Consider the following 72,089-nt stretch of genomic DNA (forward strand, 5'->3'; position numbering starts at 1 on the left):
TTTCCGGTGACCGGAGACTAACGACATTAGGGTTCTGTTAGTTAGGGTCCATTGGTGGGCAATATATCAATAATTGGGACTGCCAGTAATTATTTTTGAAGTTGAGACTGTTAGTTGCCAACGACGAATAATTTGGCTTTTAATCCAATATTCCTTTCTTCAAGAAGAAGTATTGTTTTCATTATTAAGTCTTAACTTATCGCCTACATGCGTATTGATTTCCTTTTTTTATAGTATCCTCAAGATTTATGTCACAATTCTTGCAAAATAATGATTATTAAATATATATATGCATGTTCCTGTAACCTTACAACTATAATTTTTACAGCATTATTAAAAATCACTATAAAGTATAAACATAACAATATGTAAATTCTACTACATAATTCCAACTTTCAATTGATTTTTATGATTTAAGTTCATAATCGTACTTCTTTGATAATTCCACATTTTCTAGTTCCATTTTGATTTTGCTTAATGCCTTAAAACATATTGTTTTAGGGCTAATTTAAATATCTTAAACAGTGAACTTCTGAAAAAAATTTGCATGTCTTGAACATGAAAAAACCGAAGAACACAATGGCTTTTAAACAATGAGTTCATGATCGAAATTGAGTAAATTACAAATATTATCATTCATCTTTAAACTAACATTTCCGCACGATTTTTAAATGGCCATGATTTTTTCATACGTTAATATATCTTTAAAAAAATTACACCATAAAACGAACATCTAATTCTCTTCACTTTTAGTATAGTATTGATAGAGTTTTTCTTTTAAACATGTTACGTGGTGTCTTGTTATTCGTCACATCACGCAGGCACCCATTCAGTGTCTATGTATTGCAATTGTGTTTACATCTTTAACAAAAAAGAATATCGACAAATATTTACGCTATTTTGAAACTAGCATTTACTTTGTCAACGCCTGCCTACATACTGAGCTTCTTAGAAGGCTGGGAGCAAGAATTGATAAGTATGATCAACTAACTTGTTGAGAAAGTCCTTTCATACCTATTTCGATCCCAACATAATACCTAATAAAGTTTTTTAATCTTCAACTTGCCATAAATAATCAAAATCCAATTTAGACTTTTTCTTATCTAATTTGTTTTATTATTATACTATAAGTATAAATGTTTCTTAATCCTATAAGTTCTTAACTAGTACATTTCCTTAAAAAAACCAAAATCCATTGTTCATACAACCTGGATCATGCCGTGAACAATATTCGAGATGTATAGATGAATAGGGTAATGATTATCACAGCGAGCTCTATCACATAAAAACTAAGGGGCTGTCTGTTTTAGCTCTTAATGAGCTCTTAATGGCTCAAACATGTTACTGGTTTAGCATTTAATGGTTCAGACTGTTTGTTTCGCGATGGTTAAACATTATACTGAGTCTGAATGGTTAAGACCTCTTATCTGAATTGGTCAGACATTTGCATATGAATGGTTAAGCATTATATTGGCTCTTAATGATCCATACCTCTTACTAGTTCAACACTTAATGGTTCAAACCTCTTACTAGTTCAACACTTACCATTCAGAAGTTGTTAAACGGCCCCTAGGGTTTTAGCGCATTCAATTGAAGGTGTTAGTTAAAGTTAGGTGTTGTTTGTATCGATTTGGCGAGTTTTTAACAATAACTCTATTTTCAATCCATTATCATCTAATGTTGTCTGTGAGAATTAAATTCGAATATCAAACAATTAAGTTTTAATGTCAATATATGGTTAGTTGCTATAAAAATGTAAATAAATGCGAGGATAACGTCTTATAAAACATGTATAAGTGAGTCGATGTCATTGTGCCTCTTGGTTAATAAAATATGACTTTTTGTCGCGTTTGCGTGAGTGTTACAATTTTTTTTCTTTTTTTTCTAAAAGACCGAGTACAAATATTAAAACTTTGAGTGGAGCATTGTCTTTTTTTATTTTCTTGACTATTTGGCTGCTGTTATTTAAAAATACTAAAGTCATATACAAACAGTAATTTTAATAAACATTATGTCACATCATAATTGTCAATTACAAAATCAAATAGTCAAGAAAATATCACTTTATCATATATGTAAACTCAATATTTTGACATGTTACCCTTTCACATTAAATCATCTTTTAGTGATAATGAAATATTATTTTGCAAATTATCTCATTTAAAACAAATAATTAAGAAGCTAAATTGACACTCAAAAGCACCTTAAAATTTAAGGTGGTATTTTTTTAGAGGATGGGATAAGTGTAGGGGAAAATATTAATTATAATGTGTTTAATGTTTATTTAACTATTTTGTGAACCGATTTAATCAATCTAGAAAAATAACTTATGGATCTTTGTCTAAACTTGTATCAAATTTAATTCTTAATGTAATAATTACGAATGTGAATATTATTAGTAACAATGTAGTGGATCTATAGTATTACAAGGTTTTTTTTTTTTTTTTTTTTTTTTGACGCCATTTATATTTTTAACAGTGACAAGTATAAAAGAGTTAACTTTGAATAAAACAAATGGTAAATTATACTATTGTGGTTAATCCACATTCCTCTTAAAGATTTTTATGTTTATTTTAAAACGTTTGCAGCTTGAAAAGAAGATAATAAGAAAAAGAAAAGAAAACTATTTATTCTCATGATATGTATTTATTATTATTATTATTATTATTATTATTATTATTATTATTATTATTATTATACATATTATACATATTAATTTAAATTGCCCATGAATAGTGTTATGAAATTTTTAAATATTCTTTTTGAGTTTTTTAATAAAAGGTTATTTATCATTTAATTTATTTTTATTACCTTGCTCATGTTAGTTTTTTAAATCTAACTATCTAACTATACTTTTTAAACATTGTGGTACTGTTTTTCATGAAAATGGATATTGTGCCGCTATCATACCCAAATAGAACCGGAACCGATGATGTGTATTTACTTTTTTTTGTATTCAAAACAACGTATTTTTTATATTGTATATTATACGAGTGCCGATAACCATATTAAAAATGTATTTTTTATTGTAAACTATAGAGTCTCGATATGTGACGCACTAATCGATTTCGACCAAATAACATCGGTACCGATATCGGCAATATTAGAAACCAGTATTCATTTTTAAGGTTTTTGATTGATATAAAAGATGTGTCGATATTCTTTTGAGCATATCGTGACATTATTTCTTTAGTTTTCTCTTTCGGTTACTCGAGTGTCGATATTGAAATGAACCCAACCAAACTGATAATAACTGAGTTACCGCTGTATAGCGCGAGGAAAAACCTACTAGTTATTATTATTTCAAACCCACTTCAAGTTTTTAATTCTTTCTAAATATATTCTAATATCTTAAGAATATAATATTATTTATCTACTATTTTTACCAATTTAGGTTATTGTCCTGTAAAATAACACTCCACTCTTCATTTTTTGTTATAAAATAAAAAATGACATGCTTTAAAAAAATCAAACAAATACAAAATCATATAGTATCCAAACATCATTCTAAAAATATAGACTAAACTTATTTACAAAGTTTTAGTCATGAAATTAATGATAGGTTTTAAGTTGACAAAATATCATGTTCAAACCTAACCCAAACCGAAAAATATGATAGATATTCTCATAAAAATTTGGTATTCATTTATTTATTGGTATTATCAATATAATTTAGCAATAAAAACATGTTATTATATTCTTAAATGTAACAATTACGATATTTAATCCCCCTCATGCTTTCAAATAAAAATGAAAACTTTCATGAAATATATGGACACTTTTTTGAAAAGGAAAAAGAACGTTTACGCGTCCAATCTCTACCTAAAAAAGCCACTGCTTTATCTATCTATTTTAGCTTATTTATAAATGAATAATGCCTATGCCATTAGTATTTTTAAGGAGGTAAATCGTACGGTGTTGTCGAGAAAAAGATGGTTGAATCAAAACAATTTTGTTTAAAGTTTTAATTTTGTCAGAGTGCAATATGAATGTTCATGTTACATCAATGCACTAAATGAGTTATATGATCTATCCGGTATGAAAGTAAAGCCAACCTTTTTATTGGAAAATCAGGGAATGGTATGAATAATTAGTTTCTTTAAAAAAATGTATGCAAATATGATCCATATATGTTAAGATCAACCTACTTTAAACATACCCGTTTGATGTTCCTTTCCAAACATAGGTAATATTTGGTGTCAACAACTCCACCTTAAATTAAGTCTTTTAATTGATGTGTTTTTCGTTGATTCATTTTATCTCTTCTTTTCAATTAACAAACTTGTGTTTATATATTAAGCTCAAGAAAAATTTTCCGGGTACGTGGAAAAATATAGATCATATCGATGCTATCTTGGAGAATTATAATATGAAGATGTTTGATCTTATAAAAGGGGAAGTAGGGCGGGGAGATAAAATTAGTTTTTGGTTGGACCCTTGGGTTACAAATCAACCGTTGAGTGTGAGATTTCAAAATTTGTTTCACATAGAACAACACAACAGGGGCGGATGTATATAGGAACAAGGGGTAGCCTCCGCTACTGCTTGGTCGGAAAATTTTTGACGTTTTTAGTGTAAATTTTGGAAAAATTTCACGTTTTTTCGATTTCGTTACCGCCTATTTATAAAACGTTACCGCTTGGTCGGAATCCTAGATCCGCCACTGCAACACAAAAAAGTATTGATTCATGAGTGTATGGATAGAGTGGATAACATGGTGAATTGGAAGTGGAGATGGAAAAAGGCAAATTTAGATCAAGTAGAATTAGTAGAGTGAATGTTTACTTTTGATCAGTAGAGTGAACGTGAACAATATTCCGAATCGTTGTATATGGATACCGGAAGCGAGTGAAGATTTCTCGGTTGCTTCCATGAAAAAGAAATTCTCGAATTCAGTTATTACTGCAGCTCCGTTCGTGGTACAGTGGAACAATTAGGTTCAAAAAACTCAATATTTTTATTTGGTGTGCAGAGAAAAGAGGATCCCAACTATTGATGCCTTGCGCCAAAGAAATGTTCCCGTAGAAGATGGTTCTTGCAAGCTATATAGAGACATCAAGGAGACGGTAGATCATTTATTGAATTCTTGCCAGTTTGTTGCTCAGGTTTGGCAAGGCGTGAGTACATGATGCCGGATTCTGCCTATCTTTGCTTTAAAGTTCGGGATTTGTGTATGGTTCATAAAAACCTCAATCTGGTAGCTCGCAAAAAGAAGGTGACAAATGGGATTGTTCTTACGGCTTGCTGGTGCATCTGGAAGGAAAGAAACGGAGTGGTTTTTGCAGGCAAGAAAGCAAGTGTTGCTAAAGTTTTAGAGAAAATAAAATCCTTAGCTTACTTTTGGATTAAAAATAGGTCTCCGTTTACCGATCTTTCATGTAAAGATTGGGTTATTATCAATTTGTAAGTCTATACATTGTTTTTTCTAGCTTCTTGCTAGTTTTTGTTCTATGAAAGTTGTTTAAAAAAAAAATTAATAAACCGAATAGAAAGAATTCGAGACTATGTAAATGACTAAATGAGATAGGTGATGAATACAGTTGTTAGTTTTTTTTGAACGGCCGACAAAAGACTTTTATTATTTGTAGCAAGATGCTACCATCAAAATTACAAAGTAAGGTTCACCAGAATGTTACAATGATACAAATCACAAACCAGTTAAACTAAATCTGCCCCATTCCTCCCATGACATCGATACCATCTTTGCACGATTCTTGATCCAAAGGTACGCCATCGACTTTATCTCGTCTAGAGTCTTTGTAGTGTTTGGGACACTATTTCTGAAGACTATCTCATTTCTCAATTTCCAAATACTCCAAACCGCCACCAATACAACAGCATGTATAATCTTTCGTTTCTTTGATGAGCCAGGACTAATCTCGTGCAAACTAAGTAGATCTTTAAAACCGAATGTTATTATTGGCAGTATTCTGCACCAATCTGCGATGTTCAGCCATATCGACTGCGCGAAGTGACACGCTGCAAAAAGATGTTCACTTGTCTCCTCATACTCCCCACATAACACACAGAACTGGTCTTGTACCGGAATGTTCCGGGCCGAGAGTGCACACTTAGTAGGAAGCCTCTCCATATCAGCCCTCCACGCCACTATAGCAACCTTCTTCGGAACCCAGTTATTCCACTCGAATACTCGCGCTTGGCTGTCTCGGTTTACCGAACTCAAAATCTTCTTGATACTTGCCACATTAAAGCTTCCATTTGCATCATACTTCCAGCACCATCTATCCACCCCCACGTTCACGGCTAAAGACTCAATCAAACTTTCCAACTGTTGTAGTTGATGACACTCGTTAACATCAAGAGAGGCCCGAACCCAAGCCCATAAGAACAACGGACCCGCATCGCTGAAGCCCACCCGATCCTCCACCAAGCACTGTTTATTACTATCAACTTTGAATAAATCCGGGAACTTGACATACAACAGCAACGGGTCTGCCCAACTATCCAGCCAGAATTGAATGTTTTTCCCATTCGCCCAAACCGCTGAAACCGCATTTTTTAGATCAATATCTGCATGTAAAAGGAGCTGCCTAATACTTATAATGTTCTTCCATGGCCCGGACAACGACTTCTTAACCGGGATGTCATTCCAACTTCTGGCATTATGGTGAATTGCCCAAATTACCCTCCGCCACAATCCGTTTTTTTCTGTTTTGAACCTCCACCACCACTTCGCCAACAAAGCTAGATTTGTATCTTTAAGGGAGCCAAAAGCCAAGCCCCCGTATTCAACAGGAGCGATAGTTTTATCCCATGCAACCTAATTCATTCTCGCCTTTTCTTCCGAGCCACCCCAAAAGAAAACCCTTCTAATTCTATCCAACACATTTAGAACTTTGATCGGAGCTTTAAAAAGTGAAAAATAATACGTCGGTAAAGAGTTTAAAACCGATTTGATCAATGTAATTCTTCCACCGTAAGAGAGTGTTTTGGCTTTCCATATAGAGAGCCGACTTTTAAAGACCTCTAACACCGCATTCCAATTCTTAGATAAGTTCATATTTGCACCAACTAGCAAACCAAGATGTGTGAACGGAAACATACCTTGTTTGCATCTTAGAAGAGACGCCATATGATGAACTTCATGCTCACTTACCCCTATTCCATAGATGCTACACTTCACAAGATTAACTTTGAGCCCAGACACTAAATAAAAGCATCTTAACATTCTTCTCAGGTTATTAATATTCATCCCGGACCATTCACCAATGAACATCACATCATCCGCGTAGATCAAATGTGACAAGGAGGGAACCCCAGCAAGGATATCAATACCTTTAAACAATCCAATTGATTCAGCTCTTTTCATTATACAAGTTAGGGCCTCCATCACCATGACAAATAAAAAGGGTGACAACGGATCACCTTGTCTAAGCCCCCGAGTACATTCGAACTCACTAGTTGGCGAACCATTCACTAGAACAGAAGCTCTGGCCGAGTACAACGTAGCCATAATCCACGATCTCCATCTACTAGGGAAGTTCATTTGTGTCATAACCGAATTAAGGAAAGCCCAGTTAACTGAGTCGTACGCCTTATTGATGTCTACTTTGAAGAACATACCTTTTCTTTTCTGTTTTTTAAGCCAACTCCAAACTTCATTCAACACTAGTGGACCATCCATGATATTCCTGCCAGACAGAAACGCCGACTGCTGTTCAGAGATTAATTTTCCCAACACCCGCTTTAGACGATTCACCAATACTTTCGATATTATTTTATTTATTACACCAATCAAACTTATGGGTCTAAAGTCCACTGGGCTAGTCGGATCCTTCACTTTCGGTATCAATGCAATGAAGGATGAAGTACAACATTTGTTTAGTGAGCCGTCCACATAGAACTTATTAAAAACTTTGACTATGTCCTCTCGGAGACCTGCCCAACATCTTTTAATGAATTTAAAATTAAACCCGTCCGGGCCCGGAGCTTTATCGCCATCACATTCCCACACAGCATCTTTAATTTCCTCCACTGAAAACGGTTGTTCTAGCATAGTGGCCTCGGAATCCGAAATAGAAGCCAGATTATGAACCGACATCTCCGGCCTATTTGGCATTGGTTCCGAAAATTGATTCAAAAAGAACTCATATAGAGATTCCTTAATAGAAATTGGGTTAGTAACCCAAGAACCATCTATCATAAGCCCATTTAATCTATTCGTACTAATATTGGAGTTAATGATATGGTGAAAAAACTCCGAGTTCTCGTCGCCATCAATGGCCCATCTAGACCTGGATTTCTGTCGTAAATCCTGTTGTTTGATTCTGTCAAACTCTGCAACAAAGTTCCTGCATTCAGCTCTTTCAGCCAACTCCACATCCGATAGCAATCTTTCCTCTGCCAAAAGTTCAATACATGCCAGCCTCCTCTTTTTGACGTCATATACCCCTTCTCTATTAACCTTTTCCACCTTCAGCCATGTTTTAATTCTATTCTTTAACCACCGTAACTTAATTGCTAACGCAAGATCCTCTGGCCCCGAGAAAGAAAACAATCCGCACTGTTGAAGGACATAGTCCATAAAACCAGGAACCTCGAACCACGAGTTAAAAAACCTAAAAGGTATATGTCCAAAGTCCGACTGAACAGTAGAAAGTATAATCGGCCGGTGATCGGAGGCGACTCGATCTAGTGCGGTAACAGAGGCATTTGGCCATCGTTCCCTGAAGCCCAAACATACTAGGAAGCGATCCAGTTTGCTGAGTTTTCTGCCATTGTCCGAGATGTATGTAAAATTACCTCCACCCATATTGTACTCCACAAGGCCAGCCGAGAGGATAAACTGATTAAATGCCTCGGCATTTGCTTCGATAAATTCAGAATTCCTCCGTTCGCTAGCATCCCGCACATCATTAAAGTCTCCCATCATAATCCATAGCCCCTGTATCGAGTTCCTATATCCCAGAATCTCCATCCAGATCTCTCGCCTGCTCGACGCGTCATTCGGGGCATAAACGTTAACCAAATTGATTCTACAACCCGACTGCACCAGGGCCCCCGAAATAATTATGAAATTCCTATTGTAAACAATATCGTCGCTCCTGAAAACTGTTGGACACCATAAACACGCCAGCCCCCCAGACCTTCCAACTGAGTTAACCGCAGCTACCTTGTAAACAACCCTACCCCAAAATTGGTTAAACATAAAGGACATTGAGTCCTGTAATTTTGTTTCCTGAATGGCAAGAAAATGAACCCCATAGCTGGTTTTCAACCCCCGAATCCAATCCGACTTCCGGTTATCCCTCACCCCCCTTAAGTTAACTGATAAACAATTCATGAGGAACCATCGATAACACCTTCTTCAACAATGAGCTTCTCAGTCTCAGCAACAAAACCATTAAGATTAATCCCTATTAAGGAACCAACATGAACAGTAGCCTGTACCTCATTCTGGAGACCACTATTGCTACGAGCACCCAACTGGTCATCGGCCTCCCCAATATTCATCTCCGGATTGTTGGAAGCCCCAATTCCACTATGATTAGTCCAAATAACTAAAAAAAATTTCAAGATGACTTAGCCCAAATTCTAATGATAATAGCACGTTAGATTAGCCCAAATAACTAAAAAAAATTTCGAAATTGAAGCTTGTCAAGACTGATTTACGCAATCGAATCGGCCCGGAATTTTTGAACAATGCTACGGTTTGTGCGGTCGAAAAGAATTTTTTACTTTATTTATTTATTGTTGTTTTTTTTTAATATTGTATGATTGCATGGTAAAAAAAATTTTTGAGATACCCCTGAGTTAATGTTTTAGTTCTGCTACTGGGCCCCGACACATACATTTTTTCCCTTAATAAGAAAATAAATTTATGAGACAAATATTTATGATATCAGATTCACATACTATAAATTATAACATTTTTGTATGTAGAGATGCTGTACTAAATGCTTAGGTGTTTTTTTTTAAATGATGTTACACTTCAAACTTAAAACTATTTGATTTTTTTACTTTTAACCTAAAAATGTTCATCTTTGCAGTTTGACCTCACAACTTTTTTACTTTCAACTTTAATCTCCTATACTTTTCATATTTTGCAAATTTTTAGTTTTACGTTTAGTTTTAAATTTTGCAAGTTAACACGGCGTAACGTGCGTGCGTAGTTCAACGTTTTTATGTTTCCTTTTACGCTTCGTTCTAAATTTTGCGAGTTAACACGGCGCAACGTGCATGTGTGGTTCAACGTTTTTATGTCCTATATTTTTTCCCGTTTGACAAGTTCGTTGCAACGCGCGGGTTCTTAATCGACTTAGTTATTATTTAACACGCAACAACTTTAATGTTGTTAGTCACTAGCGGTAGTGTGGCATTGGTGCTATTCGGCATGGGTTTACACCTCCATCGCAATACGCAGGGGGTCTGAAGGGGGGAGAGGATGTATTAACTATTTGATAACAAATTAAGTTAGTTGAAGTATCATTCTCTTTTTTGAAATTAATAATTATAAGAATAAAATTTGATCTTTCATTAGTACTTAATTAAAGTACTTTTTAAAAATGTTAGATGATTTATATAACTACGTCATTAAACGAAAGACATTAGGCAGGCATTTTTTTTAAATAATCGACCAAAATATTTAATTTCTGGCCACTTGGTTCTTCTAACCACTCATTAATTTAGTCACATTTTCATTTTTCTCCTACCACAAGTGACAAGAAGACTTCGTATGTTGTTACGACTTGGCCTAAGATGCTTTCTAGTTTCTACATCAAATAGTCTTTGACTTGTGTAGAAGTCCATACATTACATTTTGGAAGTATCTTTATCTTATATCGACTCATATAGACTATTTCAAATGAATAAAACTTATTCAACGTTAAGAGTTCACATATCTTATTCATACTAGAAGGGTGTTCGTACGATACAACTAGAAACACAAATACTGAAAGGATGTGCATGGTTCATTCCGTTCAGTTATTATTCTCAACCGAAGTCACTCTTTTTTTTATAGAATTTGAATCAAATAAAATTCCCTTTCCCAAAATGCATTATAAATATATCTTATTTATATTCACTCGCTTTATTAAGGGATCATTAGGTCCTGTGTTCTATTCGAACATGAGTTTTTTTCCAGATTTATTAGGTTTCCTCTGAATTGGTGCATAGACATTATTGCCTAATTAAGATGGATATGATCGGGTGATTCCGCTAGTGACACGATGATACTCTAGTGGTCCGTTAGTGATCCAAATTGGACGTTCAAAAAAATAAAAAATAAATAAAATGTGATACTTTGTAGTGTAGGAGCAATATTAGACATGATCATAATTTTCAGTGGTTAGCATTGATGAGATTGTTTTATTTTCCCTTTACATTGTTTTATTTTCTCTTTACATTTGATTACATATTTTTTTTTGAAAACCCTTCATTACTTTTATAATTATTATATTCTTTATTATGTGTTTTCCAAGTATAATATGTCTAGTTATTTACAACGATTAATCTAAAATCACAACAATGCCGCTAAGTTGTCCAAAGTTCTGATATGAACGAGCTAGATGATATAATGGTGAGTAAAAACTACAACAATTATACGTATAAAACCATTTATATTATGGCGGTTGTATATACCTTCACCATATAATATACATGCCAAGGATCCTTCGTACAGTTCGCCTGCATTTTTCACTTTGTATTATACTATTATGTATATAAACGATATATATGTATGTATAATGCATGTATGGAAAGTTTGTGGCTATTTAAATAAGGCTAATGTCATTATCAATGTTCAACCACCATAGGTTTTGTATCAACACCACCCTAAATCCCATTTAAATACACCCCCTACTTTCATTCCTCTTCATTAACTTCATTAATTGCACCAAACCAAAACTCAAAAATGGCCATTCTACTCTCACACCACAAATTTGCCATTCTTATTGTTCTTCTATCTTTCTTCACAACCCTCTCTCATCAAGCAACAACTCCCCCTAACCCAAGACTCCTAAATGCTTTTTATGCCCTTCAAGCATGGAAACACTCAATAACCTCGGACCCTCGCGGCTTCACTTCCGATTGGTACGGCTATAATGTTTGTAACTACACCGGCGTGTTTTGCGCCCCTTCTCAAGACGATCCACATCTCACCACAGTCGCTGGCGTGGATCTTAACCACGCAAACATATCAGGCTCTCTGCCAGAAGACTTAGGATTGCTCACTGACTTAGCACTGTTCCACATAAATACCAACAGGTTTTGTGGAACAGTGCCAAAGTCTTTTAAAAAACTAAGTCTTCTGTACGAGCTTGATATTAGTAACAACCGCTTTTCGGGTGACTTCCCGTCAGTGGTCCTTTCACTTCCTTCTCTCAAATTTCTTGATATCCGGTTTAACCAATTCAAAGGCGAGGTCCCTTCGGACTTGTACAACCTTAAACTCGACGCCATTTTCATCAACAACAACTTATTCGAAACTAGTTTCCCTAAAAACCTAGGGAACTCTCCTGTTTCGGTTATAGTCTTCGCTAACAACGCTATCAAAGGTTGCTTGCCATCAAGTATAAAGAAAATGAGTGAAACTTTAGAAGAACTTATGCTAGTGAATGTGAGTTTAAGTGGTTGTTTAACACCGGATATCGGATCGTTAAGGAAGTTGAGAGTTCTTGATGTGAGTCAAAACTCACTTGTCGGAATGTTGCCCGAAAGTATAGGAAATATGAAGAGCTTAGAGCAGTTAAATGTGGCTCACAACAAATTTTCGGGCGACATTCCGACAAGTATATGCTCGTTACCGAGGTTAGAAAATTTTACCTACTCGGATAACTACTTTTTCGGGGAGCCGAAAATTTGTCTTAAATTGGCGGATAAAGATGACAGAAAAAACTGTATTCCGAATAGACCGTTGCAACGTAAGGTAGAGGAGTGCAAAGCCTTTTATAATCGACCGGTGAACTGTCGCGGCTGCGGCGCGCCTCCGCCACCGCCGCCACCACCACCTACTAAGCATTGGTTGCCACCGTATGACCACCACACATACACGCCACCATTGAAAAATTGAGTGCAAAGTTTAGAAAAAAAAAAAAAAAAGAACGTCACATTCCTTTTGAATATATTATTCAAAACGTATAGGGTGAATAAGAATATTGGAATTAATTTCGTGTGAGATATGTTGACGTTGATATGTTAACTTTCTTAATTGTTTTCGCTTTTTAATTAAAGTTTTTTTGTGTAGTTTAATATTTTGTTTTCGCTTTTTAATTAAAGTTTTTTGTGTAGTTTAATATTGACGGTGATTATTTTAGTTTTGTTGTGTATATTTAAAGTATTTTGTTATATCAAAAGTTTGAAATGGCATTATTTATCGATCAATTGATTGGCTTAACATATTTAACCAGAATATTTTAGTTTCTGTTGATATCATAGGATAACATAGTAGGCTAATATTTAAGGTGTTCTTCTGAGTAAAGAACATGTCAAATTCACGGATAATAACTTTTAATTAATACACGGTCGTCACGCATTATTCATTTTTTAAACATATATACAGTTGTGTTTAATAAAATTTAAATATCTGAACCCGTGAGTAATCACGGATAATAACCTAGTCCTCTCTCTATATATGAATTGGAGTAATTGGTGTAATTACCTCTTTTGATTTCCCCCATCATCAGGTTTTATGATGATCTCGGTTTCTAGTACCTTGTTAGTTTGTTTTCAATATGTATTGTTTCGCGTTAAAAAAAAAAAAGATAATGGAATAAATGTACATGTTTACACATGTGTAGGTTATATACATAATTGAAAAGAAAACTGTTAATAATCTTTTAACTTTAGAGATTAATAAACATTGCAAATATTAACAATCAAGGTTAACCGGACGGCCCACTTAATAACTAGGTCACTAGAGTGTGATTTAACCCAACTTTATGGTGTATGGACACAGCTAGATGCTAATTTAGGCCCATTTCACCTTTTTTTCATTTTCTGGGTTCATATACAAGGGCCCATTGGATCCACATCATATTACATAAATACATATACATAGTGGTATGAACATGTAGAGTAGGGGTGTTCAAAAAAATCCGGATCCGAAACCGAATTCGAAATATCCGAAAATCCGTATCCGAAATATCCGAAATTTCGGATATCCGAAAATTCGGATATCCGAAAATCGGATAATCCGAATTTTCGGATTCGGATTCGGATATGAATTTCAAAAATTTCGGATAATCCGATTATCCGATATCCGAAAACTAATTATTTTTTTATAAATATATATATTATATGAGCATTATATTTTGTTTGAAGTATTGTAAAAGTTAGTAAAAAAGTAGTAAATAATTGTATTTGTGTGAATTTATGATTGTTTTTAGTTTTAAATGTTAGAAATTTATAAAATCGAATATAAGTTTAGTTTTAATCTATACACGAAACGGATTTTTTGATTTTTTTTTATAAATTCGGATATCCGTTTGGATATCCGAATCCGTATCCGAAATTTCGGATATCCGAAAATCGGATATCCGAAATTTCGGATACGGATTCGGATATCAATATTCACTATCCGAAATTTTCGGATATCCGGTTTTCGGATATCCGAAAACCGGATAATCCGATCTTGAACACCCCTAATGTAGAGTGGCACCCCACGGACCCCACTGATTTTTCGCTGGTAATGTTAATTTTACCGAATTTTTTGATTTTTTTTTCTGTAGTGTAAAATATTGAATTTTAAAAGTCCGCCTCTCACCCATTTAAATTTCGAGAGTGCAGCCCCCACTGAGTTGAACGCCAGCAGCTGTAGAGGCGCACAAACATCGGTTAACCAGCATGCACAATACTAGTTGATCAAAACTGGTTTGGTCAATAAGCGTTTGAGGATGTCTAAAAGCCTAACTTGTAAAACCTATTAGGTTATTAATCTAAATACTAAATATAAAAAGTCAATAAAGTTATCTTTTAAGTTATTTAAACTACTACAAAATACAAGTGGCTGACATCAGCTGGTAACAGTTGAATCATTCAATTGGGCAAAAAGGGCGGCAAGGGTAATAGTGCCAGACAGCTGCCTGGCACTCCCCTATTGGCCCAACAAAATTATGATTTTATCCTAATTTAAAATTACGATTTTGCCATCAGTTCAAATTTATGTTTTCGCCTCCGCTAAAAAATAAATTTACGCTTTTGCTCCCAGTTGAATAAAATAAATTTGCGCTTTTACTCTTAGCTAAAAATTTCGATTTCGCCCTCGGTTAAAAATTACGATTTTGCCCCGTTTAATTTTACACTTTTGCCATTAGTTTTTTCCCTCTAAAATTACGATTTTGCCCTCTGTTCAAAATTATGTTCTTACCCCCACTTAAAAAAAATTTCCTTTTTACTCCCAGCTAAAAATTTTGATTTTACCCTCGGTTCAAAATTACGATTTTGCCCCGTATAAATTTATAGTTTTGCCATTAGTTTTTTTTTTCTCACAGCCAAGTTACGATTTTACTCTCAACTTAACTTTACATTTTCCCAATCGTTTTTGTTTGTTTTCCTGGTGACATTACAATTTTGCCCACAGTGTTAAATTACAGTCGTGCCGGCAACTTCCTGGCACTCCCCCGTTGGTCCATTTAGTTTACAATTTATCCCCGAATTAAATTTATGATTTGACTCTCAGTTAAAAATTACGTTTTTCCCATTTTTTTTTGGTTTTTTTTACCAAAACTGTAAAGGTTTTTTATTTTAATTGGTTTACTACAGTCTTATCATCGTTTTTGTTTTTTTTTCCCTTGGAGAATTATAGTAGTCTTTTTTTAATTGGTTAAGAATTATTCGGCCCTCGCCCCGCAACGCGGGCGGGGCATCTACTAGTTAGATACATATTTAAAGTCTTGAAAGCAATCCTTCCGATTTTTTTATTATTTAAAACTCCTAATAATCGAGTTACATTACAAGCTTCAAAAGCCAAATATCTTATATTTTTGATAGCTTATATGTTAAATTAGTAAATAATAGAAGGTCCTTTATGTTGTTAACACGATTTGTAACCCACCTCCGTTGACTTTTTATGTTTGCTTTGATTTCAATTTTGACTTTATATCATGTATATGTAATTTTGTATCAAAGAAGTGTGAAACTACCTGATTTTGGTTACTTGGATAAGGGTAATCGTCAAAATAAAGTAAAGTCAACACGTCATGTGGAGACCCTCCCGTTTTGCATTATGTTTTCTTTGTATGAAGTCAATGTTTCAAAGCTTGGCCGATTCCAACTATCTAATAGAAAAAGGGCAAGAAATGATATTATAGTACCAATCAAAGGGTGAGACCATTGATGAGTTTTCATTCATTATGTTTTCTTTGTATGAAGTCAATGTTTCAAAGCTTGGCCGATTCCAACTAGCTATTAAGCGATAATGATAACTGATGATTATGGTTATGAAACTTTGTTGAACCGACTCATTGGTTATGGTTACGGTTATGAAGCTTTGGTTAATCGATATAACCGAACTGATCTTGTAATGTTAAGTCTATATAATGGATTTACGTTTTTACATTAACCATATAGAGGTTTTTTTATTGAGATAAAATAACGTTGATGTATATGCCATTTGTTTTGAGGAAGAATTCATGTGTTATGATCGTAGTTATTTTTTGAGAATTTCCTTACTGAAAGGATCCACACATCGGTAGATTAATCAAAAAGTGTAGTTTTTGTTATCTTATAAAAAGGTCCAAGCTAAGTCCAAGTCGTGCACTCACCTAACGCACACCCCTCTTTATTTCAAACTTTACTTGGTTAAATAACCGAAATTAATAAATTATGGTTAAGGAAATTTTATAACTGAAAACCGAGGTTCGGTTACAATTATGGTTAAGGAAATTTTACAACTGAAGCTAGCGGTTATAGTTATGGTTAATGGTAAAAATCAAACTAAACCGACCCGTACACACCCTAACTGTAGGTGTAGGTGTGTTGAGCATGAAAATCTAAGTTAATATTAAGTAATTAAGTAATAATATTAAAGAAAAATATATCATAATCGTGGAAAATAAAGATAGCAAAAGATGTCAAGTTGTCACACGTGGAACATGGCTTTGGCTATGCAAAAACTGTCACCTTCCATGTGTTTGTTACAGCTTACAACCGACACCACTCTCCTCTTCTTGTCAAACTTATTTTTGCAAATATACTTCATTTTATTTCCTGACCTTTTGGTCTAAATTGTCATTTTAGTCTAAATGGTTTTTTTTCTCCTTTGGATCTTTGATTTTTCTATTTTCTTGCTATTTTGATTACATTGCCTAACTCAGTCTAAAAATCTGGTTATAACCAAGGGTATTTTTGGCATAACTGTTGTGTAGTGATAACCACGGGTAGTTTACAACATAATTTATAAACCTCATAACAATTTAATGCCAAAAAATACCCCTGATTATAACCTGGTTTTTAGACTAAGTTAGACAATGTGATCAAATGGCAAGAAAATGAAAATGTAGGGACCTATAGGAGAAAAAAAACTATTTGGACTAAAATGACAATTTAGACAAAACTCAGGGACTAGAATAGCAATTTGGACCAGATACTAAAATAGTAATTTACTCATTAAGAAAACTATGATATATAAATGTAGGTAGAGGATCCTGTAAAAAGTGCTCAAAGTGTAAGAAGTGTGAGAAGTGTATTATAACACTATATATAATACTATATAACACCATATAAACATCGTATAACAATATGTAACACCATATAATACCATATAACACTATGTAACACTATATATCATTATATAACAAATATAACACTATAGGTTGTCTGATAGCATGTCTATGATAAATGTATAGTGTTATATTTGTTATACAATGATATATAGTGTTACATAGTGTTATATGGTATTATATGGTGTTACATATTGTTATACGATGTTTATATGGTGTTATATAGTATTATATATAGTGTTATAATACGCTTCTCACACTTCTCACACTTTGAGCACTTTTTACACTATCCTTACCCTATAAATGTATTAAGGCAATTTACCCATTATGAAATTTATAGTTTAAAGGCAAGAAAGAGTGCTAATATTTGAGTAATTGAGCATATGAAACAAGCTTTACATTCGTAGGAATTAAACAACCAAAGGCCTTTAGGCTATAACCCCGTAAACGGCAAACAAATCTATGTGCCTTCAAACACACCACCCTTTTTAAATAAATGGTAATAAAGTAATCAGATCATGAAAATTTGATAGAATAATAAAACACAATTTTCGTAGAATAAATACGTTCAACAAATACATTTGTGGCGATGGTGATTTATTGGATATCAACTTAATTTGTTGATGCTTTTTTTTTTTTTTTTTTTTTTGAAAGGTGAACTTCATTAAACCAACACTGAACCTGAAAACCGGGACGGCCGAACAAAACAAATTTACATATTCACAAATTTACATCAATCCCTCCAGTCAAAATTACCTTTTTTAGCTCTATACTTGAACCAAAAGAAACTAACTATCATGACTTCACTAAACACCTCATCCACGCTACTTCTTATGCCATTAAATCTGAGATTATTTCTAGCCTTCCACAAAACCCAACACGTAGTAATAACAATGCCGTGAAGAGCCTTCTGTTCCGCCGAACTTCTATCCCCCACTTTGTGTATCTCGACGAGATCCCTGAAAGAAAAGACGAAGAAGTTGGGTATTTTGCACCAAAAACTAATCTTTTCCAAAACTCCCAAAGCTAACGGGCAAGCCGTGAAGATATGAGATACCGAGTCCAGATTTTCATTGCAGAAGTTACATCCATCGTCGATCACCACCATTCCTCTTTTTTCTAGCGCCTCAACCGTAGGGATTCGGTTCAACTCCGCCCGCCAAGCAAAGATGTTGCATTTTTTTGGGACCCAATTACACCATTCCATGACAAACCTGCTGCTGAAATCACGACTCGACACCATAAGACTTTTAACCGCCGCGACCGAGAACCCTGAAGCTCCACTCCCCAACCAATCCCACTTATCCGGACCATTAGATAGGCGAACCGAAGCCACCGCTGCCCTCAATGAAAGCCATTCAGCCGTCTCCTCGGGGGAATCCGGCTCATGCCTCCAAAGCCAATGACCATCCCCATCTAGCCGATCTTTGACGCTGCAAGGTTTTACAACTTCCAAAGCAAAAAGAGCAGGATACTTATCTTTTAGCGGGACGTCAAGAAGCCACGGATCTAACCAAAACATGATTTTATTTCCCCTGCCCACCACTCCTTTAAGGAGACTTTGAATCGGGACATTCTCGAACAACGGTCTCTTAAGGACTGAAACAATACTACTCCAAACCCCACCAACCGCTTTTCTAAGAGGAAGAAAATCCCATTCCGAGTAACCGAAATGGATAGCAATAACGACCTTAACCCATAGACTATCTTGCTCGTTTTTAAACCTCCACCCCATTTAGCTAATAATGTCGTGTTAACATCTTTGAGGTGTTGCAGACCTAGACCTCCCATGTCGACCGGCGAAGCAACCCTATCCCACGCAACCCAATGAATCTTTTTTATTTCCGAATTCCCACCCCATAGGAATTTTCTGATGAGAGATTCCAAGACTTGAATCACCTTCACAGGAGCGCGATACAAAGAGAAATAGTAACAAGGTAGACTCTCCAGCACATAGCGAATTAAAGTGACTCTACCTCCCACCGAGAGGATCGATGCCTTCCAAAGGGAAAGTCTTTTCTCAAACGCATCAACAACCGGTTGCCAACTCGACGTCCTGTTCATGTTAGAACCCATGCAGAGGCCAAGGAAGTTGAATGGAAACGATCCCGGACAACATCCAACTACAGCCGCCATCTCGTCAACTTCTCCAGGTTGAACCCCAACCCCTATCAAATTCGATTTACCCAAGTTAATTCTGAGGCCCGAGCACACATGGAAGCATTTCAGGATTCTAACCACGTTCCGAATATTATCCTTTGACCATTCACCCATAATAATTGCATCATCCGCGTAAAAAAGGTGAGTGATGGTTGGGCCTCCATTCGGAAGGGAAACACCCTCGACAATCCCCAGACTACTCGCTTTGTTGAACATGCACGTTAAGGCTTCCATTACTATGACGAAGAGAAAGGGAGAAACAGGATCACCTTGGCGCATCCCTTTGTGGCATCCAAATTCGAAGGTTGGGGAGCCATTAACCAAAACCGAGGCCCTAGCCGACGATAACACACCCTTAATCCATGAGCACCACTTCCTAGAAAAACCCATTTGCTCAAGGATGTCCAACACAAAATTCCAGTTTATATTATCGTACGCCTTCTCAAAGTCAACCTTGAGAAAGAAAACCTTTCTCTTGCCTTTACGGCTCCAGTTCAGAATTTCATTAACAATTAAGGGGCCATCAAGGATGAACCGGCCCTTGACAAAAGCGGATTGAGACCCCGAAATGACCGAATCTAACACTCTTTTGAGCCTGCTTGCCAATATTTTCGAAATAACCTTGTTCACAACCCCCACCAAACTGATCGGGCGATACTCTTTCAAACTTAACGGGTCGATAACTTTGGGGATCAGAGCTATAAAGGAAGACCCACAACCCAAATTTATCACCCCATTAACGAAGAACTCCTCCATGATATTAAAAAAATCTACTTCAAAGAGGTTCCAGAACCGCTTGATTAACCGGAAACTAATACCGTCCGGGCCCGGAGCCCGGTCATCGCCACATTCAAAGATAGCACTTTTAATTTCTTCTTTACTGAACCGAGCGTCAAGAAATTCCGCATCCACCTCCGAAATCCTCTTTATATCCGCACATATAAGACGAGGTCGGTCGACCCAATCTTCCTCAAATTTCTCTTTAAAAAACCTGTAGACCTCTTTCTTAACGAGAGTCGGCTTCGACACCCAAGAGCCATTGACTTCCAAACCGTGGATCGAATTGGACGCCTTTCTACAGTTAACCATAGCATGAAAGAAACTAGTGTTTTCATCCCCATCCTTCGCCCACTTTATTCTTGACCTTTGTCTCATGTCTCTACTTTTCCGTTCTTCTTCCTCCTTTAAGACTTTCTTACTTTCAATTAGGATCCACTCCTCTTCTTCCGACAGATTCCGCTAGGCCAATAAATCTTGAATACATTCAAGGTCCGACAACGCAGCCGATACAACTTCTGAATTTTTGTTAAGCATTTCATCTCTCCAAATCTTTAAATCAGTTTTGAGAATACCCAGCTTTCTCATAAGACGGACATCCGAAGGTCCACTAATTCCGGGGTCTTTATTAAGAGCCGAAATAACTACTTCACTAAAGCCCGGCTTGTCAAACCAAGAGTCAAAAATCCGAAACGGTTTAGGACCAAAATTAGCCATGTCCGTCTTTAAAATAATCGCACAATGATCAGATAAGAAGGACTAAACCGCTTCAACGTCCGCTTCGGGCCAAGCATTAAAAAAACCAGAATTCACGAGGAATCGATCCAGCTTGCTTTGTTTACTGCCATCAGCTGCCGAAAAAGTGAACTTAGAGCCTCTCATGTTATACAAAAGTAAAATTAGAGTTTATAGATTTGATAAAAAAAATTAAATTGATATTGCATGTAAACTGATGTGCGTGAAGTGTGTTATATTTTTGATGAGTATTTAAGCCCCTTTTTACACTTTTAGCCAAGTTTTAAATTTATAAAACACGATAGTTACTAACACTAAACACACATATGGGCAAGTGCACCCATCGTGGACGTAGTATAGTATTGGTAAGATACCGAGGTCGTCCAAGGACACAAGAGCTTTTAATACCGGTTTATCCTCAACGTCTAATCAAATCAAAAAGTTAGAAAAATGTTTTAAACTAAGAAAAATAAAAACTAACTAAATGCTGAAAATAAAAATAAAATAAAAACAGATAGACAAGATGAATCACTTGGATCCGACACGTGTATTAGTATAACCTTTGATTATTTTCGCACTTTTGCACTTGTTTAAGAGATTATCTTAGTTATTGTAGTAGGCCCCTCTTTTGAAGGCGACGTTACCCTCAACCCAGTAGTTTGAGTCAGCAAGGATACAATCCTAAAGGGTCGGATTATTGAAAGATAATGAATTAAGTTATTAATGCAAATTGTGGTAGGCCCCGCTTTTGGCGGTGACGTTACCCTCGGCTAAGTAGTCTGAGTCAGCAGGGATACAGTCCTAAATAGCCGGGTTATAGTATTAATAGTAGTTAACTTATGAGGGGGTCAAAGAGTTTGGATCCCCGCCATCCAATACCTATGGGTATTGAAGGAGATCTTACTAAATTTGACCCAGGTCCCAAGCAGGACCTCTAAACGCTGAACAAGGGCAAGACCCTTACCAAACCGTTCCCTTAACCCCCGACCAGGTAGCCAACATACCTCCATATAGACCGTGGAGATATGAATGGTGAAAATCTTTTATTTTATATAGACAGTAAAAGAATGCCAAGACACCACGGACAAACGATAAGGAAAGATCACCTTCAACATAAGTAACTAGTTATTAAAGTCATTAATACAAAACCAAATAAAAAGTGCAAAAGATTAAAAATAAAAAGTATTATACTAAACACTTGTCTTCACCAAGTGATGTAAGAGACTTAGGCAAACATGGCCTTGATTGTCAAGAACTCTTACGATCAATCTTGGATCCCGAGACGACTCACACACTCTACGATGGACAATGGATGATGGTGGTGGATGATGGTGTTATGGTGGTGGTGGGTGGTGGATGAAGTGTGAGAGAGGTGGTGTGCAAAGGGATGAGTTGAAATGAAGCCAAGCACTCCTATTTATAGGCTGAACAGAAGCCTGGGCACGGCCCCGTGTCCGCTGGACACGGCCCCGTGCCCGTCTGACACTCTCTCTCTTCATTAATTGTAATTCGCAATTACAATAAATGCACCTGCAGCACTCTGACCACGCCCCCGTGTCCGCTGGGCACGGCCCCGTGGTGGGCAGTAGAAGCTTCTATCACTTTTGTCTTTTCTGCCAGGGCTGACCATCCTGGACACGCCCCCGTGCTCGCTGAGCACGGCCCCGTGTTGAGCTGGACACGCCCCGTGTCCGCTGGACACAGCCCCGTGTTCAGCTGGGCACAGCCCCATGCTCAGCTGGGCACAGCCCCATGCTCAGCTTTCTTCTTGTTTTTGCTTTGGGAGATGCTGTCGAGGAGTCGGGCATGTCACGTTTCTTCCTTTTCTTTGTATTTATGTTGGATTTGGCTGCATTTTTGCTTCTTTTGTTCATTTAAACTCTTTTAACCCTGAAAATACAAAAGGAAGACAAAAGCACACTTTTTCCAACATTAGTACTTAAAAAGGGTTAGTTTTATGCCTCATTTGATGTAATTTATATGTTGCATTTTACACACATCAAATACCCCCATACTTGAATCTTTGCTTGTCCTCAAGCAAAACTCTTTAAATGTGGCTTACACTCCCAAATGGAATAGGTAGAAGAGAAAGTTTTTTAGCTTGTCCTAGAGTGTCGGGAATCCAAGGTCTTTGTAAGTTTTATTTTTATTTATTTACAATCCTATTCGTTATGATTTATTTTGAACGTTTCATAAGATAAATTACTTATTTGGGCATAGCATGCCTTATTAAAATTCCATTTATATACAAGTTCACATACCTCACGGGAGATCACTCAACACTCGGCCGAAGGTGTAATTTTTAGTGAATCACTCGAGAGCGGCATGGAACTTACGCCTTCCATAGGCTTGCCAAGCAATTAATCCTCCTCCTTTTTAACTTTTTACCTTTGTAAATATCAAGAGGACTTTTTGGGTGAAGGGTTAGGCTTGGGCTAAAGGTGGGTGGTTGGGTTAGTGGTTAGTAAAAGGGCGAAAAGCGTAAAAAGCGTCGGTTTTCGTAAAACACTTTGTTTTTTTTTTTTCTTCTTTTTTTTTCACTTTTTTTTTCTAATGAAGCATTTTTCAAACAAGGTTTCTTTTGATGAGCTTGTTTGTTTATTGCTAACTTCATCTCTTTTTTTTCTCTCTCTCTCTCTTTTTTTTTTTTTTTTGTGTGTCTCAAGAAAACCGAGCTTTGTTACTAAAATAAAGGGTTTAAAATGAAAAAGGTTTTGATGGGTAAAGGGTGTTTGTTTTGGGGAAAGAAACGAAAAGGTTTAGGCTCAAAGGGGTTAACTAGGGGGATTTTGGGTAGGTGGTATAAAAAGGAAAATAATGGTGTAGAAATAAAAGGGGTTAGTCCTAATGCCTCCATCATTTACTTACTCGGGTTTAAGTTGGTAAGGACCGGGAATGTATCGTCGTGGCAAGTTCTAGAGTCGTAAGAAACCAAGCGGCTATTCACACAAGAAACGAAAAATGAGCATTTAGTCTAAAGATTTATATTTGTATGCTCAATAAAGGCTCAAAACTCACTTTTGTGGGAATGGGTTTTTAATGCGATCAAGTATATATAATCGAATTTTTAACTAGACTTGTTATGCCGTTTCGTAATTTTCTTATGTTGGTTCTTTGTTATCACGACGCTATCGGTTGTAAATTTGTAAAAATATAACCTTTTTAGAATTTTGAAATTCCCAACTTAAACCAAGACAAGTAAAAAAAAAAAAAAAAAACGAAAAGTTTTTGAAACAAATTTGGGGTGATTAGCGGTTCCAATAGAGTTTTGTGTAAGGCTTGTAATTAGGACTTGCAAAATTCAAGGTTTTAGCATCCCCCCACACTTAAATTACACATTGTCCTCAATGTGGTCAAAAAATAAGTTTTTCGGTTGATTAAAATGTGTAAAAGTGGGTTAAAAACAAGATTTTATGTTACTGGGTAGCTGAACACGGGGTGGTGTTGGCTGAGCACGGCCCTGTGTCCAGACTGCCAGTACCAAAAGTAAACAGAAGGCTGGGCACGGGGGCGTGTTCGGTGAGCACGGCCCCGTGTCCAGGTACCTGAACTGGGCATTTCTGCAGATTTTTTGGCACGGGGGCGTGTTGGGTGAGCACGGCCCCGTGCTAAACTTGCTGTAATGAAGAAAAAATGTCGAGAGGCTCTGTTTTTGTGCTTGGGGTGTTGGTTCAAGCTTCCCTTAGTGTCCTTCACCATCCCGAGTGTGTTTTATTCCTGAAAATTAAAAATTAAACTAGAAAACATAAAGGTTAATCTAAACTAAACTACGGATAGTTCCGCGGAATGCCTCCGTGGTGCGCCACGTTTATAAGGGTCCTTGGCTAGACCCACCTTATCAGGTGGCTCTGGCTCATCTTCAATTAGGGGGTCGTCATTGCCAAAAGGATATTTCATTGAGCGCTCAAGATCTATGCTCCTTTTGAATGCCCCTAATTGAAGAGGTAGATTGTTAAATTTTCGGTTTTTCAAAGCTTCATGAGTTTTCACAAAAGGTTTTCCCAAGACTAGAGGAGCGTCATTGAGGATGACAAAGTCGGTTGGGATTACCATTTGATTTGTTTGAACCAAGAGATCCTCAACTTCACCGATTGATTTTATTCCTTTCCGATCGGATAGAAAAATGGGTATTTGAAGTGGAGCGAAATCACTAATACTTAACTTTTCAAAAATGTAGTTAGGCATTATGTTAACACAAAGATCTTTATCAATGGTGATATTACTAATAAATGAATTTTGAAAGAAACATGGAACCGGTGTAATGTTAATTTCAAAATGATTTTCTTTTATTAGCGAGGTTTGATCATTAGTTAACTTAACACTTACCATTTCTTTGATTTTAGCACTAGTGTTTAACTCTTTTAAAAACTTGGCATGAGGGGTTACTAAACAATGATTTTCGAAAGTAGGTGACAAGAGAGTAATTTCCTCAAAACTAGTCTCTTCTTGAATTTTAACATTATCGGACTCACCATTTTCGTTGTTTAACTCATGTGTCGGTTTTTCACTTTCTTGTTCTTCCATTTTTACACTTTCAACTATCTCTACGTTATTATCATTTTTTAGCTCTTCTTTTGCGCGGGATTCCTCTTCCCTTGCGCGAGATTCTTTTATATAACGTTCGATAGTTTTAAGTTTTTCCAATATCCTATTAGTTACTTCGGTGAGAGAAAAAGAATTTGGATCCTCAAAGCTTGAATCCGGTTGTTCGATCCTTGGCTCCTCATAATTCTCATATGAAGTAGATGGTTCACACCATTGTTCTTCATTATAAGTATATGATGGATAAGGGTCGAAACTTTGTTCTTCATAGTACTCATATGAGGTGGGTTGTTCACGCCATGGTTCCTCATAATAAAAGTATGAAGGTGGTGGCTCATATGTTGAATCTTCAAAGTATGAGTATGAAGGCTCATACCTTGGTTCATCAAAATATGAGTATGAGGGAGTAGGTTCATACCTTTGGTCTTCATAGGATGTGTATGAAGTTGATGGCTCGTACCTGGGCTCATCATAATGGTTGTATGAATTGGATGGTTGATATGAGTTATTATATTGAACCGAGCGTGCGTTACGACAATTAGTGCAATAATTACCCCTATAATCATCCTCATCATAGGTGTAGTTGTAACCTCTTGAGTATTGATCCATAAGAATCACTCAACAGACCACAACTGGGTCTCGGGACCAGAAAACAAAAATAAGACGGAAACAGAAGCTGGACATGGCCCCGTGTTGGGTGAACACGGCCCCGTGTTCAGGGTCTGTATCTGGGCGTTTTAATTAAATTTACTGGTCAAGTTGAGCACGGGGGCGTGTTCAGTGAGCACGGCCCCGTGTTCAGACTCTGTATCTGGGTATCTAACTAAAAATATGCAGCACGGGGGCGTGTTCAGTGAGCACGGCCCCGTGTTCAGGCTACTGTAAATGCAAAACTAAACTAAAATGCAGAAAAAATTGCGCGCGTTTTAAAAAGGTTTTGAAAAATTGATTAGGCCGTCGATTTTAAGCTTTCTTAAAATCCTTGTGTCCCCGGCAACGGCGCCAAAAACTTGATGTGCGTGAAGTGTGTTATATTTTTGATGAGTATTTAAGCCCCTTTTTACACTTTTAGCCAAGTTTTAAATTTATAAAACACGATATTTACTAACACTAAACACACATATGGGCAAGTGCACCCATCGTGGACGTAGTATAGTATTGGTAAGATACCGAGGTCGTCCAAGGACACAAGAGCTTTTAATACCGGTTTATCCTCAACGTCTAATCAAATCAAAAAGTTAGAAAAATGTTTTAAACTAAGAAAAATAAAAACTAACTAAATGCTGAAAATAAAAATAAAATAAAAACAGATAGACAAGATGAATCACTTGGATCCGACACGTGTATTAGTATAACCTTTGATTATTTTCGCACTTTTGCACTTGTTTAAGAGATTATCTTAGTTATTGTAGTAGGCCCCTCTTTTGAAGGCGACGTTACCCTCAACCTAGTAGTTTGAGTCAGCAAGGATACAATCCTAAAGGGTCGGATTATTGAAAGATAATGAATTAAGTTATTAATGCAAATTGTGGTAGGCCCCGCTTTTGGCGGTGACGTTACCCTCGGCTAAGTAGTCTGAGTCAGCAGGGATACAGTCCTAAATAGCCGGGTTATAGTATTAATAGTAGTTAACTTATGAGGGGGTCAAAGAGTTTGGATCCCCGCCATCCAATACCTATGGGTATTGAAGGAGATCTTACTAAATTTGACCCAGGTCCCAAGCAGGACCTCTAAACGCTGAACAAGGGCAAGACCCTTACCAAACCGTTCCCTTAACCCCCGACCAGGTAGCCAACATACCTCCATATAGACCGTGGAGATATGAATGGTGAAAATCTTTTATTTTATATAGACAGTAAAAGAATGCCAAGACACCACGGACAAACGATAAGGAAAGATCACCTTCAACATAAGTAACTAGTTATTAAAGTCATTAATACAAAACCAAATAAAAAGTGCAAAAGATTAAAAATAAAAAGTATTATACTAAACACTTGTCTTCACCAAGTGATGTAAGAGACTTAGGCAAACATGGCCTTGATTGTCAAGAACTCTTACGATCAATCTTGGATCCCGAGACGACTCACACACTCTACGATGGACAATGGATGATGGTGGTGGATGATGGTGTTATGGTGGTGGTGGGTGGTGGATGAAGTGTGAGAGAGGTGGTGTGCCAAGGGATGAGTTGAAATGAAGCCAAGCACTCCTATTTATAGGCTGAACAGAAGCCTGGGCACAGCCCCGTGTCCGCTGGACACGGCCCCGTGCCCGTCTGACACTCTCTCTCTTCATTAATTGTAATTCGCAATTACAATAAATGCACCTGCAGCACTCTGACCACGCCCCCGTGTCCGCTGGGCACGGCCCCGTGGTGGGCAGTAGAAGCTTCTATCACTTTTGTCTTTTCTGCCAGGGCTGACCATCCTGGACACGCCCCCGTGCTCGCTGAGCACGGCCCCGTGTTGAGCTGGACACGCCCCGTGTCCGCTGGACACAGCCCCGTGTTCAGCTGGGCACAGCCCCATGCTCAGCTGGGCACAGCCCCATGCTCAGCTTTCTTCTTGTTTTTGCTTTGGGAGATGCTGTCGAGGAGTCCGGCATGCCACGTTTCTTCCTTTTCTTTGTATTTATGTTGGATTTGGCTGCATTTTTGCTTCTTTTGTTCATTTAAGCTCTTTTAACCCTGAAAATACAAAAGGAAGACAAAAGCACACTTTTTCTAACATTAGTACTTAAAAAGGGTTAGTTTTATGTCTCATTTGATGTAATTTATATGTTGCATTTTACACACATCATAAACCAATTAGGGTTTTAGTTTTAAAGAGTTTAATCACAAAAAAGAAAAGATAAAAAAATTTAATAAATTTATATAGTTTTGAAATGAGAAACCATAAATAAATGATTTTATTTTGTAACATTAGTATAGCAATGATTTAATTAGTTATAGTTATAATACACTCAGATAACTAGCAAATACTAACAATATAAAAATAAAAGTTATATTTTAAGGATTGTTAAATTTATATACTGCACATGAAATTTCCTAGAAGTTGATCTTGATCAGGTCCGAACCATATTCGGCATGGTTCTATGTCCATACTCAACCTTGACAACTTCTAGTGTATGATAGATATTTCAATCCATGACTAAATAAATGTTTTGATCTATGACTAGATCTTTAAGTTTTGTGACTACCTACCACCACACCTAGCACCTTTGAATTATAATAAACTTTAATAAAACACATGATCACATGTATCATAAGTTAAGTATTGTTTAAAATACAGCTTAAAAAAATATCAACATGAATCATTTAATCGTAAAAATGATCATAATATACATAATAAGAATGTCTTAAAATTTCGTATGAAAACATTATTGGTTACTGATAATCATAATGCCCATTTAGACATTATTATCCTCTCGTGTAACACCGACACCGACACCGACACCTCATTTGAAGATTCATTCTTTTGTTACATCATTAACATTTTCTAGTGCATACCCCCACTCAACATAATTACGTAAAATATATATATTTTTAATTGCATAATATTTATATATTATAATCAATATTATATTGTTTTTATAACATTCGGTATTTCATAACAAGATATATTGTTCGTTTTGCTCATTATGAGCTCACATATTATAATCAAGAGTTAACTTTTATTTCGTTCATGTGATTTGGTGGAAAATGTCACTTCACTCCAAAAAAAAATCTGCGTCAGTTTCGTCCTCAAAATTTTAAAACGTGTCATTTAAGTCAAAAAAGATAACGCCTTGCGCCAGTTCCATCCTCAAAGTTTTTAACGACGCGTATCTTTTTGGACTGAAGTGGCACGTTTCAAAAATGTTGAGTACGGAACGGGCGCAATTTTTTTTGACTGAAGTGGAATTTTTCAACAAACCACAGGTACGAAAATGACAGCTAGCTCTATAATCAATATAATATTGTTATTATGATATTCGGTATCTCATACCAAGCAATATTGTTCGTTTTGCTCATTATGAGCTTGCATATTTGTTACCTGTTGCCCAAGTGTAACCTTCCCATGAAGTCACCCATTATATGATTGCTCCCACCAAACATGCCTAACCATGAAATTTTCCTGTCATTCACAGCCGTTGAACCTAAAACGGGCTAACAATATTTAAGACGGTACATTCCTTATAACCTAATATCTCTCATGCAAACATAACAACACCATAGAATGGCGACCTCCTTAGAAATTTTCACTCGCAAGTCGCAACGAAAAACACATTCGTAAACTTAAGGTAGACAAAACAAACAATATTAACTCGTATGAAAAAACAGACATTACAGTTCTTCCGTTATTTGTTTCATTTAAATAACACATAATTCAACAATGCTTAACAGATCTACACAATATTTTTGACCACTCAAACATCTTTTACACCAACAACTAACAAGTAAAAGATTAATTAGAAAGATAGTAAAAGATTTGGGCTAAAAAGAAAACAAATTATGTACAACTTACATTTCTAAATTCTAACTAACCCAAAAATCAAATAGAAATAATTCAATAAAAATTCCAGCTCAGATTATTTGTAACTTTGGATTTTAGCCAAATCTTATCAGTGTGTGGGAATATACCGTACGCATATATTGGCGCATATATATATATGTATCGAAATATATAGATACATACAGCAACCCTCTGTTCAGATCAAACATCTCAGAAGCTTCTTCTTCTTCTTCATAGGGGAATTAGGGCTCATTTTGATCTCTTTCCGCAAGGTAATCCAATTCATCTCATGAGGATTGTTAAATCTTAATTTCATTTATATTGTAAAAAGTGTCGGTTTGTTTGTTTGTTTTGTATGCGAATTTAACAATGTAGGTTTAATTGATTCAAATTAGGTCTAGAAGTTGTAGATCTTTGTTTCTAATTGCTGATTTCAATGCTTTTGAGTTATTGTTATGTTAAATTAGTAAGTTTTTGGGTTAATTTAGCAACAGATCTGGTGATCTGGTGGTTGTTATGAATCACATTAAGATCAGGTCTTGAAAAGATCAGAGATAACAAAATAAAGTCTTGTATGTCACACGGAGTCGTCTTTCGAGGCCCCGTGTGGCGTCCCGGTCTTGATAAGGGTCACTGGTTTCGTCCTGCCTTGGACTTATCAGGAGAGCGGCAATAACTATTGACTAGTGGTGCGTTTGTCGGATTCATAGTTGTTAATGGCGAATAGCGACAAGATACCTATAGGGGTGTAAACAAGCCCAGAGGCTCGAGAGCTACTCGTTATCGGCTCGGTTAAAAGCTCGAACGAGCCCGAGCTCGAGCTTGTAATAGAGCTCGTTTAGTTATCGAGCCCGAGCTCGAGCCTGAAATACAAAGCTTATTTAGGCTCGCGAGCCTAACGAGCCCAAACGAATTTTTACTTTTTTTATATATAATAATTATGATGACATTGGCGAGCCGAGCTTTGACCCATTTAAGCGATATTGAAGCGAGCTCGAGCCGAGCTTTTAGCTTGTTTAAGGTTGTTCTCAAAATATCTTGAGCCGAGCTCGAGCTTTGGGTTTAACTCACGAGCCGAGCTCGAGCTCAAATGAGTAGGCTCGGGGTCGGCCCAGCTCGTTTACACCCCTAGATACCTATATGCTACATAGCAAATGGCGATAAATAGCTGGCAATATTTTATAAAGAGCCATACACTATAAAAAAAAATGTAAAAAAATTTATACGTAAATTATATCAAAATACCCTGGTATAGACGTTATTTTACATGTATATTTAACAAAAACCTAAAATTCAACTATTTTATAGCTATATTTAAGCGTTATTTATATTTAAAAAAAAAAACTGAAATCCTGCTATTTATGGCTACATACCCTGTAGTGGCGACATTCGACCTATATGCTACGCTATTTGCTATAGCGACCATATCGACCGCTATTGACAGCTATGGTTGGATAGACCTGACTAGGCATGTACACTTTACAATCCACTAAGGCCATCCCTGATGAACTCCCGGACTAGCCAGTGAACCCAAGCGTTCAAGTACAAACCCTAGTATAACGACTTTCGAACATTTGGCCCGTGACATGATGCTGCCTTTAGGGTGCTGTACTGATAACAAATTTGCGAAACTCAAAACCCCCTTAAAATCTACCTATTGCCCACTATGTGAGACTCGAACCCGCACAACTTTTGTATACATCTTTCTGTTGCATTCTTTCTTTTAGCTTCTGATTAATCTTGTTTTGCAGCAAAAGCTTTTACCAAAATGAAGGCACTCATTCTTGTTGGAGGATTTGGAACTCGCTTGAGACCGTTAACTCTCAGTGTTCCAAAACCACTTGTCGATTTTGGCAACAAACCCATGATCCTTCACCAGGTACATACATATTCATATGCACCCTCTTCAAAAAAAAAAAAAAAAAAAAAAAAAAAAAAACTAAGCTTATATCAAAGAAAATTACGGAATTAGTCTTTTATGTGTATGATGATCTACGGATCTGTTTCAGATTGAGGCTTTGAAGGCTATAGGGGTTACGGAAGTGGTTCTTGCTATCAATTATCAGCCAGAGGTAAAGTTTGAAGCTTTTATTCTTTTCTTTTGAATATAATATAATTAGGTTGTTTTCCGTGTGACACATGGGTGTAGGGCTGTAAACGAACCAAACGTTCGGCGAATAGTTCATGAACCGTTCGGCGGGAAGTTCGTTTGTGTTCGTTCTTTATTAAACAAACGAACACAAACAAGAAATTTCGTTCGTTTAGTTAAATGAACAAACATGAACAGATGTCGTGTTCGTTCGTTTATGTTCGTGAACGTTCGGTAACGTGTTTGTTTGTGTTCGATAGTTCATTAGTGTTTTTAGTTTTTATATCTATTTAAATACTTCAAAATTCCGACAAATTAAATATCTAATAAGTGTCCGTGTATTATATATTCTGTTTATGAACGATTGTTTGTGTCCGTTTGTTTCCATTTGTGTTCATGAACATTAGTTTGTGCTCATTTGTGTTCGTCAATGTTCGTTTTTGTTCGTTGCCTAAAATTAACAAACAAACACAAACAAACACGAACAATTTAATTTCCTTAACAAACGAACAGGAACATAAAATCTCGTTTGATAAGTGTTCGTGAACGGTTCGCAAACGCATATATTTCTAAACAAACGAACGCGAACAAGGTCTTGTTCGTGTTCGTTCGGTTTGTTTACAGCCCTACATGGGTGTAACAAATAAAACCTGTATAAACTTTAAAGCTATACGTAACTGAGATTACACATAAATATAAATAACTGAGATACATAATTCATTTGTTAATTTAAAGTAAATTTTATGATCTATTGTTTATGCAGGTCATGCTCAACTTTTTAAAGGATTTTGAGACCAAGCTCGGCATAAAAATCACATGTTCACAAGAGACCGAGCCGCTTGGAACCGCGGGGCCCCTGGCGTTGGCTAGAGACAAGCTGATAGACGATTCCGGAGAACCGTTTTTCGTTCTCAACAGTGATGTCATCAGTGAATATCCACTGAAACAGATGATCGCATTCCACAAGTCCCATGGTGGTGAAGCGTCTATAATGGTCACCAAGGTAAGATTCGAGTTAATTTTGTAACAGTTCTAGATAGGGTGGGGGGGTGAGCAGAAAATAAAAAACCGAACCGAAACCGAAAGGACCGAACCGTACAAAAAACGAACTGATTTACGGTTCGGTTACGGTTTTGCGTTTTATGAAAAGCGGAAAAAACCGAACCGAATAACCTAAATTTTTTTTTTAATGTTTGTTATATATTGATTTAGGAATTATCTGTTTTATTCTTGAATATTAAATATTTATAATAAAAAATTAACATGGTTATTTATCTTTGAAATGATTTATCCTTTGCCTACAAGAAATAACAAAATTTAACGTAAAAAGTAAATGATTTTTTAAAGTATTATAAAAGAAAATGTCTTAATAAAAACTTTGAAGAAACATAAAAATATATTAGAAGTTAGGTTTATGTGAACGATATTAATTAAAAAGTTAAACATAATAACTTAAATGTAAACATCCAAGAAAGATTATTAAATCTTTGATTATAATTTTTATTTTTGAATCTTACGTAATTTGTTCTAAAAACTGAACAAACCAAAAAACCGAACCGAACCGTTGCTAAAACCGAAAAAACGAAACCGAACGATGTTCAGTAACCAAAAACCGAACCAAACCGTGCACACCCCTAGTTCTAGATATCATTCATGTGAATTTCATTGATTTTGATGGTTTTGGATGGGATTAAACGCGTAGGTGGATGAACCTTCAAAATACGGTGTGGTGGTTATGGAAGAATCAACAGGGCAAGTCGAAAAATTCGTTGAAAAACCGAAAGTGTTTGTGGGTAACAAGATTAACGCCGGGATTTATCTACTGAACCCGTCCGTTCTTGACCGAATCGAACTTAAACCCACTTCAATCGAGAAAGAAACCTTCCCAAAAATCGCATCCGAGAAGTTACTATACGCAATGGTTCTACCGGGATTCTGGATGGACATCGGACAACCAAAGGATTACATCACCGGCTTAAGGCTCTATCTAGACTCGTTAAGAAGGAACGACCCGTCAAAACTGGCTACCGGATCACACATTGTGGGTAACGTTCTGGTTCATGAGAGTGCGAAGATCGGTGAAGGATGTTTGATTGGGCCGGATGTTGCGATTGGGCCAGGCTGCGTTGTGGATTCGGGTGTAAGGTTGTCGAGGTGTACTGTGATGCGTGGGGTTCGGATCAAGAAACACGCGTGCATATCGAGTAGTATTATTGGTTGGCACTCGACAGTTGGGCAATGGGCCCGGGTTGAGAACATGACGATTCTTGGAGAAGATGTGCACGTGTGTGACGAGGTGTATAGTAACGGGGGTGTGGTTCTGCCGCATAAGGAGATCAAAGCGAGCATCTTGAAGCCGGAGATAGTGATGTGAAGATTGTGTTGATATATACATACATAGTTGATGTTTGAAAGAGGTTTAGTTTCTATAATGTGTTTTATTTATGTTTCTTTGAGGTGGGTGTTCTTTCTTTCTATGTTGTGTTATTATTTTTATTATTATTATCATTATTTTTATTAGCATTGTTTTGAAAGGTTTAGAAGTCTCAAAGACCTCTAGATATTAGAAGATGCAAACAATTAAGTGTTAAAAGGGTTTGTACTTGTTTTTTCTTTGTTTTTCATCATTTTAATGGTTAATAACATGCATTATTTTAGAGTAAAATGTCATTTCGGCCATGATGTTTGGCCGCTTTTGTGACTTTCGTCCAAAAGTTTGTTTTTCGTATCTGGGTCGAAAAGGTTTGAAATCTTGACATTTCAATCCAACTCGTTAACTCCATCCATTTTTCTCCGTTAAACGAGGGGTATTTCCGTCTTTTTTGACATTTTTATCGAAACACAAAAACACTGTGAGAAATAAAGATCCACCTCTGTTGACTTTTTCACCACCCAAACCCTATAATCATCAAAAAAAAAATGTCTAAAAAGACGAAAATGCCCCTTACTTAACAGAGAAAAATGGATGGAGTTTGCGAGTTGGATGGAAATGACAAGATTTCAAACCTTTTGGAGTCAGATGCAAAAAAACAAACCTTTGGACGAAATTCACATTATTAGCGGTTTACAGCTTATTTGTCGTTCTTAAATGAACACTAGATAAATACGAATATACAGTAAATAAAGAAGGTTTTACGGTTTACACTCAACGAAATGATATTTACAGTCCTGGTAATTTGCACATACAAAATCAAATGGTGGCCAACAACCAAAACATGACATAGGACGAAACAGCAAGAAGAAACCATGCGACGAAAGCCAAAGCTACCGATATTTGAAATGTATTACACGACAATGTGGCCTGTGATCTGCTGCAGATATCCGTGTCTTTCATGTACACAACCATCACTCCAGCCGACGAGCAAGCAGCCGCAAGTGATAGAATCGCCGTCACCTATTTCCATATCATATTATATTATATTAAATTCCAAAACTTCAAAATCAGTTTTCTAGCAACGGTTGACATCAAATAACCGAAGAATAAATAAACGAATTGTTATGATGGTGATAAAGAGTTATTTGAAGGTTAAAAGGCGATGTTACTGACCCAGTCACCGATCACAAGGAGGCTCAAGACGATGTGATTGTGAAGGTCTTTTTTTAACCTTAGAGCATGAATATCGAGGCAGGCAAGCCCGAAACTCCACAACACTTGCAGTCCCATTGCTGCAATTAGAAAGCTGAAATCAACCAACAATAAGTTAAAGCATTTACACATTTTTTTTTTTTTTTTGAATTTTAATAAATTTTCATTCCAATCATCAGGGCAAATTACATAAGGATAGCAGGTAGACGAGCAACAAACTGCGCCGCCATCCCTTTCTGAATAGAAAACCCTAATCTACTAAAAACAAAGCCTCGCCCCTGAGGGATCGAAAAGTTGTTGTGGACCACACGCTGAACTCTAGACAAGAACCGAACTGCCTCTGGCGCCAAGGAGCTGAACGTGTCAAACGCCAGGAGGACAAAGGCATGCTGATTATCCTCACAAGCTTTCGCGAATGCTAAATCTGGCAGGTTTGCCAAATTTGCGGAATTCTGGTATGACAGTTGGGCTCGTAACTCATAGCCCAAGTTATGCCCGTGTTAATGTTTGGGCTGATCCGCATTAGAGTCTGCCAACTCTTGGATCTGCTCCTCATCACATACCAACAAAAGGGTGCATTCGGTAGCGTCTTCAACCATTTATACTATATAAGAGTCAACCTCACCCATACTAAAATCGTGCTCATTGACCCGTTACTCAACCCTCAGCCCGGCCCGGCCCGGCCCGTTACAAATCAACTAGACAGTGTATGTATATCTAATATATGCATCAATCATCAAAGAATTCCAAAACTTTACTCTGTGATCACAAATCAAGAAAGCACTCCACCACAATTACTTCAACCTATCCTTACAACTAGGGCTGCAAACGAACCGAACGAACACGAACAAGACCTAGTTCGTGTTCGTTTGTTAAGAAATATATGTGTTCCCGAACCGTTCACGAACACTTATCGAATGAGATTTTATGTTCGTGTTCGTTTGTTAAGGAAATGAACTTGTTCGTGTTTGTTTGTGTTTGTTTGTTAATTTTAGGCAACGAACAAAAACGAACGTTGACGAACACAAATGAGCACAAACTAATGTTCATGAACACAAACGAACACAAACAATAGTTTATGAACAGAATATATAATACACTGACACTTATTAGATATTTAATTTGTCGGAATTTTGAAGTATTTAAATAAATATAAAAACTAAAAACACTAATGAACTATCGAACACAAATGAACATGTTACCGAACGTTCATGAACATAGACGAACGAACATGACCTCTGTTCATGTTTGTTCATTTAACTAAACGAACGAAATTTCTTGTTCGTGTTCGTTTGTTTAATAAATGAACGAACACAAACAAACTTCCCGCCAAACGGTTCACGAACTGTTCGCCGAACGTTTGATTCGTTTGCAGCCCTACTTACAACCCTAGAACTGAAATCCATCTCTTGATGTTTTAACCATTAAACTATATATTATAACTTATAAACAATTTCACAAAAAAAACAATTTTAAAATCCCACTTAAACACATATCCAAATCCAAATCCAAGACATAAAAACAGAATCATACTCCATAAAAAAAAAAAAAAAAAAAAAAAAAAAAAAAAAAAAAACAGAAAATCTACAAAATCTTGAAACACACACACACATACACACACACACATATATATATATATATATACCAGAAGGAAGTAGCAGTGGTGAAGCCAGAAGCAGAAGCCATGAGAGCAAGAGAAGCAGCAGCAAATAAGCACTGGCCCATCCTCAACACAAGCCCACTCACCTTCCCTGGACTACCAAACAAATATTTCATCTCTGATCTCTCTACTTTTCAGTTAGATCTTTCTTGCTTGCTTGCTACATGGATTATTATTATTATTAATATTAATATTAATAATATGTTAGATTGTTTGTGAAAACTAGATTGTTAAACACTTGTGCCCTTTTCCCAGGTTGATTAATCAAAGTCTGAGATGTTTTTTTTTTTAATTTTTTTAAAGAGATGACAGGTTTGTACCGTCACCAACTTTACACACACTTTTGACTTTTCAAGAGTCCCTTGTAAAGTTGTAAAACATTCAGCTTTATAAACTATTATTATTGGTTTGTGGTTTTGGTTGACTTTTTCACAGACTAGTGTAGCTTTGGGAAAATTATCACTACAGAAAAAATAGATTAGTTTTTTTTTTTTTTTTTTTTTTTTTTTTTTTTTGTTGCCAATGACCTCTAGCTCAAGTGGTAGAAGGACTTGAGTTCTTCTTTGAAGACTCAAGTTCAATTCCCATTTGGTGCAAAAAAAAAAGAGTGAGGCACTGGTGGGCAGTGATAGGAGATTCAGAGAAACCTGTATTCGATCCTTGAGCCAAACGGGTTTTACTGGTAATTTACCGTCGTGTCTACAGGCAGGTGGGTTACCGGGTTTTCCCCAGAATTGTTGGTGGACCACTCGGGTTACTCTCAGAGTACTCCGTTTGTCCAGTGGGTGCCCCAGCCCCCAAGAGTACTCGGGATTGATTTGTTGGCCGTTTAAAAAAAAAAGTTCACCAAGTTTTTACCCAAATAGTCATTACTCATTAACAAAGCACCGCGGGCTAAGCCTTAGCCTGTATATAAAAGCGGAGACTAAACCTCAAAAAGCGATTTCGCGGGTCAGTTCTTAGTCAAGCAAACTATTTTAATAACATTTGTATTACATGTTTTACTATGTGCAAATAATTCAAAACTCACATTTTATAAATTCTAATTATTTTCTCTAACAATTTTGAAAAACTAAGATGACAGTGAAAGAAAGTGATCTTGAAACAATGAAGATGGTATTAGTGCTTGCTTCTAAGTTCTAACATGAATAGCTAAAACGCGATCAGACCGATACTAAACGCCACTCCCCCCCCCCCCCCCCCAAAACAATAATAATAACAATAAATCACCAGCCAACCGACAATTTTGAATGTACCATTACAACACTCGATAACGTAACAACAAGATCTCTCACTTCTCTAAAGAATATATAACTTAAGCTTGGTGAGTGAGGTCACGGTGAGTATACACGACTCCTTTATCGTTATCCACCACTTGTCCACTTCCTCTGCCAATCCTGAAAAAAAAAAAAAAAAAAAAAAAAAAAAAAAAAAAAAAACATTATGTGAAAATGTATTTCTAACAAATAAAGAAAAAGTGAAACATCAACGGTAGTATACCAGCGCGTTGTAAGCAATCCCTCGACACCTACCGGCCCACGAGCATGGATCCTGCTCGTACTTATACCAACCTGTTGAGGCATCCGACAATTAGCATGTATGTATTATTAAGTATTCCAACAGAAGAAATATAAGTAGGGCCGTAGAGGTGTTCATCAAATCAAATAACGAATATTCGAATTATTCGAATAATTATTTTTTTTTGCTTGAATTTGAATTCGATTAAAAATCGAGTCAATTCAATTAAAATGCCAATTCGAATAGATTAAAAATTCGAATTCGAATCGAATATATTCGTTTTGATTCAAATTCTTTTAAAATATGTAAATTCGTTATGGGCTATTTGGGCTTGGTAATGGACTATTTTAGGACTTAAAATAAATTTATAGATTAATTTATACTATACCCCAAATTCAAATTATATGTGTATATTATGTATAAATATAATAAATAAAATGTGCATAAATTGAGTTCGAATTTCAAATCGAATTTAAAATTATAAATTCGTGTTCGATTTGCTGGACTCAAATTCGAATTGAATCGAACTTGAATTCTTGATAATCGGATCGAATTCTTGATAATCGAATCAAATTGGATCGAAATTTTCGAATCCGAATCGAATTCTGACCACCCCTAAATATAAGTATTTACCTCTGCACCAAGACCAAAGCGAAATCCGTCGCTAAATCTTGTGCTTGCGTTGTGAAGTACAGCAGCACTGCAAAATGAAACCAACCAGAAGATGCTTAAACCGTAAATCTATAAGACCGACAAAATAATAATAAAAAAAAAAATCAGAAGACAAGAACCTGTCAACTTGACGAAGAAAGATGTCGGCAACTTCACGATCTTGAGTTATAATACAATCAGTGTGCGCACTGCAAGTAAAATCAGTCATTACATGTTAAAAAATAATAGAAAAAGAATTATAAGATATGAAGAGAGTTTCGAGTAGAGAAGATAGATTGCCTTCCATGCTTGTGTATATGATCAATGGCAGCATGCACGTCGTCCACAATTTCAACGGTGCATGCCAGTGAACCGTACTCATGATGAAACGAAGGTGCTGCTGGAAGGTTAAGTGCGGAACTCGCTCTTGGCCCACCCTTTATGCGTACACCTGAAAAACAACACCACATTCATATATATTTAACTAGTTTTTTTTACCCACCGCGCGTTGCGGCGGCGCTGTACGCGACATGACAGCGTATAGACTACGATCAACCAGACTCGTTTCCGAACTAAATTTACGTCGAAACATATGCTAACTCAAATTTATACCGTCGACTCGAGACGTATTACATTTGACGCGATTTGTTTCCAAACAAATTTACATCAAAACATACCAACCAGTGGCGAACCTTGACCCGAATGACGCGGGGGGGGGGGGGGGGGGGGGTTCGAAAACGTATATCCCAAAAATTTCTATAGAACCGGGGGTCGAAAACGTATATACCCAAAAATTTCTATACGAAAACTACATATATAACACTACTGAGCGAAAAGTTCGGGGGGTCGGGCGCCCCTCCCCACCCCTTCTATACTTCGCCACTGATACCAACTCAAAACGTACATAAAAAAACATTTTATAATTGACCCAACTTGTTTTCAAACAAAAAATACGTTAAGGCGTAAACGAACTCGAATGTATGTCAAAGGTTTGAGGGTTAAAGAAAAGTTAGAAAGTATGGGGGCCTTTTTTGTCAAGTTAGAAAGTAGGGGGGTCATTTTTGTCAAGTTAGAGGGTTGAGGGGTGAATTATGTCAACTCACAAAACTTGATGGGTGAATGGTGATTTCAAAGGTCGGCACCGACCTTTGAAATTAAGTTATTATATAATAATTTTCGTGTTTTCGTACGGTTAAAAAGTGTCGATACCTTTAGTTTGAAGTTCAATAAGAAGCTCATTAACACCACCATTCTCCATCAAATCCTTGTGAACAAGAAGCGTTTCCTGGTCGCAAAAGATCACACATATCGGTATTTGTATGTTGATACTACATTCTATAATAGGGGGGGGGGGGGTATCATGATTTTCGAGAAAGAAAAATACCATAGCATTACAGGCTGCAGGGTAATCTGTTTTTGCATCCACCACTATGTTCTTTGCCATTTCCATATCCGCAGATTTGTCGACGTAAACGTGACAGACTCCATCTGAAACGTTAAATAAGATTGGTTACGTCATCCTGCTTTTTTGGTTCCTATTAAAAATGTAAGAGAACTAAGAACGTCGAATGTTTTTCGTCTTACCAGCATGACCTAGAACAGGAATTTTCGTTGAAGACTTGATTTGAGAGACGAGTTTATTGCTGCCTCTTGGAATCACAAGATCGATGACGTCATCAAGCTGAAAAGGATTCAAAATCGCATATTATTACCAACACTTAACATAGAGTAGGGGAGAACTATAGGGCTGTAATCGAGCCGAGTCTGGCTGGGCTCGAGCTCGAACCTAAACGAGCCAACTCGGCTCGGCTCGATTATTTTTTCGAGCTGAAAAGTCGAGCTCGAGCTCGGCTCGTAAAAACTTCGAGCCAGCTCGAGCCCGATCGAGCCGGCTCGTTAATTTTTTTAATAACATTTTTTTACAAATATTGATAGCATAACAAAACAAAAATTAAAAAAAAATAACAAACATTCCCATTTTCCAAGAAATCTATACTATATAATAAAAGAAACCTGTTTTGGGACACTTGTCATTCTCTCATTTAATTGATTAAAATTATTAATAATACTAATAATAATAATAATAATATTTAATCTAAATTAATACAAATTTTTATTATTAATAATATTTAATCAAATCTAAAATCAATCATATGATTTTTCAATCTTATATTAACTAAATAAATAAAGATTAATATTCAATCTTATCCTACTTTAAATATAAAAAAATCCGTTAGTTCAGATTAATATTCAATCTTATCCTACTTTAAATATAAAAAAATCCGTTAGTTTTTTTAAATATATTTTTTTATTATTTGGTATATAAAATCATATTTATTCAACCCATGTAATACACGGGGGTTTTTAAAAAATATAACTTTTTTTATTATTTGGTAAACAATATTACATTTATTCAACCCGTGTAATACAATGGTTTTAAAGATATAATTTTTTTTTATTATTTGGTATATAATATTATATTTATTCAACCCGTACAATACATATGGTTCTTATAGATATAACTTATTTTATTATATAATATATAAAATTACATTTATTCAACCCGTGCAATAAAGGAGGCTTTTAAAAAGATAATGTTTTATTATTTAGTATATAAAATTCATTTATTCAACCAGTGTAATACACGGGGTTATAACCTAGTACATACATAATATATACACACACATACATACGAGCCAATAAGTCAAGCCACGAGTCGACCCACAGAGCCGAGCCATCGAGTCGAGCCACGAGCTGAGCACCCTAGCTTGAGCTCGGCTCGATTACAAAACGAGCTTTTTTCGAGCAAGTTTCAAGCGAGCCACGAGCTTTTTAAACACCCCTAAAGAGCTATTACAAAACAAACGCAGCTTCGTATATAACCAACCTTAAGCAATTCAGGAATCTCATCTCTAGTTGTCACGAGTCCGATAAGTCCTCCACCAACGCTTTCTGGTATAGCTGAAGTAATGACCTATATATAACGTTGGATATAACTTGTGGCATTACGTCCAAAATAATGGAACAGAATGAAAAAGAAAAAGAATATATATTGACTAATTTACTAAAAAAAGAGACCTTGTGCAAGATTGCGTTGGACCGTCTGGCTTCCTTTCCCCCTTTCAATAAGAGCCCGTTCCCGGATCGTATAGCCAACGATGCTATCTGTTCGCATTGTAAGGAAATTAAGACTTGCATATAATTGAAAAGATAGGTATGACGTGCATAGTTGTCAATAGCGAATAGCGGACGATAGCGACAAGCTACCTAAATGCTACGTAGCGATAGCGATCAAATATCGGGCGCTATTTCATGTTTAGCGATACACTAGACGAAATTTTCAGAAAAATTTTGTATGTATATTTTACCAAAAAAATACAAATAAGCTAAAAATTTTACAAAAATCTCGCTATTTACCGCTATTTGTCGCTACCAGCTATATAGCGACACATGAACGCAACGCTCCGCTATTCGCTATAGCGGGCGCTATGCTCGCTATTAATAACTATGATGACGTGTATATACCTGAACTAGCGCATCGGGCCGAGACTCAAAGATAACAAGAAGGACACCTAAAGGAGATGATGTTTTGTCTAAGATGAATCCGTCTGACAGCTGGATACAACAATAGTTATTAGATAATAGAATATAAAATAGGAAAAAAAAAACAAATCAAAATAAAAAGGTAAAGTACAAAATGTTGTTGAAAGAAAGCCACACACAACAGTTCGTGAACCGTCCAGCGGGAAGTTCGTTTGTGTTCATTCATTTATTAAACAAACAAACACAAACAAGAAATTTTGTTCGTTTAGTTAAATGAAAGAACGTGAACAAAGGCCGTGTTCGTTGATTTATGTTCGTGAACGTTCGGTAACATGTTCGTTTACGTTCGATTGTGTTCGATAGTTCAGTGGTGTTTATAGTTTTTTTATTTTATTTAAATACTTCTAAATTCCGACAAATAAAATATTTAAGAAGTGTTAGTGTATTATATTATATATTATGTTCATGAATGCTTGTTTGTGATCGTTTATATACATTTGTGTTCATCAACGTTCGTTGCCTAAAATTAACAAACGAACACGAACACGTTCACTTCCTTAACAAACGAACACAAACATAAAATCTCGTTCGGTAAGTGTTCATGAATAGTTCGTGAACACATATATGTATTGTATTAACAAACGAACACAAACAATTTCGTTCGGTTCGTTTGCAGCCCTACCAGCAATGAATTATAAATCTATTGTATCAAAATGTAAATGTAAATTCCTAACCTCTGTTCTCTTTAATATTTGTCCAATCGGCTCTTCCATATTTGCAAGTACACGTATGGCTTTTGCAAGACTAGAGACCTATAAAATACGACGTGCGCACGATGTAAAACAAAATTCACTAAAACAAAAAAGTAAGTTAACGATATGCAAAACGACTTGCCTTCCCAGGCTTGATCGCCAACCGGGAGACTAACGCCGTTTCATATCCAGCATCTTTGGCAGCCGCCACATCAGCTTCATTTTCGTGCACAATCACTTTCTCATTTGCTTCCAAAGCATCGGCTACGTCAAGTAAAATCTTACTTCTTTCTTTTGCAGGCATGGCCTGCATTCATTAAAACGTATAGATAATTCATTAAAGAGTTAGTTACTGTTTTCGTCCCTGTGGTTTGTCAAAAATCACTATTTCAGTCCATTAGTTTAAAAATTGCGATTTCAGTCCTTGTGGTTTCACTTTCGTAACCATTTCAGTCCGCCTCGTAACCATTTCAGTCCCAGTACTTAACAGAATAATGGATTGAAATGGTTACGAAAGTGAAACCACAAGGACTGAAATGGTTACGAAAGTGAAACTACATGGACTGAAATCGCAATTTTTAAACTAATGGACTGAAATAGTGATTTTTGACAAACCACAGGGACGAAAACAGTAATTAACTCTTCATTAAATTGTATTGATAATTCATGCGCAAACTAATTTATGATGATACCTGGAGGCGTCTAGAACTTTCTCTTGCGGCAACTGCCATGTCACGTGAATTTAACTCGCCATTCGACACCCACGTGTGAGCGTCCTGATGAAACAGTGTACCGATATGCTGTCCTTGGAGAACTTTTACAATATTGTCCCCAGCGAACCCGCTTTCCAACATTTTAATAAACAAATTAGTTTTGAAAAAACATTAAGCCCGTACATATAACATAATAGAGTAAAATGCCATTTTCGTCCTTGAGGTTTGGCCAGTTTTGCGACTTTCGTCCAAAGGTTTGTTTTTCCGCGTCTGGATCCAAAAGGTTTGAAATCTTGCCATTTTCATCCGGCTCGTTAACTCCATCCATATTTCTCCATTAAGGGTATTTCCCTTAGTTGTGTTAACTTAAAGGGCAATTTGGTCTTTTTCATTTTATGTAAAAAGACCGAATACCTTTGAAAAAGACTGAATTGCCCTTTAAGTTAACATAAAAGACGGAAATACCCCTGACTTAACCAAGAAAAATGGATGGAGTTAACGAGCCGGATGACAACAGCAAGATTTTAAACCTTTTGGATCTAGATGCGAACAAACAAACCTTTGGACGAAAGTCGCAAAACTGGCCAAACCTCAGGGACGAAAATGGCATTTTACTCAACATAATAAGCAGGATAATATACTGTATACAACTATACATACCTGGTTATAACAACGGGAATGCCAGCCTGTGAAGCGTAAACCGCAGCTTTGACTTTAGCCGTCATTCCACCTCTTCCGAGCCTCGACTTGTCACCGAACGTAATTGTGTTCTCGAGTTTTTCCTTAATGTATGTATGAATCAACTTCGATTGAGGATCACTTGGTGGCCCACTGTAGAGACCGTCTACGTCACTTAATAGTACGAGAAGATCGGCTTTTAGCTCCAACGCCAATAGAGCTGCCAAACTGTCGTTATCCCAGAATATTCCGGAAGAATCCTACAATATACACATCATAGCAATAAAACATAAGTATGTATAACATCGAACAAATTAGTCCAAACGTTATGGATACGTTAACCATACGAAAACGCGCGTTTTGACGTATCCGGTTTATAACTCAATAGCATTGCGGTTTGATCAAAATGTAAAGTAACCGAATTTATACTGTACAATCATAACGTATTTACATGTGACCCAAGTCATACATAGGAAACGTACAAAAAAAGCATAATCAAGGGCAGTGGCGAAGCTTGAGATTTCCGTCCGGGGGGTCGAAAACGTATATACCCAAAAATTTCTATAAAACGGGGGGTCGAAAACGTAGATACCCAAAAATATCTATACGGAAACTACATACTCTCCACTACTGAGCGAAAAGTTCGGGGGGTCGGCCGCCCCCTCCGCCCCCACTATGCTGCGCCAATGATCAAGGGTTTAAATTTACCCCTAGCGCGTTGCGACGTGCTCGAAACATAGAGTAACTCGAATTATACCGTTGAATGAGAATGTACTATATTTGACCCCATCCTATTTGGAACTAAATTTACAGCGAAACGTAGACCAACTGGAAACGTACATAAAATAAGCACAAAAACATATTATATCAACCTGACTTGTTTCAAAATTAAAAAAAAAAATAAAAAAAGTTTACGTCTAAACGTAGACCAAAATTTGTGGGAGTTGTAAAATGGAGTAATGTGTAAGAGTTAAAACTGGAATTTTCAAAAGTTAAGGGTTCGTATGGTCGGTGGAGAAAAGAAAGGACCACTTGTGTAAAAGATGGAAAAAAGGGAGGTGACTTGTGTAAAAGCCACCGACTTTAAAGTTTAAGATTATATAAATAAGTAAAAATTTTTTTGGCAGAAATGGTAAAGAACGAAAAATACCTCATATGGAGCGCGACGGGTACTAACGGCATCGTTTTCATTAAATATAGGAATAACCTTATAAGACAATAACGAATCCACTGTTTCGGTAAGTTGTTGCCTAAATTCTGGACTCCTGAAGTCGTTATCGGTCACAAGAAGCTGCGCTGATGTCACATCCAGCTGCAAACACGATAGCAAGCATCTCTTTTTACCGTAAAGAATATTAAAGAAGCGATGACGTAAATTAAATGAAAATAAGGTAAAAGCGTAAGAGTAAATTACAAAAATCGTCCTTTATGTATATCACTTATGACTTATTGCAAAATGCAAACTGTGTCCTTTGTCTTCAATAATTACAGAAAACGTACTCGATGTTTGCAAACCCTTGCAAGTTATGTCCTTTAGCCCTAACTCAGTTAACTTTTTGTGGTTAAATCTGACCAAATGGACCCCACATGAGGATATTTTGGTCATTTTACTCTCATGTGAGGTCCATTTATTCAGATTTAACCACAAAAATACCCTCATGTGGGGTCTATTTGGTCAGATTTAACCACAAAAATTAACTGAGTTAGGGCTAAAGGACATAACTTGCAAGGGTTTGCAAACATCGAGTACGTTTTCTGTAATTATTGAAGACAAAGGACACAGTTTGCAATAACTGACATACATAAAGGACGATTTTTGTAATTTACTCAAAGCGTAAAGAAGTGAAGGAAATAAAATAAAATAAACTGAACCTGACTGAACAACGTATCGTAAAGTGCCATGAGACCGTTTTGTCCAACGGCTGCACATGCCTTACCGTCAAGCTCAACTTGTGGTTTCTGGAGGTCAGCAAAGCTTCAAGACGTAAACATTTATTAGTCGCTACTCGCTAGTATTTAAAACTATCATGGTTAATTCTTAATTATAATAATTAGGTTACTTTGCGATTTAAACTTGGGGGGGGGGGGGGGGGGGGATAGTGCACGGTCCTCCCAACCGCCAGAGTGATCTCACTCCGGGAGCCGCTACCCGACCAAGCTAGCTCCGCGGTGACTTCCCCATGCCTAGTTCTTACCCTGGGCGACATGTGTCACTCCCAAGACTCGAACCCGGTACCTCTGGGAAGAGGTGGGTGTCGGTGGCCAACTGGGCTACCCCGGTTGGTTATACAAAGGCGGCTCTCAAGTGCCATCAAAGCGCCACATTGCGCCTCATCGCCCACGCCACGTGCGCGCGAGCGTGTGCGAGTTAGGGTGCTCCGCACCCTTCGCGAGGACACTAGTGTGTGCTTCCATGAAACAAGCGATTTAAACTTAATTCATAGTTATAATATAATATGTGAAAATTGTTATAAAAAGCGTAACAAATAAGAGAAAATTCAGTAATGACAAGTTTCCATGCAAATTAAAGTTTATGTTGCGGTTGCATCTTGTAAGTACCTGCTGTGGACTAATTTTCTGTATCGAAGCCGCTGTCGACCGGCACCGACAGCACCTGATGAGACCAAGATAACCTCGAATCCTTGAGAGTTAAGTGTTTGAAGCTGCATTTCAAACACAACTTATTATAACAAGCATTCAAGAGAAATACTAGAAGAACGAGTTCTGATAAAATATACCTGCTCACAGAGAGCTCCTAGTCGCCCAAGCGCAAGTCTTCCGTCATCTCGTGTGACGACAGCTGTCCCTACCTTTAAATAAAAGATTTATCAGTTCATAAATCCATGAAAATAATCAAGTGTACGAACATAGTTGTTAATGGCGAATAGCGACAGATAGCAATAAGGTACCTATGCTACATGGCGAATAGCGATAAATTGCGGACGCTATTTTATAAATAGCGATACACTAGAAATTTTTTTTTTTAATTTTTTATATGTATATTATATCAAAATACCCTGGTATATACGCTATTTTACATTTATGTTTAGCAAAAACCTAAAATCCAACTATTTTATAGCAATAGTTAATCGTTGTTTATATTTAAAAAGTAAAAAAGTATAAATTGCTAAAATCATCCCTGAGGTTTGGGCGTGTTTCCCAATTTTATCCAAAACAACTTTTTTGTACAATATCGTCCTTCACTTTTGAGATTTTTTGCCATTTTCATCCAAATGTCTAATTTGCTTTATATTTTCTATCAAATATTTGGATTAAAATGGCAAAAAATCCCAAATCTCAGGGATGATTTTGGCAAAAAAGTTAGACGTTTGGATGAAAATGGCAAAAAAAGTCACAAAAGTGAGGGGCAATATGGTACAAAAAAGTTGTTTTGGATGAAACTGGTAAACACCCCCATACCTCAGGGACGAATTTGGCAATTTACTCAATAAAAAACAATAACTGAAATCCCGCTATTTATGGCTACATACCCTGTAGCGACCTTCAACCTATATGCTACGCTATTCGCTACATACCCTGTAGCAACCTATATAATCATGCATTCTACATTTTTACTCATTAATACATGGAATTGCATAAAGAGTAACTTTATATCCTTTTCCTTATATGAGAAGCCCAAAGCCATCAAATTCGGATACCTTGTAAATTAACCGTAAATAATTTTTTTCCTAATTCATTAAGATTTACGGGAATCCGGAAAAACACATGCCCGTGGCACCTAATTTCGATCAAATGTATCGGTTACACATATCCTGCTGATAATTCAAATTCTCATTACAGTACATTTTCTATATCTATTATCTATCAGATAGCAAACACAATAAAAAAAATAAAAAAAAAAATTCATCCTGCACATTAAAACTATAAATTTGCATAAAGAGTAATGTCATATTCTTTCAGTTCTATAAGAACCAAATCCTAAAAAAAAAAAAAAAAAAAAAAAAAAAAAAAAGAAACCCTACAAAACACTTAGCATTTTGATTTTTACAGGTAAATTCTTTCTTATGAGGATTAATAGCCACAAAATCATAAAAATTACAAAAAGTATATACAAAAAAAATCCAGAAGCATAAACAGATAAATTCCCAAATTGATAAACTCACTCAGATAATCAGATTCTAATCAACTCAATTAAAAAAAAAAAAAAAAAAAAAAAAAAAAAAAAAAAAACCTTGCATGATTACTCAATTCATCAAGTAAAACCCACAAATCCAAATGAACAAATGCAATCTAAAAACCACACACCACACAAATCAAAGATGAAAACTTTAAACAAACCCACCAAACAAATCCAACAAATCAATCAAACCCAAGTGAAAACCAACAAAACTAAACATAAAATTGATGAAATTAAAACTCACCTTGATAACAATACGCTTAACATCCTTCAAAAACCGACGAGATGGGTCAATCGCAGCCATTGCGAGAAGGGTTTAAGGGAGAGAGAGAGAGAGAGAGAGAGAGATATGAGGAAACTCGGAAACGTAGGGTTTGAGTAGTGTCTGCAAACGGATGTGTGTGTGTATGTATAGACATCAAGAGAGACACATGGTTGTTGCAAGTAATGAGTAAGTAAGAGGTTGAGTTGACAAAGTATGGGTATGATAGGGTGTGATGTGATACAATGGTCGCGATTATTGTCTGGCCCCTAGATTGTGACACGTAGGTTAGATACCAAGGTTTTTGATTAGGTATCGGAGCATATCCTTTACATGGGTGGAAACCATCTGAGCCAGAGCTCGAGCTCGTTTAACTTATAAGAGCACTAGGTTAGTTTCCCGTGTGTTACACGGGTTGAACAATTTAAACTATATAATATAGGTATTTCCTGTAAATGCAAAACAAAGACAGTAACATTTATATACCATATTGACATAAATGAGTTAATATAAATGTAACCCATCAACTCGTACATGTTAACTATTATGAGTCGCAATATTTAATAGATAACTAATAAAACAAAAGTGGTTAAACATGGAAAACTAACTTTAACTAATAAAAAATAAATAAGAGTGGTTATCTACAACTTATTGGAAAAAAAATAAGAGTGGTTAACTTATTGAAATTATAAATTTCGAATCATATATGAATTAATTGTTTTGATTAACCAATTAAAAATCATGATTGATTTTGTTAGTGAATCAGTTATCTTTTATTAGTTTTTTCTTATCTAATCCATGTACCTATTCTAATTTAAAGTTTTAAAATTGGTTCTCTCTAAAATTTGTGTATTTTTTTTAATTTTATTAACAATATCTATTTGTTTAGGCGGGAAAACATAATTGGGATCACCCCATAGAGCAACATGTGGCACCAAATGGTTTACTTTATTATATGTATAGATATAGATATGCGGCAAAAGTGTAAATTATTGTTTAAATAACCAAAAGTCAAGAAAAATTAAAGAGGTAAAATCAAAGATAAATTTACCCCTTAACATCTTTTAGCATATGCATTAAACGTTGTATTATTTAAGATTATAAGAAGTCATTGTCAAATGTATTATAATTAAACGTTGTATTATTTAAGATTATAAGAATTGATTTTGTTAGTGAATCAGTTATCTTTTATTAGTTTTTTCTTATCTAATCCATGTACCTATGCTAATTTAAAGTTTTAAAATTGGTTATCTCTAAAATTTGTGTATTTTTTTTAATTTTATTAACAATATCTATTTGTTTAGGCGGGAAAGCATAATTGAGATCACCCCATAGAGCGACATGTGGCACCAAATGGTTTACTTTATTATATGTATAGATTCACATCCAATCCACTAAAAATATACATACATTCCACTAAAAAACAACTCCTATATCAATATATTTCCACTAAAAACAAACACTTTTTCTCTCTCCTTTTCAATATATATTACATTTTCTCTCTCCTCCACTCACAACCACTTTCAATATATATTAAAAAAGTATAAGGGGTGAACAGTGTCCCCCTAAATATACAGATGAACAGTAACATTTTCTCTCTCCTCCACTCACAACCACTTTTTATACTTCTTATATTTTAAAAACCCCCCACATAGTTTTTGACGGTTTGAATGAGAATGCTCTAAGAGCCTGAATTTGAGCTCTGCTCAAAGATAATTTTTCAAGTTCAAGTTTGGCTCGAGCTTGGGCTCGATTTGTTTAGTATTTATTAATTAATTTATATTAATTATAATTATTATTTTATATATAATTTAGTTATTTTTTATATTTATATGAATGGTAATTATTATTATATAAATATATGTTTAATATATTAATAAAGAATATATAAACAGAAAACTCGTTTAGGCTCGCGAGCCGGCTCAAGCTCGATAAGCGAAGCTCGGGCTCTGGCTCATTTACTAAATGAGCTTGTTTTTAGGCTCGGGCTCGAGCTCGAGTAGCTCGTCTCGTTTGCACCCCTAGGTGGAATCGAGTCTAGGTTGTTCATGAGCCGAGCCTAGCTGAGCTAGGGCAAGTTTGGGCTCGGCTCGATTCTAAACTGAGCTGGCTCGGCTAGGCTCGAATTTTAGGTCGAGTTGAATATCTAAACTCGGACTTGGCTTGGCTCGAATTTTAGGTCGAGTGAGCTTTTACCGAGCGCGCTCCGAGCCACAGGCTTTTTGGATAGCCTTAATCGAGTCGATCCTGAGTTTGATCAGGCTCAAGCTTGTTTGAGCTCTGTTTGTTTCGAGCTTTTATTTTGAGCCAATGTAAAATAGTTTAGCTCGTTTATATCTCTACTTTTGAATTGTAGGATTTTCGTTAAATAAATAACTTTTGTTTGATTGTAAAGTTGCACAAGTCATATAGAAATTGTTTGTTTACCTATGGATTCCTCGACGCTATGCTCAAAAGGTATAATAATCGAAAGAGAAAACTCAGGAAAATAAAAATAAAGTCGTGGTATGCTCAAAAGGATATCAGCGCGTGTTTTACATTGATTGAAAACCATAAAAACAAATATTGGTAGAAGTTCGATAATATTGATATGAGTACCAATGTTATGTCGGAATTTGTTTGGTTCATCATGATATTATTATATGTGTTTTAGTTTTGTTTTTGTTGCTATTTGTTTTATAGTGTATCAACTTTGTTAATATTCTTATGACATGTTATTAATTTTGTTGTTAAGAGTGTAAACATTAAGCAATCTTCGTGGAGATCCAAGCAATTTCCTTCATGTGGGTAAAATTTTGGGAGAAACGGATAAGCATAGAATGGGAAAAATGGGTGAGGTTTGAATCGGAGAGATAACTAATCAATATATTGTTTTCGACTGTATTATAGGCGATGATGTAAAGGTGGTTGGCTTAGTAGCTTACTAACTATTGTGTTGTCTAAAAATTTGGTGATGAATAAAATGTTGTTGTTTGTCGTTCAAAAAAAAAAAGAGTGTAAACATTATCAAAAGGTAGTTTAGCAATATTAAGGTATAACATAAATGTTAGTTATTGTTACATCAATCCCTTAGGTAGTGTCTGGTATGTAGAAATGGAAGGTGGAATGGAATGAACTATTGCGAGGGAATGAAAAAAGTGTGTTTGGTTGGTCAACCTAATAGAATCACCTATTACATAAGTCATTTCATTCCCTCAAATTCATTCATTCCATCCACTCCCCCTATTTTTTTCCATTCCATTCCCTCTCTCAACCTATGTCACAAACACCGTCCATCACCTCCACCATTTGCCACCACCACCACCTGCCGTCGTCACCACTCGCCACCAACCTCCGCCGACCACTACCACTACCACCACCGCCTTCCAGTGTCCGCCGCCACCGCCGCCCACCGCCACCACCATCGACTACCATCGCTGCCACCCGCCATCATAAACCACCGCCACCCCGGCCACTACTGCCACCCTCTGCTGACCACCACCGCCATCCTCGCTGCCACCACCCACTACCGTCGACCACCATCACCCGTCACCACCACCATAGACCACCATCGCTGCCACCCGCCACCACCGACCACCACCACCACCCCGACCACTACCGCCATCTTCCGCGGCCACCTCCCGCTACCGTCGACCACCACCACCCACCGTCGTCGCCACCACCATCGACCACCATCGCCGCCACCTACCACCGCAGACCATTGCCAACCCCGACCATCGCCACCACCACTGCTAATAACCGTCACCCACCAACCACCGCTACCACCGACCACCGCCACCCATCGCTGCCACCGCCACTAGCCGCCACCGATCACCGCCACCAACCATCGCCGATTTAATTCATTCCTCTTTTCTTACCTACCAAACAACACAAGGTAATGAATTATTCTTTTCCCGCATGGTAACCAAACAAGACTATGGAATGTAATGATCCATTTCATTTCTTTCTCCATTCCATTACCTCATCCATTCCATTTCCTCATCTATTCCATTACGCCATACCAAACAGACCCTTAGGGTGGAGGAAGTGGTCACCAAATGGTGAGTGTTTAACTTATTTTCTAACCAATAATGTCATGTCATGTTAAGTCCTCACTCCACTCCACATTTTGTATTCAATCACTAGCAATCGTAAAACACATGGAGAGTGGTAAACAATTTAAAAAAAAAATGTGATTGGTTGAAAAAGGATAGGGCCCACCATTAACCCCCTCTCTCTCCTCTTTATCTTCTCTTCTCCTTCGATTTCTCACTCGGTGAGTATACACCGAGTTGGACAATTACCACTCATCGATTAACCGCCGGCACCACATAACCACACGGTAAAGTGACCTCTTTGATTGAGTCACCGAGAGTATACCGTCCACCCTTTAAGTCCATAGAGTTAACAATGTTAATTTATGAACCTCTTTGCGTGTTTCACCCATAAAGAGGAATTTTCGTCCCACACACGGGTCAACACCTCCCATGCGGAATCTTTACTTGAATAATAGAGAGACTAAAAAAACATTACAAATAGTCAAATACTAAAAGCAAGAATAATCATTATAATTAATGAACTAGATGGCAAAACTATTATACATTAAAAATCGTTATTAAAAATATATTATACCTAACGATTCCCGACACAACAAGACAAGATATAAAAAATAGAAAAATATGAAAATATCAATAGCATTTTTAAAATATACAAGAAAGGATATTAAATTTGTAATTATATTTTATAAAAACTAATGATTGTACGAATTTTGTAAATACATGAATTGAGGAGGGTTTAAATGAGATTTTTTTTAAGATAGAAATAATAAGTTTTAAACAAATAGAAATGCTTCATTTAATATGTTGTATTTAATGTTATTGTAAAACATATAGGCGTAGGATAAATTTGAATATGCGTAGGATAAAGCGTAAGATAAATTTCGATATGTGTAGGATACACTACAGAATAAATTTTGATATGTGTAGGAATGGGGTAACTTTGTAGAATAGTAACAAAGTTTTAAAAGTGTTCCAATTAGGTCACTCAAGTTTCAAAAGTGTTCCAATCAGATCACTCAACATTCATTCTTCATTAAAATTAAGGGTCTTTTCATCCATTTCATAGGATGAAATGGTGATGTGAATTTTTGTTTCTTTTTTCTCTTTTATTTGATGCTTATGTCGAGTGATGACGTGAATTGTAACTTGTTTTTTTAATTTTTAGTGTAATTAAATGGTTTTTATTTTTAATAAATATAATTTCATATATTAAAATAATTCGACCCCAACATTTTATGCTCCATTTTTTTTTTTTTTGACACGTGGAAAAAAAGACATGGCTCGATTTGAATGTTATGTTATCTAATTGTGACAAAAACGACACCAGTGACCTAGTTAGAACACTTTTAAAACTTGGTTACTATTCTGTGAAATATTCCCTAGTTTTTTTTTTTTTTAGAATATGTAGGTAAAATGTTTTTGCCAAACTAATGAAAGAAAACAAAATTAATGAGAGGAATTATAAATTATTTATTGTTTTGTTGTTATGCGCTTTTTTTGTTATTAAGTTTCTTCTTAAATGATTTTTTTCCTTGTTATATAAACACCTCATCCCTGATCCGCATCACCAAATTTTAAATTCACTCCACTGAAATTTAAATGCATCATGTTCATGGATGTTTTGCGTTATTTTTTCTATTTTCAGTTATTTTTTTAAGTTAAATAACTAAAAATATATTTTATTTTATTATTATTAAGTACTAACTTAAACCAAACTATTTAACTTTTCTAATGAAAAAAGTTTCTTTAAAAACAAATTTTAAATAAATGGAAGTTTAATATTTGCTAACTTTTACAAGTTTTTGTTCTTGCCTTCTTTTAATCAAATAATTATTTTTATTTAAAAAAAGACCAGTTTTAAAATATTCTTTTGTTGATTTGATATAAAAAAAAACATTATTAATGATCTTTTAAGCAAGAAATGTTTATATTTTTTTTTTGTTTAAATTAGAGAAACATATTTTTGTAAGCATTATAACCATCCATCTGATAACATAGTAACAAACTGTTGATGATTTTACTGCTTACTTTTTTAGTTGATTGACCGTTTGAACTATTTTTTTAACTTACTTTTAAAATATTAAAAAGTTTAAGATAAACATTTTCAAAAGGATAATTTTAATTTCTTCTCAAATCTCAAAGTTTAAGATATGGAACATTTTCAAAAGGATAATTTTAATTTCTTCTCAAATCTCAAAGTTTAAGATATGAAACATTTTCAAACCGGATGTATTAAAGCATCTTTTTAATTTGTTTTCAAAATGGGGCTGACTAATAATAACTAAGCCGGGCCTTATAACAATCTGCAACCTGACCACTTTAATGATTGAATGGGCCGTGTGAAATTATTCTTTAAGCCCTTTTATATTAAACACACTCACAGTCTCATGTTTGTTGATCAGTTCTGTTTAGACATAAAGGAAAACATGAAAACATACCTGATTGCAGCAGTACAGGCCAACAGAGAATCCAGATGGAGACACAGCAATAAGTTTTGACATGATTGTCATCTTGGTCTGGTTCCTCCTTAGGGTGCAATCTAATGATGGTGATGATAAGAAACCGACAAGGGAATCGGTTATGAAGAGGGAGGCGAGATTGATGTTATGTGCTATTAGGGTTTGTGAAATTGTCTAACCCTTGAACCTCCACATTATTCTCCTTATATATACACCTAGGAGGAAACCCTAATTAGTTAGTAAGGGTAATTAGGCCCATCAACAATTACCAACTAATTATTTAATAGGATTGTTATATATTTTGATCCATATAATGTAAATGATTATAATGGCTACTAGATTAAATATAAATAAATATATTTAATCTTACATTCTCCCACTTAGCCGAGTAATCATTTACTATGAGTGTTAGATAAGCCTGCTCAGGAGTTAACACTCATTTTAGCCTTAAACAAGTACTATAGCAGAGAAATACAGCCGTTGAATCATTATGCGACTCAGGACCCCCATTAATCATACTATAGCCTTAATTTAAAACCTAATCGTTATGATCAAAATACGCATAAGCCCTTTGTTTGATTTGTAACTTTATTTGTCTATATGCCATTATGCCGGCTTGACATATTCTTAGAGACATACAAAATCAAACTGATGAGGAAAATTAACTAATACTTAGTCATTCATAGTACGATATGCAATTGCGCACGGCCATTAATTAATACCCGTCTATGAGCTCTCCTAATAAGACTTATGGGTAATAGCCCTTCAGTTATAGGATCCTTAAGCATATCATGAATGTATTCGATACAAAACTTAGTTTCCTCAATTCGTTCATAAACGAATAATTAATTGCGTATCGAAATTTAATGCAGCACCTCTTGAACTGTTACTGTTCAAGGAGTCATGGTAGCTGACTTTATCACACTAATTCTTCAAAATATTAATTATATGGAGTTAATAAACTTATGAGTCCACTGATAAATTTCCAACAACATTTAGTGACTATATTATGTCATTATAACTTAGGTTGTTGATATCAGTCCATTATGACTCCTCCATGAGATAGGTTTTGTCTGCTAACATAAAGATATACCCGAAATTACATTTTGTAATCTTTGAATATCACAACGTTAGAGTAATAAACCAGTTTTAATTCTCACTTCTTCTTTAAATTGTAGTCTCTCGTTTCTTTTAAAGATATTGTAGTACTCCATTAGATGCTACACATTAATCTAGACATATCTAGTGTGTTGCAATGTGAGTAATATCTAAACGAGTATAGACTTATACTTACATAAGGCTTCCAATTAATGAAGCGTAAGGAAAATAATCTCATTTATCCCATTATCCTCTTAAAGAAGAGCAGTATTGTTTGTTACATATGTAAGGACCCATTTAATGTTAAACTTATAGAACGAAACTATTGTCCCATTGGGTCTATCTCGGTACGTTATGATATCTATTACATAAGAGACATCTCTGAGATCTATTATATCAAAGTTTGTGTTAACAATGCTTTGACTTATGTAACATATACTTGTCAAAAGAATATCATCTATATAGGCAAGTTTATCTTAGTTGCTCCCACTCATTTTGAGGTAGGTTCATTAATCCACTTGATTGTTGATGAAAATAATTACGTTAGCTTTTCATTACATTATGATGTTTGCATTAACCCATATATGGATATTATTGGCTTACAAATAAAGTGTTCTTTAACCTTCAGTTTGAAACTTTAGGTTGTTATCTAATGAACATGTAAATGTGTTAGCCATTTGTTAGGGAAAATTGTTTTTAATGTTCATCTAATGTAGCTTTAAACTATTATAAGCTACTAGAACAGTGATGATCCTCAAAGAAAACTTTGATAATTTATCTCTTCCTAAGTATAACCTTTGACAATCAATCATGTTTCTTAGTGTCTTAACGCTTATATCAGGATTTGGTTTAGTTATGAACACTCTTAGGTAATTCAATCAAATCCCAAACGTTACACGAACACATAAAATCAGTTTTACTAGAAAACTGTTTTATTCCATTCGGATGATTGATTTACGCTAATGGCTTGATTTTAAGAGATAGGATCATTAAACATTTCCAAAATCCATTTCAACTTCATTAGGGAGGTTATGTAATCATCAAAGTTAGTACGCTTTTAAACCTAGATGACCTCCTGAGTTGATTATTGGGTTTATTAGAAGTTTCAGTTTTATGGATTAGCTCTTGGTTAGGTTGCTATCATTTTCATTCTAAGTTTGTAAGAGTTGGTGTAGTATGGTGTACAAGAGGTGTAATCGGAGTTAAATTCGGAGTGAAATTTAATGACACTCTTCCCCCCGCCTCTTGTATTCCTTGCAAGTCATGATAAGGACTTTGACTGCTCCTACTGACCTTAGAAATCTTTAGGAACTCAGCATGCTTAGGGTTAACGACCAACAAATTCTAATAGAGAAACACAAATTAATGACGTTAGTCGTTATAGTTTCTCTTTTTGAGGATTATGTTAGTTTAGGTAAGAAATCTAAGTGTGCCTACAATTAAGCAACAATGAACCTTTTGTAAGAGTAGCATTAGAGTTTAAGGAGACAAGTATTGATGGAATAGTGTCATGATGGAGCGGTGTCTTGTACAAGAGGTGCAAATTTAGGTAATGTAAAATTTTCACTCCCCCACCTCTTGCAACTATTGCAACTATTATTAAGACACTTAATGCTCCCATTGATCTTTAATATCTCTAGAATGCTACAAGAGAAGTTTCAATGAGCTACGTGACGTGGGAACCTATCATATATACGTTAGACTTTATTTGATTTCTTTAATGTCCAGATATCATAAGAAACTTTAGGGACATATTTAATAGAAATCTTATTAAGTACATATATGAATAGAGTTCTTATAAGACAGTGGGCCATATGTGACAAAATTTAGATACAAGTTGATAGTCTGTTAAATGATAAATGAATTATGTCTAAATATTCCATTTGGAATAAGTTCCACGAATGTCAATGAATGACTTATGATGGACCCATGCTTATTCCTTAAGCCAAGTCATATTTTAGGGCTTTAACGTCATGATTTAAAATCACTTAAAATGAGATTAGATGAAAAAATCATCCTCATTAACCATGTTATGATTTCTCATGAATTTTGGTTATAATGGATGAAATTTATAAGTCTCATTTTCCTTTTGTCAAATTCTCATTTGCATGATGACAAAAGTTGTGAAAAAGTAAGGTATCATCTAGTTTCATCTTAGTAATGTTTCTATCCAGATATTTAGAACAAATAAGATGAGAGTTTAAGATAAGTGTGAATTTATGTTGACTTTGCAAACCTCACAACCTTCATAACATTGCTTAATCATGATACTATATTCTGATTAATCTTCAGAATATATAAGGTATCGAAAGGCGTTATTAGAAGATTGCGTATTATGGTTCTTATAGCCTTAACAATTAATTTTGTCACTAACTCTCATGTTAGTTATTTGTTGACTTCTGGTAAGGAAACGTTTAAAACTAGAGTCAACTAGTCATGTGTTAATAGGAATATTAAAGAATTATCAGACTTAAATATCATTAGTAAGTTACTATCTAATTAATTTATCCAACTGTTCTTTAGAATAATGGATAGTCTCGTTGCTTATGCCTAGTCTAATGACATAATTATGCAGTGAGATTTTCCCTTGAAGAACCTTAACGTTGGGATTAGCACTTGTAATTTGTCTATGGACCTTAGAACAATCCTCTCTTAAGGTTTTAGTGGTTGTAAGGTGAATAACATCTTATTTTCCAGTTTCAAACATTTATTTCTGTGTACATATGTTGCTTATCAACACACTCGTTATACTTTGGTATTTTTGAGTGTTATAGTTGATTTATAAGGCATCAAATTGTACAAGTGAAAAATATACTTATTTCCATGTGTAAGCCCTTAACTTTATGGGTCATGGTATTGTACATTGTTATGTATTCACATATACCACTTAGCTTTATAATTTATAATTTTAAATGAAGGCATGCCTCTTAGGAGTTCTAGTGATTATTCCACAATTATAGATTAGTCTTAGGAAAGACCTAATCTGGAATAACCTTTTAGTGATAGCACTTATGTTATAGAGTTCTTGATTATCATAAGAGACATCATGTTTGATTTGTCCTATTCATCATGCTCTACTTTTCTTCTGTAGTGCTTTATCAGAAGAGAGCAATAGGATCATCGTGTCTTAAGAGATAATCAAGGATTTAATTTAAGAGCTAGTTCTTATAGAAACTTTAAGCAAAACATATTATATTTAGGAATTAGAGTGGATGAGATATAGATTTATAGAAGAAAATTATAGTGAGTAAAATTATGGGTGCTAAGAATAAGGCAGACAAAATGATCACAAAAATTAATTGAGGATCATTAATATAAGGATCATTATGTGAAGAGGTTGTGATATGTCTATTACTAACATCAAAATAATAGACTACTTAAAGTTCTACTTAAGCGAAGACAAAACAGCTTTGGCCAGAAGTGTAATCATTTAAGAATGTGTGCAAAGTGGTTGTAACAAATCAGCTTTGGCCAGAAATTGAGACAATCACTTTAGTTATGCACTCGTTAAGTATGCCATCTATGAAGGAATTAAATCAGCTTTGGCCAGATATTAAGACATTCATGTTTATGATGCACACTTAACATAGCTTTCGTAATACTTGAACGATAAGTAGATGCATCAAATCAGCTTTGGCCAGAAGTGATACATTAGAAGCTCATTCAAGTTAAGCCATTTTGGTTTTGTAAAACATTATTTGATCCTCATTAATTAACTAAGTAATTACAAAAACCAATCATTTAATAGCAAACCACCTGTTTAGTTCACATTAAACAGCCTAAAATAATGAGGTTTCGAGTGAGATCTTGAGTCAGTTATGAGGTCTCGAGTGAGATCTCGAGTCAAGTCTCGACTCAGCTTATAACATTATGAGGTCTCGACTCATTAATGGTCTCGAGTCGCAACCTCAGTGTCTCGAGTCGTAATCATGGTCTCGACTGCTATGAATTATGAGATCTCGACTCCTTATGAGGTCTCGAGTCGCAACCATGGTCTCGAGTTGTGACCTTTATGGTCTCGAGTCGAGACCTTTGTCTCGAGTTGTACAGATTTAAGCCCTTAGTCGAAACCTCAGTGGTCTCGAGTCGAGACCTTATGATCTCGAGTCAAAATCGTTGTCTCGAGTTGTAAACATTTGAGAACACTTATGATTTCGAGTCGAGTTCTTGTGGTCTCGAGTCGAGACCTTTGTCTCTGGTGGTTAAAACTTATATCGAAACTTCTGTTACAGCTATTAATGTGAAAACATAACCGAAAATCGAATTGTTAGGGATTTTGAGATATGGTTTCCTGTTTTAGTGATGATCTAATTTTATCATAATATTTCGAAAATTATAACTGTATATCTTTTAACAGTTTTCGAATGAACTTAACATATTAAATTGGATCAAACAGGGAAATAACACTCAAAAATCCAAATTATATTCCAAAACATAAAGGAATTTCGAATTTTCCTAAGAAAACATGATGAATCCTAAAAATAAAAACATGATTCTGGAACCCGAAACCTGAATTTTAAGGCTTCTAAAACAGATTTCGGACATAAAATTAACCTATTCGAGTTCGAGTCACATTATTAACCAATTCAGTTTATCGAAAAAGTGTTTTCGGTGACATTCAAAGAACTCGAAACCTACTGTTATGGTTTATTAAGTTTTCAAACTCCGTTTTCCAGATTTCTATCCCAGAATAATGGATAAAAACAGAACTGATTAATCAACATATGCTCTGATACCACATGTTGATCAGTTCTGTTTAGACATAAAGGAAAACATGAAAACATACCTGATTGCAGCAGTACATGCCAACAGAGAATCCAGATGGAGACACAGCAATAAGTTTTGACATGATTGTCATCTTGGTCTGGTTCCTCCTTAGGGTGCAATCTAATGATGGTGATGATAAGAAACCGACAAGGGAATCGGTTATGGAGAGGGAGGCGAGATTGATGTTATGTGCTATTAGGGTTTGTGAAATTGTCTAACCCTTGAACCTCCACATTATTCTCCTTATATATACACCCAGGAGGAAACCCTAATTAGTTAATAATGGTAATTAGGCCCATCAACAATTACCAACTAATTATTTAATAGGATTGTTATATATTTTGATCCATATAATGTAAATGATTATAATGGCTACTAGATTAAATATAAATAAATATATTTAATCTTACAATGTTAAATCAAAGTATCAAGACCAAGCGTAATAGATAGGTGGTTTGTAAACCACGAACAAGACGCCCCCCCCCCGGTTAGGTGATTTTTTTTTGACAATAAAAAATGATGGCTAATATGTCGATGAGCCCGTTCAGGAACTAGACGCAGTTAGTTGATTTGGTGTCTGACTCGTGCTTCAGGCCACATGTGAAAATTTGATTGTTTCGATTAAAGTTACCGTTTCAATGGTAACATGACTTAAATAAAAAATATTTTTTTCTTTAAAATTTAAAAACTCTAAATATATTAACATATTTCACATTCTAAACTAACACAAACTAAACGATTTCACAAGCTAATCCACACTACACTCTCAACCTCTTTAACAATTGTAACACCCCAAAAACATAAACCCGTATATTATAAAGTTCAAAGAATAGATAAACAAGAGTTTACCAACTAGGAATTTAACCTAGTTAAATTCAAAGTCTTGAATTAATGCATGTTATGGTTAAAATAATTAAAACTAGAGAAAATCATAGTTAAAGGGGCTAAACTTGTCAAAACTCAAAGTTATGTTACTAATAGTAACAAAATTAACCAAACCTCCCAAATTGGGAGTCTGGTCGATCAAGAAACAAGCAGGGGGGCGACATCCCCATTTCCAAACCCTAACTCAAGCAAAATCCCTTCAATTGAAGCCCCAAATCAGTTCCAAATCGAGCTCTAATCACATATTAGTAAACACCTCATTGTAAGGATCAAAAGGTATGTGAAATTCAGTAATTTTGTTACATCACAAATTCTAGGTTAATTGTGAAACATGAGAAATTCAGCTTGATTGTTGATGCATGGCTGAAATTAGAAGGAGTATGAGGTTTAGGATCAAACCCTAGATGATTTCTTGACATAACCTTGTATGATAATTGTAGGGTTACATAATCACCATTGTAGGTGATTAGAGAACTTTAAGAAGCTTGTTTAATGCTGAAATTATAACTCTTGTTTTGCATAATCTGAAAATTTGGAAATAAGTTCTGAAAAGATGATGTCAAGATGCATGCAAAAATTACTAATATAGTAAAATTAGATGTTAAATCGCAAGTCACGAACTTGTTTTTGAATGTAGAAAAATCTGACCCACTAGGTGTTTGTTGAAATGCCTAAGTGAGGATTAAATGTGAAATTTGGATAAAAACGCAGATTTGATAATAGTCCATAATTGATGTGAAAATGGTCATGAAAATGATTCTAAACATGTTAAAAACTGAACTTTCTAGGCAAAGAGTCCGGTTCCTCTAGCGGGCAAGCCGGAGGAGATTCACGAGGAAAAGGCGCGCTCTAAAGGTATGAAATTTATCGTTTCATTACATTACACATATTATTGGCTTTATGCGTTGCTCAAAAGGAAAGAAAGCATGATGACCAAGAATTTCCATTATGTCATGAATTTGGCTATTGCCTTAAACAAGTTATAAACATGAAATTGAGCATCCATAAGGTGTTTAATCTCAGCACCTAAACGGGTCAAACAAGTTTTGGTAATAAACACGAAGCATGACTTTATTATATTGTGCGAATATTACATGAGGTGTAGGCCGTGTAGTGAACACCATAGACAAATTTAAAAGCCTTGTTCTTATTATAGGAGTTAAGGTTTGAATTGGATGCATGATAATAGAACAAACAATTAACTAGAAGTCTTGTAATTTAGCGTGTAGTTAGTTTCCGTAAACAAGCTCGATTAAGAAATAGTTGAGTAATGTTATAAACAAAACACAAGTATGAAGTACTAGCCCAGCCGCTTAGCAATTTATGCGAAATTGTGCTGTTTCGACTCATAATGAATCAGCAAGAAAACTGCACTTTAAACAAGGGAGTTATGTGCAGGGTCTACCGTAAATTACGGTAGTACCGTAATTTACGGTGGCCTGCAATTCTTTTACGGTGGATTCCTACTGAGTTACGGTAGGCCCCAAATGTCCAGAAGCCACCGTAATTTACGGTGACACCGTAAATTACGGTGGAGCCCTGTTTGATAAAATTTGTTTTGATCATTTTCTTGAACCAGTGTTCGGACCTGATTCGAATACGTAAATTTCCAAGAGTGATAGTACTAATGCTTGTTTAAAATGTTAGTTCTCAGGTACCCAAGTAAAGGATGAAGATCAAGCAATCGATTCGAACCGAACACCTAACGTTACGCTTCCGCACTTGATCCATGTTTTGTTATATTGTAAACACTAGTAGTTTAATTTGGAACATTGTTAGTAGGTTAAACAAGTAAATGTTTTATTAAATGACCTTCGAATATTGAAAGTTTTTGTAAAGACTACTTTTAGTATATTATGTAAAGCTTATTTGCTGTTAAGAACGGGTATTTTAAACTGGGTCTTACAAGTTGGTAATCAGAGCTTAAGGTTGCCAATAAGTGTTCGGTTCAAGCTTGATCAACATCCGGTAAGAGTAATTGCTTAAGTAAAATTTAAGGAGTATAGAAATAATTCACGAACAAATATGCATGGAAAAGAGTGTGTAAACACACTCAAACACAAGAAAAGCATGAAACAAGAATAATAGAGTCAAGAGTGTGTAAGCACACTCAAACACAAGAAAGGCATGAAACAAGAATGATTGAGTCAAGTTACGAACTTGATCAAATCAAAACAAGTAAAACATGTATTACAAATGAAATGTTTAACAATGTATGTAAACATTTCAGTATCAAAGATGGCAAGCGGAGGTGAGGGTGATGCGGTGCCAAGAGTCACCGAACAAATGAGAATAGTGATTGCCGAAGAGGTTGGAAAGGCGATCGAAAACAGTTTGTCGAACTTCACTGATAAAATCCAAAATACGGTTTTATCAGTGGTAGAAGAGAGAATCAAGAAGCTAGAAGATAATTCAAATCTAGCAAAGGAAAAATCTGGGGAACGAAAACCTTGTTCATACAAGGAATTCATAGCATGTAAACCACCTATATATAATGGGGAGGTTGATCCAATCGTGTGTCAGCGATGGATAGGCGATATCGAGGGAGTATTCGAGAGAACCCATTGTGATGAGAATGACTACGTAGCTTATGGTACGGGTCAGCTAAGAGGTCAAGCGAAGGACTGGTGGGATAATAAAAAGAAGGAGATTGGAAACGAAGCGGCCAAGGCCATGACGTGGGAGGAGTTTAAGACGCCGTTTCTTAAACACCATAGCCCCAAAGCAGTTATAAACAAGATCAAGGAAGAGTTCATGCAACTCAGACACAAGGGTGAATCCATAGACAAGATCACGGGGATGTTTATGGACAAAATGAAGTTCTGTGACGATCTGATAACGAACGAAGAGCAAAAAGTTTATTACTACCATAACATGCTAAGCGCAGAATATAGGGAGTTCATAACCCCTTCAAAGTATGAGACCCTTACCGAGATTGTAAATGCCGCTCGGGAAAGGGAGATTGAGTTGAAAAAGAGTATAGAGCGGGGTGAACGAAGGGCATAGGATATAAATCCAAGCCCTACCAAGAAAGCAAGAACGAATGAAACGACGAAGAAATCAGATGCAAAGGGCGGTACATCAAGTTGCAAAATCTGCGGCAAGAATCATAAGGGTGAATGTCGCTTCAAAGATAAGCCTTGTCCTATATGTCGAAAAACGGGACATATGGCTATATCATGCCCGGAAAAAGTGACCGTTTGTTACAACTGTTACCGAACGGGTCACAAAAGATCGGAGTGCCCAGAATTGGCAGGAAAGAAAGAAGGGCAAGACTCAAAAGGTGAAGCCGCAAAAGCCAAAGCAAGATCTTTTCAATTGACCGCTGCTGAAGCAAAGGTCGAACCTGACGTGGTCTCAGGTACATTCACTATAAATTCAATTCTCGCACGTGTGTTATTTGATACTGGTGCGAATAAATCCTTTGTTTCATATGGGTTTATCCGACACCCTTCATTTGTTCTAACAAAATTACCTATGCCTTTAGAGGTAGAGATAGGTAATAATAAAAGCTTTATTGTCTGTGATGTATGTGAAAACTGCACGATGAATATTGATGACGAGGAATACACAATAGACTTGATCCCGATGTCGATGGGAGAATTTCAAGTGGTAGTGGGAATGGATTGGCTATCCCATTACCACGCAAAGGTGGTTTGATTCCGAAAGGAAATAAAGCTAACGTCTCCTAGCGGAAAACAAGTTACGATATATGGAGAAAAAGGAGGTAACCCAGTGATATGCACAATGCTAGAAGCTCATAAGCTCATGAAACATGGATGCAAGGCCTTTATGGTATATGCAAGCGAAACGGAAAAAGAACTCCTCAAAATTGGGGATGTACCAGTCGTGCGAGATTATGAAGACGTGTTCCCGGAAGAACTACCGGGGATACCGCCAGAACGGGAGGTAGAGTTCGGAATCGAATTGATTCCGGGCGTAAAACCCGTGGCTAAGGCGCCTTACCGGCTTGCACCGTCGGAGTTACAAGAATTGATGTCTCAAATTCAGGAATTTCTTGACAAGGGGTTTATCCGACCGAGTGTGTCTCCGTGGAGCGCACCAGTCTTATTCGTGAAGAAGAAGGACGGCAGTATGCGCATGTGTATCGATTACCGAGAGTTAAACAAACTCACGGTGAAAAATCGATACCCGCTCCCAAGAATTGATGATTTATTCGACCAACTACAAGGAGCAAGTTGGTTTTCCAAAATTGATCTCCAATCCGGTTATCACCAATTGAAAGTCAAGGAGGAGGACATACCCAAGACGGCTTTCCGTACGAGGTACGGGCATTATGAATTCCTCGTAATGCCTTTCGGATTGACCAATGCGCCCGCGACTTTCATGGACCTCATGAACCGGGTTTGCAAACCCATGCTAGATAAGTCGGTAATTGTATTTATCGACGACATTTTGGTATATTCAAGGAGTGAAGCCGAGCACGTGTGTCATTTGCGGGAAATATTAGACACACTCAGACGAGAGAAGCTGTATGCAAAATTCACGAAGTGTGCTTTCTGGTTACGGGAAGTACAGTTTCTTGGGCATCTCATTAGTGCTGATGGAGTACTAGTAGATCCGTCAAAGATAGAAGCTGTGTCGAAATGGAGCACTCCAAGAAATCCCTCGGAAATCCGAAGCTTTTTAGGGCTCGCGGGATATTATCGGAGATTCATACATGATTTCTCCAAAATTGCCTTACCATTGACCAAATTAACTCGTAAGGAAGAAAAGTTCGTGTGGGGCATTAAGCAAGAGGAAGCTTTCCAAACACTCAAGGAAAAGTTGACCCACGCTCCGGTACTGACCTTACCGGAAGGGACTGAAGACATGGTGGTTTACTCGGACGCTTCTCAATTGGGGCTCGGGTGTGTATTAATGCAACGAGGCAAGGTCATCGCCTATGCCTCGAGGCAATTAAAGATACATGAAAATAAATATCCGGTTCACGACTTAGAATTAGCGGCGGTGGTGTTTGTGATAGATCCCGTAACGATCCGGTTTCAGTTTCGATTCGGTAAAAATAATGAGACGTTCGATTCGAGCCAAGAACAATCGATAATAAACAATAAAGATAGAAACTTTAAGGTTTAACAATAGAAACCTTCATTAATGGTGAAAAACAAATACAAGGATAATTATCCACCCCGGGTGAGCTCCCCGGGGTGGTGGCTCACAAATTCCCCCTAACAAATGAGGTGTAGTTCCCTATTTATACACCCTAGAGCCTTGTCCTCCAAGCAAGCCGCCTCTTGCTTGGAAAGCCTGCTAAAATCACTAAAATATCCCACTATTACAAATAAAAGCGTCACATAATGTAAACAATAAAGTCGCAAATTAAAGACGCCTTAATTGATAACATCATTCTCCAATTTGACCCAACAATATTCCCCCGAGAATGATGCTATCAATTCTTCAAATGATCTTCAATAATAAATCTGACGTCGTCTTGGAATCTTCACAAATCGGCTAAATACCCAAAATCTTCATTGTTGTTTTCCCCCGCAAATGTAGACCCTCCTATATATTGTCAATCAAAGCTCCTTATCTTATTTTTGAAGATACAAATGTAATAGGCATATGATAGGGTTCGAACTCCAATGATAAAAAAATAAATAGTTAACATGATTGTGAAGATCTTCAACTTTGTCAAAACTTTAAAGCCCCATTGATGCAAAAGAATTGGTCCAACACACCCCTTATTCTTTGCCATATTTCTTGTGGCCCATGTAATAATATTGAACTCCCGGCCCAAAATTGATCAATACTCTTGGGGCACTAATAAACTTTTAAGACCCAGCCCAAATATGATCACAAAAATTAAATTCCATCTTGAGACTTGCACGTGAAAGTTGTACGCTCGAGTAGTCCAATTTGCGAAGCCCTTAAGAATATCGATTCCAAACAAGCATGTAAATGCAAAAGGAGGCCACACAAACGGTGGCCTAATCATATGGTCTAAATATAATGAAAGACCCAAGAAAATGCAATCATGGCCCAAATAAAGATGGATTATAGAAATCATCATCTCATAATTAGGTGGGTTCCAAGAACAAACCTTCCAAAAATTAGGAATATTGTGGACTAGGATGAGGTATCAATTGTGGAGCTCATTTATGTGAACGGTCATGGATGGCTTGAAAACACTAGTCGCACAAACTGCTGATGTGTATGAGGGCCAATGAGAAAAAGAATAATTCAATCAACAATTCCTTTGCCGTCATACAACATGATTTTGCAATCATCAATGGGCCCAAGGAATAAAATACTCTTATTTTACAATCATTGGGCTCGCCACCCCAAGCCCATGCACATTTGCAAACCCTAGCTAACAAACAAGTTTGCAGCCGTCATCACCATTCTCAACAGCCAACACCACCTGTGAAACGTCAACCACTACCCCTAAATGACCGTCAACAACCATTCACCATCATCACCGCCATCTCAAGTTACAAAGAACAGAAGAGTCCAGCCGACATCGATGTATACTAGCTGACACTACCATTAGCACCCCACAATTTTGCAACTTGCCATCATCATCTTCATAACCTTGATCAGAACCAAACAATACCATCGATAAAACCCACTAACGCCACCATGCTCCGCCACCTCATGATAACACCCTTTTCTGTCACCTTGTTGCTGTTATAATCGGCTCTCTCTGGTTTGAACCAAAACAAACAAACCGCAACATCTCTCGCGTGCAAGAACTAGATATAACAAAGCATGATACATAAGCAGTGACGACCGGTGACCACCAAGAGAAACCCCGATACATTTCCGTTATTCTTGTCTCTCTGCGCTTTCTCTCTCTTCTGTGTCTCTTTCATGACGTCACTGGTTTGAAACACAACACACCATAAATTCCAGCAACCGATGCGGTCAGGTGCAGTCACTCCAATCTCCGACCACATAATGAACCGTAATGAAGAAACACCGCAACTAGATCCAACTCCAACCCCAATCCAATATTCATTTCATTTTTGATGAAAACCATAGCCTTCACGCACCAAGAAAAACAATCTTCATTCTTTATCACCTCCTCCAAAAAAAAAACTCAGATCTGAATAAGTCGCTAGAACATCAAAAACAACTAAAAAAACACTTCAGATCTGCCATATTTTAACGTCTCCGGCGGTTTCCCGGTGAAGATCCGACCAAACCGAAAACTGAAACGAGCCAACGAGGCTCTGATACCAAATGATAGATCCCGTAACGATCCGGTTTCAGTTTCGATTCGGTAAAAATAATGAGACGTTCGATTCGAGCCAAGAACAATCGATAATAAACAATAAAGATAGAAACTTTAAGGTTTAACAATAGAAACCTTCATTAATGGTGAAAAACAAATACAAGGATAATTATCCACCCCGGGTGAGCTCCCCGGGGTGGTGGCTCACAAATTCCCCCTAACAAATGAGGTGTAGTTCCCTATTTATACACCCTAGAGCCTTGTCCTCCAAGCAAGCCGCCTCTTGCTTGGAAAGCCTGCTAAAATCACTAAAATATCCCACTATTACAAATAAAAGCGTCACATAATGTAAACAATAAAGTCGCAAATTAAAGACGCCTTAATTGATAACATCATTCTCCAATTTGACCCAACAGTTTGCCTTAAAGATATGGAGACATTACTTGTACGGAGTAAAGTTTACCATCTTTACCGACCATAAAAGTTTGAAATATTTCTTCGACCAGAAGGAATTAAACATGCGGCAGAGACGGTGGTTGGAAACCGTCAAAGACTTCGATTGCGAAATACATTACCACCCCGGTAAGGCCAATGTAGTGGCCGATGCGCTGAGCCGCAAAACAGATTATACCCCGATACGGGTACGATCAATGCAACTGGTTGTGACTTCAAGTTTACTAGAACGAATTCGAGAAGCACAAGATGAAGCTGTAAAGGCGGAAAACTGGAAAAAGGAAAGAATTATTGGTCAAGTTAAAGACCTTGAAGTGGGCAGTCACGGCCTAAAGACTCGTTTTAATAGAATCTGGGTCCCTAACACATGTGGAGTTAAGAAGCTTCTACTTGATGAAGCTCATAAATCCCGTTATTCCATTCACCCGGGAGCGACCAAGATGTATCATGACTTGGCCCGGAATGAAGCGGGACACCGTGAAATACGTGGAAAAGTGTTTGACGTGCCTACAAGTCAAGGCGGAACACCAAAAACCATATGGTAAACTTCAACCGTTAGAAATCCCGGTTTGGAAATGGGAGCAAATCACGATGGATCTATTGACCAAACTACCTAAAACAAGTCGTGGTTTTGATGCTATTTGGGTAGTCGTGGATAGGTTAACTAAAAGCGCCCACTTTATTCCGATTCGTGAAACTTATACATCTGAGAAAATGTCGGAGGTATACACCAATGAAATCATAGCAAGGCATGGGGTACCGATATCCATTGTGTCAGACAGAGATACTCGGTTTACTTCGAAATTCTGGCGTGAATTCCAAGAACAGATGGGAACTAAATTGTTCCTTAGCACTGCTTACCATCCACAAACGGATGGGCAGAGCGAAAGGACAATACAAACGTTGGGAGATATGCTGCGGGCTTGCATTATTGACTTTGGAGGTAGTTGGGATGTCCATTTACCCTTGGTCGAATTTGCATATAACAATAGCTATCACGCGAGTATTAAAATGGCTCCGTATGAGCTATTATATGGCAGAAAATGTCGGACCCCAGTATGTTGGGGAGAAGTGGGTCCTCGGGGGCTAGCACCTGCCGATATAATCCGAACTACAAATCGAAAATCAACATAGTTCGGGCTCACCTGAAAGCGGCTCAAGACCGGCAAAAGGCATATGCGGATAAAAGGAATAGGCCAATTGAATTTCAGGTTGGCGAT

General features: G+C 36.3%; 4 protein-coding genes across 4 annotated transcripts; 2 read left to right on the plus strand and 2 right to left on the minus strand.

Moving 5' to 3' along the window:
• The first annotated feature begins 11,849 nt into the window (after nt 1–11,849).
• On the plus strand, nt 11,850–13,326 carry LOC110868867 (leucine-rich repeat extensin-like protein 6). The gene has a single exon (XM_022118134.2). It carries the CDS (start codon nt 11,873–11,875, stop codon nt 13,028–13,030), a length of 1,158 nt encoding a protein of 385 aa, XP_021973826.1. The 5' UTR covers nt 11,850–11,872; the 3' UTR covers nt 13,031–13,326.
• A 17,180-nt stretch (nt 13,327–30,506) lies between these two features.
• Nucleotides 30,507–35,131, plus strand: LOC110868868 (mannose-1-phosphate guanylyltransferase 1). The gene is made up of 5 exons (XM_022118135.2): nt 30,507–30,657; nt 32,137–32,264; nt 32,395–32,457; nt 33,238–33,477; nt 34,177–35,131. Exons 2-5 carry the CDS (start codon nt 32,154–32,156, stop codon nt 34,846–34,848), a joined length of 1,086 nt encoding a protein of 361 aa, XP_021973827.1. The 5' UTR covers nt 30,507–30,657; nt 32,137–32,153; the 3' UTR covers nt 34,849–35,131.
• Nucleotides 35,132–35,576: 445 nt separating this feature from the next.
• On the minus strand, nt 35,577–37,972 carry LOC110868869 (CASP-like protein 5B1). The gene is made up of 3 exons (XM_022118136.2): nt 37,706–37,972; nt 36,022–36,154; nt 35,577–35,868 (listed from the first exon to the last, which is right to left on the minus strand). The coding sequence occupies exons 1-3, from the start codon at nt 37,834–37,836 to the stop codon at nt 35,665–35,667; spliced, it is 468 nt and encodes a 155-aa protein (XP_021973828.1). The 5' UTR covers nt 37,837–37,972; the 3' UTR covers nt 35,577–35,664.
• A 961-nt stretch (nt 37,973–38,933) lies between these two features.
• LOC110868870 (delta-1-pyrroline-5-carboxylate synthase) lies at nt 38,934–50,224 on the minus strand. Its single transcript, XM_022118137.2, has 20 exons — nt 49,958–50,224; nt 48,314–48,385; nt 48,135–48,238; nt 47,448–47,550; nt 46,726–46,887; nt 45,558–45,835; nt 44,877–45,027; nt 44,327–44,491; nt 44,167–44,244; nt 43,415–43,504; nt 42,968–43,054; nt 42,777–42,863; nt 41,474–41,570; nt 41,274–41,377; nt 41,099–41,174; nt 40,190–40,340; nt 40,030–40,098; nt 39,872–39,938; nt 39,221–39,291; nt 38,934–39,117 (listed from the first exon to the last, which is right to left on the minus strand). The coding sequence occupies exons 1-20, from the start codon at nt 50,015–50,017 to the stop codon at nt 39,036–39,038; spliced, it is 2,154 nt and encodes a 717-aa protein (XP_021973829.1). The 5' UTR covers nt 50,018–50,224; the 3' UTR covers nt 38,934–39,035.
• Between the last annotated feature and the right edge of the window lie 21,865 nt (nt 50,225–72,089).

This window comes from Helianthus annuus, chromosome 7, assembly GCF_002127325.2.
Source record: "Helianthus annuus cultivar XRQ/B chromosome 7, HanXRQr2.0-SUNRISE, whole genome shotgun sequence".
NCBI lineage: Eukaryota > Viridiplantae > Streptophyta > Magnoliopsida > Asterales > Asteraceae > Helianthus > Helianthus annuus.

Coding starts and splice junctions, on each gene's coding strand:
- LOC110868867 (XM_022118134.2), top strand. CDS start 11,873: ATGGCCATTCTACTCTCACACCACAAATTTGCCATTCTTATTGTTCTT.
- LOC110868868 (XM_022118135.2), top strand. CDS start 32,154: ATGAAGGCACTCATTCTTGTTGGAGGATTTGGAACTCGCTTGAGACCG. Junction 32,458..33,237: donor CTATCAATTATCAGCCAGAG/GTAAAGTTTGAA, acceptor TTGTTTATGCAG/GTCATGCTCAACTTTTTAAA. Junction 33,478..34,176: donor CGTCTATAATGGTCACCAAG/GTAAGATTCGAG, acceptor TTAAACGCGTAG/GTGGATGAACCTTCAAAATA.
- LOC110868869 (XM_022118136.2), bottom strand. CDS start 37,836: ATGAAATATTTGTTTGGTAGTCCAGGGAAGGTGAGTGGGCTTGTGTTG. Junction 36,155..37,705: donor ACCACTGCTACTTCCTTCTG/GTATATATATAT, acceptor GGTTGATTTCAG/CTTTCTAATTGCAGCAATGG. Junction 35,869..36,021: donor TCCTTGTGATCGGTGACTGG/GTCAGTAACATC, acceptor ATATGGAAATAG/GTGACGGCGATTCTATCACT.
- LOC110868870 (XM_022118137.2), bottom strand. CDS start 50,017: ATGGCTGCGATTGACCCATCTCGTCGGTTTTTGAAGGATGTTAAGCGT. Junction 40,099..40,189: donor CATATACACAAGCATGGAAG/GCAATCTATCTT, acceptor TTTTACTTGCAG/TGCGCACACTGATTGTATTA. Junction 39,292..39,871: donor GCTTTGGTCTTGGTGCAGAG/GTAAATACTTAT, acceptor ATGCCTCAACAG/GTTGGTATAAGTACGAGCAG.